We start from the raw sequence: 61,788 nt of genomic DNA, 5'->3' as shown, positions 1-61,788 counted from the left end.
CTTCTCGAGCAACTTCCTAGAATCTATTAGAGTATTCTAGAACCTTCTAAGAATATTTTAGAACCTTCTAAGAGAATCTTTAGGGAATATTCTAAGAATCTTCTAGAACCTTCTAAAGGAATCTTTAGAGAATCTTTAGAGAATATTCTAGAAGAATATTCGAAGAATCTTCCAATGTATGTCCATGACATCACCTCCTCTTCTAAATTCGAGGTCTCCGAGAAGCAATGTTGTTATCAGTCAATACCAACGCAAGAAAATGAAAATCTGTCGCATCACATCCGCTATGAATTCCAATTGTTGTTCGCGAGGCAAATGATTCATCGGCCCTTGGAGCCAACGGTAGTGACCAACACCTTCAACCTCTGACCAAGCGTGGACTTCTGTGTCTTCATTGTGAAACTGTCCTCCAAACACACCTTCTGGCTGACCGTCGTAGGCAGGCTCGACCTCAAATACAATTACTAGCAATCTGTTGCTCGGTATCCTCCGACGTTGTCGTGGTGCAGGCGGTTCTTCATCTCGCGGTCGTCTTCGTGAGCTAGTCGCTTGAGATGACATAACAAGTGTAGTATCTTGACTATCCATGTCCAAAGGCTAAAATGATGAGAGCAAACTGTAGTTGCTAACAAAGTTCTACACTATCGAACTATGGGTTTTGGAGGTGCCCTCCCCCCTTTTTATGCTACTTGATGAGCAAGCTTTAGCAAGAAGCTATCGTTGAATCGGCTTAGGTTTATGAGGATATCGTTGATGAAATTCTTGTACCTTTTTTAGTGCATTGGCAAGATTTTCGGCACGCTCCCACGTTCGTTCATTGATGTCGTATCCACTCCAATGCACTAAATACTCCAATTTTCTCCTATTACGCCGTGAATCTAGTACCTTTTCCACCTCGTATTCCTCATGGTTTTCAATTTCGATACTTGGTGGCGGACTTTGTACTCTTTGGGGAAAAGCTGACTCTCGATAAGGTTCCAACAAAGACACATGAAAGACTGGATGTACCTTCATAGTAGCTGGTAACTCCAGACGATATGCCACCGGATTGATCTGCTTCTCGATAACAAATGGCCCTAATCTCCGATAGTCCAATTTGTCACATGGCCGCTTGGTCTTGATATTCCGTCGAAGAAGCCATACTTTACTTCCAACTTTAAAAGTAGGTGCCTCATTTCGATATTTATCTGCAGATGCCTTGTAACTCTCTTGGGCAGATTGCAATTGAAGCTTCAACGTCGCTTGAAGCTCCGATAGTTGCTTCACAAATCCTTCAGCTGCTGGGTTGTTATTTGCTGAAGAACTCAATAAATCGAGCTTGGAGTGGTATTCGTAGTTGGAGAAGAATGGTATTTGTTGAGTTGATGCATGAAGAGTGTTGTTGTATGCGAACTCAGCAAGCGGTAGATATGCAGTCCAATCATCTTGTTGATAGTTGATGCTGCATCGTAAATATTGCTCCAAAACTTGATTCACCCGCTCCGTTTGACCGTCAGTTTGAGGATGAAAAGCCGAAGAGAGCTTAATATCCACCTTCAATATCTCAAAGAGGGACTTCCAAAACTTGGATATAAACTGAGTACCTCGATCCGACACGATATCATCTGGTAGGCCATGATAACGATATATGTTATCAAGAAAGAGTCTTGCGGTTTCTTCACTTGACGATGTTTTCTTGCAAGGCACGAAATGCGCCATCTTTGTAAATCGATCCACCACAACAAAGATGCTGTTAAATGAATTCGATGGCGGTAGGTCCATAATGAAGTCCATAGAAACTGAAGACCATGGTCGGTGCGGAATAGGCAATGGCTTGAGAAGTCCATACGGACGATGTCGAGGGATCTTGGATCTTGAACAAACATCACAAGAAAGGACAAATTCCTTCACATCCTTCCACATTTGAGGCCACCAAAAATCTCGTGAAATGAGCTCCAAAGTCTTGTTGAATCCAAAATGTCCCGCAGCTGGAAAGTCGTGGCGAGATTGAAGTACTCGGAGTCGAGTTGGTCCTTTCGAGATATACAACCGCTCCTCAAAATACAGAAGATCTCCCTCCACCTTAAACTTGTCATTATCGACATGTTGTTTGATGTCAAGAGCTATAAAATCCTCAATGGTCGCAGTACGTACCTCGCTGAGGAAGCCATCATCGATAGTTGCAACAGTAGCAAAAATCCTGAATTTTTCTGGTTTCAACAATGTTGTACATTGTTGATCAAACGCTGCTTCTCCAGCCTTTGGCGCAAGATACGATCTCCTCGATAATGCGTCAGATAATCCTTGCTGTTTTCTAGGGCGGTAGGTGATAATAAAGTCAAATCGTGATAGAGACATATTCCATCGAGCTTGACGACGATTCAAAATTCGAGCTGTCATGAAGTACTCCAAATTCTTGTGGTCCGTATAAACAGTCACTGGATGTGCAGCTCCTTCGAGGAAGTGACGCCACTCTTGGAAGGCATCCACTATAGCAAGCAGCTCTTTGTCGTGGATCTCGTAGTTGATCTCAACAGCAGAGAACTTCCGTGAATAGAACGCAACTGGGTGAAGCTTCTTGTCTATGCCCATCTGTGAAAGCACAGCTCCCAAAGCAAAATCTGAAGCATCGGTCTCTAAATAGAAAGCCTTTGCAAAGTCAGGGTGTACCAAAATTGGAGCCGTAGTGAATGCCGTCTTGAGATCTTGAAATGCTTTTGTTGCTTGTGATCCCCATTCGAGCTTGTCTTTGCTTGTTAGAGGCGTGAGTGGTGCAGCAACTTGAGAATAATTCTTAATGAAGATCCGATAGAAGTTAGCAAATCCAAGAAAACACTGAACATCTCTAACCGTCTTCGGAACTTCCCAAGATATAATTGCTTCTACCTTTTTTGGATCCATCTTCAAGCCCTCTGTAGTCGCAATGAAGCCCAAAAATTCCATCTCATTCTAGTGAAATTGACACTTCTCTAACTTGGCGTAGAGTCCTCGTTCGCGTAGTTTTTCAAGAACCAAACAAACGTGCTTCTCATGTTCTTCTTCATTCTTGGAAAATATCAAAATATCATCCAGATAGATGACAACAAAGTCATCGAGGTACTCCCGAAAGATGTCGTTCATCATATGCTGAAAGACCGCTTGAGCATTGGTAAGACCAAAAGGCATGACATTGTACTCAAAATGGCCATACCTTGTACGAAAGGCTGTCTTCCATTCATCTCCTTCTTTGATTCGCACAAGGTTGTAGGCTCCTCTTAAATCAATCTTTGTAAAAATCCTTGCACGTCCAAGTTGATCTAAGAGGCCGGAGATCAAAGGTAAGGGATAGCGATTTTTCTTGGTCACCTTGTTGAGTCCTCGGTAGTCCACGCACATCCGCAGTGAGCCATCCTTTTTCTTCACGAATAGGATTGGTGCTCCAGCTGGCGACTTTGAATGTCGAATAAAATTCTTGGCTAGATTCTCATCGATGTACTTCCGCAATTCTGCCAACTCCGTCTGCGATAGGTTGTATATTGGACCAAAAGGTGGTTGCGCTCCTTCCTCTAAATCTATGGCGCAATCATATGGTCGATGTTCCGGCAGTATATCGGCGTTCTTCTTCTGAAACACGTCTTCAAAATCCCTATATTGCTCTGGTATATTTGATGTTGAGATATTCTTGCCTCTAGTTGGAGCTGCATAAATGACAAATGGTGTGCCTTCCTTGGACGATCTTAGGAACGCTCTCGCTCCAATAAACATGGATTTCTTCATGTAGGTTCTACCAACAGGTTTATTATTATTTTTTTCAGGAAATGTTATCCTTCGTAGCCTCCAATCAATGGACGGATTATGATCTTCTAACCAAGAAAGACCAAGGATAATAGGGCTTGATGGGGTTCTAATAATATTAAAAATAACGTGACTACTATGGTCCTTAAACACCACTTCTATAGGTTCTGATTCGTGGGTAACGTTGCCTGACAATAAGGGTCGTCCATCTATCACCTCTACGTGAACAGGTTTGGACTTCTGTACTAAACGGATCTTGTGGCGTTTAGCAAACTCTTCATCTAAAAAACAAGTAGATGCCCCCGAATCCAATAAAGTTAAAGTTTTTTGTTTTTGAGGGCCTAAAAACAAAGGAATTGTAAAACAACGGGCAGGTTGGACAGAGAAGGAGGAACCTGATTGTTGTCGTGATATTAGATTGTCCAGCCGCACGGTTCCTATTATGGCTGGGCGTCATCGTTTTCCGGAATCATCACATTTCTAGTCTTGACAGGGTGCCAATTTTGCTTCTTGGGGCAATTTCCAACCTTGTGACCTTCTTCTCCACAGTACAAACATAACCCTTCCTCCATACGCCGTTTCTTCTCTGTTGGAGTAAGAGATCGGACACGCGCCGTGTCAATTTGCATGTCTGTTGCCTTCGAATGTGAGTTTAAGCTATTTGCAGACATAGTCACGTCGTAACGAGTCATTTGGTGTCTTGGACGTTGGTCTTGGCGACGCTGGAATAGGTGGTTGTCACACTTTACAGCTTGGCTAAAAGCTTCGTTGAGCGTTTGAGGATCAGGAAGAGATAACAGCAAGTCTTTCACATCATCCTTCAAGCCCCAATAAAACTGACTCACCAACGCCTCTTCACCCTAATTAATGTCACTTGTCAATTGTCTGAAATCCGAGGCATAGACTGATGCAGAGCGTGTTCCTTGTCGTAGCGATCGGATCTTTGTTGTAGCCCATCGAACTTTATCATGCTCGCCAAATGCTTCTGCAAACGCCTCCAAGAACGTTTCAAAGTTGCTCAGGATTGGCGATCGCTTCTCGAACAAGGGAGTAAACCAAGACAGAGCTTGTGCTGTAAACAAGGTTCCAACAAGCCCAACACGCGCTTCCTCCGTCGGATAACGTTCGGGTTGTAAAATTGTTATCAACCTGATTTGGTTGACAAAACCTCGAAACTTGGAACGAGTTCCATCAAACTTATCCGGAAGACTAACTCGAGGCTCCTTTCGTTGTAGGACTACTCGATCTTGTTGAAATGGAGGTAGAACTGCTTCTTCTGGCGCAGAAGTTTGAAGCTGATATGCTTTAGATGGCGCTATCCCAGATGCTCCATTGTTATGGAGTCCTACCATGACTCCTTCGATCTCTGTTGTCCTATGTGACAACGAGGCAAGAGCATTTATGATGGCGTCTAGTTTGGATTCCAAACTTTCAGCCATTTTAACGTCTTAACCTTCGGCTAACCTTCAGAAAGAAGAAAAAAGAATTTTGACAAGAAGACAATATTGGTTCAGAGGAGAGTACTCCGCAACCTCTAAAACGCCTTAAGACTCCAAGATGAGGGGTAATCCACTCTCTCCAAGAAGAATAAGGCTCCAATATTGAGAAAGAAGAGATATCAGTTTAGAGGAGGGTAATCCGCAACCTCTAAAACACTAGCACACCTTCAAGAAGAGGGGTAATCCACTCTCTAACAAGAAGGAACTAGCTCTGATACCAGTGAAAATGCAGTCTCGACAAACTGTCACGGACACAAAATACAGACTTGAAATCTAACAAGAAGTTCAAGAAGAAGTGGCAGAACTAGATTAAACAGATGAATACAAGAACAACACCAGAAAGGTGAGCTAGAACTCCAAGAGATGTGTTGTCGAGACTGAAGAACCCTTCAGCCTCGACTCCTATATATACTACTGAATAGGAAGCTTCTCGAGCTACTTCCGCTAACTAGAACGCTTCTCCAACAACTTCTACTAATTAGGAAACTTCTCAAGCAACTTCCTAGAATCTATCAGAATATTCTAGAACCTTCTAAGAATATTCTAGAACCTTCTAAGAGAATCTTTAGAGAATATTCTAAGAATCTTCTAGAACCTTCTAAAGGAATCTTTAGAGAATCTTTAGAGAATATTCTAAAAGAATATTCGAAGAATCTTCCCATGTATGTCCATGACACGTACATGTTATGCTCCAAAGAGTGATAGTAGGTACAAATTTGATACCTTAACTTTGAACACATATATCTCCTTGACAAAAACTTAAAATCATCCAAATGCTTCACCCAAATTATATCCAAAATCTTGAAATTTTTGACTCTAGGCTTCAAAGCTCAAATGACTTCGAAAGAAATACCCTAATCCTTAATAAGGCCTCGTGCAGCCTCCTTGAAGCCCATTGGGCATGGCCTTCGACCAATATGAATTAAGTTCTCTATTCCTTGCCTTCATCCAACCATGCCTTGCTTTCATCCCTCCCAATAAGCCTCTTAATAGTTTAGACTTTCATCTTTAGATTCCAACCTTCTCTTAAGTTTTATACTAAATATCTAAATCCTAAATAATATAAACACTATAATCAAAATAGATAAATCTCCAAATAAATTTTCCTATATCAATTCTCTTTAAATTTATTTACTAACCACTCTAAACTACATCAAGACTTACAAACACATTATATGTCTTAATTAATTTTTACATACTATAAGCAATTATAGTACGACACCGCGATGAGCTGTCTAGCTTAATATGTTGTCATCCTTGCTTGTACTTATGATAGATAGCAAAAAGCTGCAATTATTTTTTCCAACAATGATGTTGTGATTTCATATTTTTTCAGATGTAAATTCTATAGCAAAAGTCAATGATTAGTCGAAACAACTATTGGCTTTCCTAACAAATAGTGTCCGTATATCTTTGTGACATGTACAAATACTAATTGCTATAGATCATGTACAGAGTAATTGTACTCTGCCCTTTTGAGCTTTTGTAACTCATATTCCACTAGTTGAAGGCCTCTACCAAAGTCTTATTGAAGGACCACTCTAATAGCAAAGTCAAAAGCATCAATGTCAAGTATCTGAGGAATGTTGGTAACATACAGTTGCAATATTAGAGCAATAATGAGTGCTTCCTTCAATCTATCAAAGATACTTTGTTACTCCAATTTTAATTCAAATGAAGCATCCTTCTCTAATAGGTTTGTTAATAATGCAGCAATCTTTCTAAATTGCCAAACAAAACAGCAATAATATCTAGCAAGGCCTAAAAATGAACAAACTTTAGAAGCATCTTTAAAATTTGGCCCATCTTTCATTACTTTCACCTTATCTTACTTCATGTGCATGCCTTCAAAAGAAACCATGTGTCCCAAAAAGATGACTTTTGGCTTCCAATATTCACATTTTGATTGCTTGGAATAGAAGCAACTATCTTGCAGTCGATACAACACTTCTCGTAGGTGTTGCTCATGCTTCTCAAGGATTTTACTATATATGAGGATATCATCAATGAAGACAAATACATACTTGTCCAAAAGGTCCCAAAAAATAATTTTTTTATGTGATTCATAAAAGAGGCCAAAGCATTAGTAAGGCCAAAAAGTAAAATAAGCCATTTAAAATGTCTATAGCGTGTACAAAATATCATCTCTTATATATCCTTTCTTGTGATAGATATCTATTAATAGCCACTTCAAGATCAAATTTGCTAAAGATGGTCACATTTCAAAGTTGATCAAGAAAATCATCCACACATGAAAGTGGATATATATTTTTAATAGTGTGCTTATTGAAGCCTTGATAGTTGATGCAAAACCAAAGTCTACCATCTTTCTTGATTGCAAAGAGTACAAGTGCTCCCCATAGTGGGGTTACAAAAAGTACAAGTGCTTCCCATAGTGATGTACTTTCTTGAATGATGTCCTTCTCCAAGAATTCGTTCAATGTCTTTTGTAGTTCTTCAAGTTCATTTGTTACTAGGAAATAAATTGGACGACTTGTTAGTTTGGCTTCAAGCAATAGTTCTAATTGAAAGAAGGTACTTCAATCAAGAGACACACTACTAAATAAATTGGTTGAAAAGACATGCCAATATTCTCATATAAGTTGCTTTACCTGTTCTACTCGTTTGGTTGTCTTTCCTACTACTGATGCAAGATTTATAAATACCATATATATATCGATTGCTTATGCTGTATTTGCTTCTTTATAAAGGTCATTCGTATAAGTAAGTCTTTAGTTGTAGGTTTTTTTTCTTCTTTACTTAATACAAAGGTACAAAAAGTCACATTGCATCCACCATCGTTAAAATAGATTGTCCTTGCTACCTAATCAACTTGCTTATTTTCCACCTCTAGCTATAGCATACCAAGGATAATATCATAACTTAGCTTTCTTATCATGAATCTCTTTCTTAAGACATTGTCATATTGCATGGTTTTTTATTTGGAAATATATTCGATATGTAGCTGTAGAGAGTTTAGTTTTAACTTATTGTCTAGGCTCCAATAAATTATTTAATCTTTAAAATAGAAGAAAAATAAATATTATAATATCAAAAAGATATTGTACTAGTAAAACTTTTTATATTTAAGAAGGTTAGAATATAAGACTTTCTAAAATATCTACAAATTCCCAAACATTCTTCGCTATACCAAATCATAATTAATCATTTGCTAATAAGTTAGATTTTCAATAATTCCAAAGAAAATCCATAATTTCCTCTCAAAAACTCATCTTTATATCAAAGTTTAATCATAGTTCCATATATCCATCTTCAACATATATATAAAGTCTTGACTTTCAAAAATCTCTTTATTTTGAATAAAATGTTCAAATTACAATAAAATCCCTTCAAAATATAATATTCTTGCAAAAGATTTCTTCTTTCTAAACATCAAAAATTCATATCTCTTGATTCAACCGTCTAGTATTTGCCAAATTTACAAATATTATAGAATTTATCTTTAAGTTTTACCATAAAATAATTCAACTATAAATTCACTACCAATCATTTGGCATTTCAAAATTCCTAGCAAATACTTTAAAATCCTAATTCACAAGCATCCAAGTACTATTTTCTTTATATCTCACAAACAAAATTTAAATGCTACAAAACTTATGTATAAAGTTTAGTAATATAAAAATACATATTTTTAAAAATATTTTGGTCAAAATCTTATCAAATTGCACAAGATATAGCTCATAACACAACCACTAGCAATTCGGGTTACTTACTATTCCTTAGATTCCAAGCATTGATTTCAACTTCCTTTATTCTAGCTTAGAATTCATCAAGAAATATGCATAAAGTATAGCTGAAAAAGTATTCTTTCCAATCCTAGTCGCCAATCCTTAATTACTTTTTGTACGCTTGGGTTATAGCTAAAAGAGTGACAGTAGGTACAAAACCAATAACTTGACTTCAAGTGCCTGTATCTCTTTCATAAAAACTCGAAATGACTCAAAATTTGCACCTAAACCATAGCCAAAAACTTGCACTTACCGACTTTAGCCTGCGATGTTCAAATCCTTCCAAAAGACTAATCCTAATTCCTAATATGGCCTCAAGAAACCTCCTTGAAGACCATTGGTAATGATTTTTGACCAATAGGAATAAAGATTTATATCATCCATCTCCATTCATTCATATGGATGCCCTAACTACCTTTTTTGCTACCAAAATCCCTCTTTAATTTCTTTTTATACAAGATTTATATATTATATGCCTTAAACACCAAATAAAATAACCAAAATAAAACTTCAAATGTCACCAATGTCTAACAAGGGTGACTGAAATAAGACTAGACTATCTCAAAAACCTAAGATTCTTTCAATCTACAACAACATAAGACTTCATCAAAAAATAGGATAAAATAGATTAGAACAAAATTAAATAAAATTAAACAAAATAAGACATAAAAGACAAAACTGAGCAAACAGAAATCGAACAGAATAAATTTGAACAAAAAGATGCAGAACCAAACTTTATTAAGAGAAAGGATCTTAAACCATACTTGACAAGATGCCTCAAAAGGCCCTGACTAGTCCTATTTATATCTTATCCTAACACCTTAGGCTTTCTAAAATATTCCTAGGTAGTAGGCTTTTTTAAGATAGCTACCTTAAATTCTTTTTTGAAAGATTCTATAATAGGCCCTACCTAAGTAACTGTCTTAAATCCTTGTAGAATGTTCTACTATGGATCTTATTTAGTCCACTAACCTAATCTCAATTTTAGAAACTTCTATGGTACTAATTATTTATATAATTATTTTATCTATACCTTGCTATAATTAATCTCTCTCTGCTAATCCAAAACGTCTTCATTTTACTTTCAATGGTATCTCTAAATTGTCTCTTGATAATAGGTGAGGTTTTGTGTAGGTTCTCACGTTGCATCATAAATAGAATAACCTTTCTAAAAAACTTTGTATCAAAGTTGTGGACATCCACTACCACGACAAACGTAGCAATATTCCAAAACGCTCTTGACTTCATATTCTTATTGATCATCACCTAAAATTGGTGGTGGTGGTGGTTGGTGTCAATCCAGAAAGCGTTTTTGTTCAATATAAAATTCCTTGAGTTGTAAAACAAAAAAAACTACATAGATCCAAATATATGGTAGAAACTCGAGGAAATATGCAACATCAAATACCACTACAGAAATGTAAAAAGTTTCAAGCCATCGAGGTGCTAGTTTACAAATTTGGATTGATGTAGCAAGTAGCAAGTTAGCATTAGAGAGTAACACTTGATCATCCTTTTGGAATGTCTTATGTTGCCAATGGTTATCTGCATACTGCTTTTGTCCATTCTATGCAATAATAAGGTAGTGTCGTGCCTCTTGTAATATTGTTGTAAGTCATTGTATAAATTTCTTTGTTCTTGGATTGTTTGTGTTGATAGGATGATGGAGAGTTGTTAGTAAAATTAGATATTAATTGATATTAAAGGAAAATGGTGAATGATTAGTATTTGCTTGAATACTATCATTATAAGCAAGCTCCAAGGATGTCAAGTATTCATTCCAATTATTATGATGAACCTTCACAAATGCCTTAAGCATATTCTCCAAGGTCTAATTTGCATGCTTTGTTTGCCCATCTTTTTGAGGATAGAAGGCTGTAAACATGGCAAGTCATGTGCCTAGTAGTTTGAATAAGGCTTGCCAAAAATTTCTTGTGAAGTGTGGATCTCGATCTAAAATGATAACACGAGGTAATCTATGGTGACAAAAGATGGTATCAAAAAAGACTCTTACAAGCATTGAAGGATTAATATATGAGCACATCATAGCCAAATAAAGTTGCTTCAAGAGTCGATCTACAAAGATAGTATCTACAATATGATTATGTGTCAAGGACAAAGACTCGATGAGGGAAAATATACACAAAAAGGCTATCTCGATATAATAAGTCAAAATATAAACAAGTAGGTATATTAAAAGGAAACTGGAATGGCTATTGCCACAAGACAAGAAACTAAAGACTCTTGAACCTGGACTAGAAGCAAGAAAGGAGTTGACAAGAGTCAAGAAGCCTTCACTCTTGTCTCTATATATACTATCTAACTAGGGGCTACGTGGCGACGTTCTATAGGACCTCCAATATGTGTTGACTTTGTAGGACACATGCCTTGACTTACAAGGCAAGTTTTTCTATGTGTGGGCCACATAGTTAGCTTGATCTTCAAGCTAACAACATGTGTGGCACATGGCCAACTTGTTGACCACGTTTCTAATCCAAAAAGTCAATTAAAGACACCTATGAAGTCAAAGCAGCGTCTAGGAAGTTTCTAGGAAGCTTCTATATTAAATATTATAGAATTAGCTTACTTTTATCTACTTTTACTTACTTCTACATATTTCTATATGTAATTATTAGCTTACATGATTATGGCCGTGACATTATGAGGCATCCGTAGAAAATACGTAATGAGATCTATCGTCACCTATTCTCAATATATCGTCGGTAACAAAATTGGCTTCAATAATTCAAGAGACGTTATGTTTTATTCTTAATTATATTGACATGATTTCTAAGAGCGTATAAAGACTCAAACATCATGATCCAAATTTTTCCAAAATCATATCCTTGAGATCTATTTTAGCATCTTTCCTTGACCCAGATGTTTAAATATTGGAATGACATGTCCATCTTGAAGTATGCATATCTAAAATTTAGCATTGTTGAGTACATAAATTTATTTCTTGAAATTGAGCAAGCCTTTACTAAGAGTGTAATCTTGATATTATATATTATCCAACTTCAATTGATCGATCACCATCTTGATATAAGCATCTCATTGAGTAGCTTTCTTCCATTCTATCTCTTTGATTAGATCTAAAATGATACTACTAATGATAGCAACTTCTATCTTATTTTTCGATTTATTCTTTAAGTCTGGTCTTTGTGATAAATTGTCTAGCATAGTATGTTGTCACCCTTGTTAATATTCAAGTTGGATATCAAAAAATTGCAATTGTTCTTCTCAATGATGATGTCGTGATTTCATGTTTTTTACATGTAAATCATGTAGCAAGGATCAATGGTCAATCTGAACAACTACTAGCTTTTCCAATAGATAGCGTTATCATACTTTTGTCACATGTACAATTGCTAATTGCTCTCAATCATATACAAAGTAATTGTGCTCTGCTCTTTTGAGCTTGCATTATTCATATGCATCAAGTTGAAGGCCCCTATCAAAGTCTTGTTGAAGGACCTCTCCAATAGCAAAGTTGAAAGCATCAATGTCAAGCATATAAGAGAAATTAGGATCATACGATTGCAATATTGAAGCAGTAATGAATGCCTCCTTCAACTTATCAAAGGTATTTTGCTTCTCCAGTTTCTATTCAAATGGAGCACCCTTCTCCAATAGGTTTGTCAATGAGGTAGCAATATAAGCAAATTGTAGAACAAAATGACAATAGTATCTAATAAGGCCTAAAAATGAGTAAACTTCAAAAGCATCTTTGGAGGTTAGTCAATCTTCTACTATTTTTATCTTATCTTGTTCTTTACGTGCACCTTCGAAGGACACCACATGTCCCAAAAAAGTGACTTCTAGCTTCTACAGTTCATATTTTGATTACTTGCAATAAAAATAATTATCTTGCAATCGGCGTAGTACCTCTCATAAGTATTACTCATGCTCTTTAGGAGTTTTACTATATACAAGGATATCATTAATGAAGACAACTACATACTTGTCCAAAAGATCTCAAAACAACTTGTTCATGTGATCCATGAAAGAGGCTGGAGCATTAGTAAGGACAAAGAATAAAATCAGCCATTCAAAATGTCCATAGCATGTATAAAATGCTATCTTTTCTACATCCTCTCTTGCAATAGGTGTTTGCCAATAGCCACTCCAAAGATCCAATTCATTAAAGATAATCGCACCTCAAAGTTGGTCAAAAAGATCATCAACGCGTGGAAGTAAATATGCATTTTTAACAGTCTGCTTATTGAAACATCAATAGTCGATGCAAAGGTGAAGTCCACCATCTTTCTTAGGTGCAAAGAATAAAGGTGCTTCCTATGGTGATGTGCTTTCTTGAATGAGGTCTTTCTCTAAGAGTTTGTCCAATGTCTTCCGTAGCTCTTCAAGTTCTTTTGGTACTAGGTGATAAATTAGTTGACTTGCTCGTTTGGCTCCAAGCAATAGTTCTATTTGAAATGGAGCACATTGATCAAGAGGTATGCCACTAGATAGGTTAGTTGAAAAGACATCCTGCTATTCTCGTATAAGTTACTCTGTCACTTCTATTCCTTCAATTATCTTTCTCACCACTAACATTGGCGTGATTTAATACAATTATATAGTGAAATTATAATTAAAATTAAATTTCTAATTAATATCTAAATATCTTAATTCAATTATAATTTGAGGTATCTTAACATGGCTTTTATAAAAGCCTCTTAGATTATTTTTTATCTTAATAATTAGTACATTGAATGTTAGTTAGTAATTTTACCTTCTAGGTTGTAGAGACTCTTCTACTACCTTAGAAAGACCATAAATTGATAAAATCAGGATAAAAGAGATAAATGGTTGATATGGTTGAAACTAGGATCAAGTTAAGGATAGAATTGGGCTAAAAAAATCCTTAGTATAAGTTAAATTGATACCTAGAGGTCGACCATTTGTGAGATAGGGTCGAAATCAAACCTTTGGTCACTAAAATGACTGCCTAGGGCAAGTTAGCGATTCATTTGAAGTTTAGAGGTTAGAATTTGAGAGCTAGCTTGAAGTTCTTTCCAAAGATATAAGAATTGTTTTCAGAGGGTTTTGGAGGACTTAGCAATTGTTGTTCAAAGTCAAGGTTTGTATCAATGATTTGGATTTTATATAATATAATTAGGGCTAGCAATTCTGGCTAGTTTGTGCAATTGGTGTAACATCTATAATTAAAAAATTAACACTATTTGGATTATTGGGTGTACTAAGTGTATACAAAATTTTGTCCTAATCTAACGATAAGGTTTAGAGATATCTAGTTTTTAGCACAAGAGGATTTTAGAAGGTGGTAATTTGAGGTTGGGTAGGATTTCTATGATATTTGAAGATCTATTAATTGGATTAAGGTGAAAATTGGCATGGTGTTGAAAGACTTGAAGATCAAGCTATACACCAATTTTGAGACAAAGTTAATAATTGAATAGGGAGAAATCATTGCTAGAATTTCTACTTCACTTTTCAAGTTGGCAACCAGGTGACATCAGTGCAATTTTTGGAGGTTTTCTCACAATCTGTAAGTTGGATTGAACTAAAACTTCTTGAACATATAGAAGACTTACATTGACAATTGCATGCAAAATTCTACATCAAGTGGACAGTCAAATTGGATATTATAGCTTGTTAAAGTTCACTGATTAGGATTGAGGCTTACAAGAAAAATCTAAATTGCTTGAATATGAAAATAACAAGGTAATTGGGATTTATGTATGGTTAAGACTAATAAGAAGAGTATTTTAAGCACTTTTGAATTAAAATTCAAATTATATTCTTCTCGTATAGATAAAATCTATTAGGATTTCTTGATTACTTGTGAAACACAATCTCACCTTCCACAGCTAGGTGCTCGATGCATTCCTCAGCAAAACAACACGTAATACGACAATGTATGATTTGGAACCACCATATATATCAGTTGCTCATGTTGTAGTTGCTTCTTCATAAAGGTTGTCCCTACAAATAAATCTTTGGTTACAGATTGTCTTTCTTGACTTGATGTAGAGGTGCAAAGAGACACCTTGAATCCTCCATCTTTAAAAGAGATTGTCCTTGACACCCAATCAATTTACTTATTTTCCATCTCTAGCTATGGCATACCAAAGATAACATCATATCTTAGCTTGGTTACTTTAAATTTCTCTCTTAAGACGTAGGTGTCCATCAATATCAAGGTTTTTTCTTCACACGTTTCATTCAATACATTCTCTTGGTCATCTACAAGTTATATACTTCTTCCTTTGATTTCCTTAATTTTAATTCTAAGTCGGTCGATAATTTCAATTGAAATGTAGTTTTCTATAGAGCTAAAATTTATAAGCACTCAACATGGTTGTCCCCTTAGTAGTCCCATTAAATGAACCAATCAATTCTTTTTATAGCTATTTAAAGCTATGCCATTTATCTCTTAGAGACAATAGCTACCCTCAAAACTTACCCCCAATACCTTTACTAAAGAGCCCTATTTTCTTGCTCTGACTTATTATCGACTTCGTGAGTTTCTAGAGTGTAAACTCGCCTTATCTTGCTAGTACTTGTTCTTTGATATTTTGGACAACCTCTGATCTGATGGCCTAACTCCCGACAATAGAAACACAATATTTTTTACACTAATATTTGTCGACTTTGTGATATCAATGATTCTTGTAAGGCATCAATCTCTATTGGCATTGATTATTGTACCATAATATTGGATAGCAACATAGAACTTTGTGTTATAGGTCATGCTCTATAATTTCAAAAATCTATAACATCCACCTTCTCTACAATCCAAATTGCTTCTTCAAATGTTTCTGGATCTCTTAGTTCCACCTCTTCTTGGACTCCACGAATCAAACCTTATAGGAATTGATCCATCATCTTTGCGTCCAAAATATTACCAATTTGGAGATATAAAAACTTGAATCAAGAGACATAATTTTGCACTGACCTAGCTTGTGTAAGATTTGCCAAATGATTGCATGTTATCTTCTCCACATTGATGGGCCGAAATTGATTCTTAAACTCGGTTTCAAATTCTTCCTAATTACAAAATCTACCTTGGGCTCCATAACTTTGAACTCGATATTACCACCAAATGGCTACTGGATCCCTCAAATAGCTTGCTGCATATACAATTCCTTCACTAGTATTTGCTCTAGATAGTTAAAGATATTGTTGCATATTGAAGAGCCATTGATATACATCTTTTTATCTTGAATTTTCAAAGTATGTACTACGCTAACTCAATTTCAACCTAATAGATGTTGACTCTCTTATTTTCAAAGCTTCTATTTGCCTTTGCAAAGTACTTATTTAGCCTAAAAAGTATTATATTTGAACTTCCATCTAGGATTACTGTGCCATATGTTCCATATAGTAATTTCTCTATTGGACTCTACTATTATAATATCTTTTCACGTGCCAATTAAGTTTTTAAGAATAGCTCATGATACTTTCAACACAATTTTTGGTGTGACTATAACAATTGACCTTAGACTAAATGATGACTATTGACACTCTATCAAAGGTAAACAGTCTAACACTTGCTTTGATATCAATGAAACAAGACTAGATTATCTCAAAAATCTAAGATCCTTCCAATCTATAATAATATAAGGCCTCATCACAAAATAGGAAAAAATAGACCAAAAAAAAATTGAACACAATCTAACAAAATAAGATACAAAAGACAAAAATAAAAACAAAACAAAATAGATCTGAATAAAAAGATGCAAAATCAAACTTTACTAAGAGAAAGGATCTGAAGCCAAACTTGACCAATTGCCGCAAAAGACCTTAGTCAGTCCTATATATACCTTGTCCTATCACCTTAGACTTTCTAGAATGTTCTTAGGTAGTGGATCCTATCTAAATAGCTACCTTAAACTCCTCTTTTAGAAGGTTCTATGATAGGCTCCACCTAAATAACTGCCCTAATTTTTTTTTAGAAGATTTTATGGTGGATCCTACCTAAATAACTATCCTAAATTCTTTCTAGAATGTTCTATAATGGATCCTACCTTATACACTAACCTAATCCCAATTTAAGAAACTTCCATGGTTTTAATTATCTACATAATTATTTTATCTATACCTTATTATAATGATTCTTAATATTTAAAATTTATTACTAATAAGATCAACTTCAAAAGTCACTATCAAAAAAAATTAAAATTATATAAATTCTAATAGTAGTTCTTTTAAATAACCTCTTTTTGGGATAGTAATCTATCTATATCCTATAACCAATAAAAATCCACTAATATAACTTTTGCCATATTTTCTAATATATTATGTATTAAATATAAAAACACATCATAGTTGAACCACAACACGACAATGTAGGTGTTACCACAACAACTAATATTGCATTAAATGATGACTATTGATACTCTAGTAAAGATAAATAGTCTAATACTCGCTTTGATACCAATGAAACAAGACTAGACTATCTCAAAAACCTAAGATCTTTCTAATCCACAACAACATAAGGCCTCATCACAAAATAGGACTAAACAAATCAAAATAAAACTAAACAGAATCAAATAGAATAGGACATGAAAGACAAAATTGAACAAACAAAAATAGAATAGAACAAATCTGAATAAAAAAGATACAAAATCAAATTTTACTAAGAGAAAAGATTTGAAGCCATATTTGACAAAATGCCCAAAAAAGCCCTAGCCAGTCTTATTTATATTTTATTCTATTACTTTGGACTTTCTAGAATGTTCTTAAATAATGGATCTTATTTAAATAATTGCCCTAAATTCTTTCTAAAAGGTTCTATGGTAGATCTTACATAGCCTACTAACCTAGTCCCAATTTTAAAAACTTCTATAACTTCTCAAACATAATTCCAACTAACTATCTCTATAAGTCAATAATACAAATATCTTATATATACCCTATTACAAGTATAGCTTTAGACACTTTCTTTTAGTAAATTTTGGTTGCTTTTTCTTATTCCATTCTATTATGTTTTGTTTGGTTTTATTTTTTTTATTTATTTTTTACTTTTATGTTCTATTTTATTTAGTTACTTTTAATTTTTTTTTAGTATGTTTAATCTTACGTTGTATTGAGATCTTTGTTTTTATAAAGTTAGTAAGGTTTTAGACCTTAGAAAATCCAATCATATTTCATTGGTATCAAAGCGAGTGTTAGTTTGTTCTTTGGTAGCCACTATTTAATTAGAAGTCAATTATTATGATCACATTAGGTATTATTTTGGAACTACAATAAGCTATTTTAAGAAGTCATCCAAAAAGTAAGAAGGAGTAATAATAGCAAAGTTTAGCAAGAAGATTGTAATATAGAAAATATGATGAAGCAATCCGAGATGGAAACTTAGATACAACATTTCATAGGCAAGATAACTACTTTGCCAAGGCAAATAAAAGCTTCTAAAATAAAGAAGTTGACATTTGCTAGGCTAAAATAGAATAAGCTTGATACATATTCAAAGACCTCAAAGTACAAAGATATATGTCAATACTTCTTCAGCATGCGACAGTACCTCTAATTATCTGCGACTAACACTAGCAAAGAAATTATATATGACTTCAATTATTTTAGAGGTACAATAGTCATTTGGTGGCAACATCAAGCTCAAAGCTATGGAGCTCAAGGCGGATTATGTAACTGGAAGGAGTTTGAAACCAAGCTTAGGAATCAATTTTGGCCCATCAATGCAAAGAAGTTAGCATGCAATCAATTGACTAACCTTATACAATTTAGGTCAGTAGAAGTTTATATTTCTCAAATCCAGTCACTATATTTCCAAAGTTTGTAACATTTTAGAGGCGGAGATGATGGATTGATTTATATGAAGATCAAAACTTATTGTCCTACTAGAGTTATAATTAAGGGATCCACAAATATTTGAGGAGGCAATTAGGATTGCAGAGAAGGTCGATATTATAGATTTTAGAAATTGGAGGATATGACCTATGGTACGAAGTCTTATGCCAGTAGCCAATATTATGGCATACCAATCAATACCAATGGAAATTGATGCCCTAAAATGACTACTAACACCATAGAAACAACAAATATTAGCATAGAAGGGATTGTGCTTTTATTGTTGGAAGCCAAGCTATCAGATCAGAGACTATCCAAAATATTAAATTTTAAGCACCAAAAAATCATGATGGATTTATAATCTCAAAGGTCATCACATTCATGAAGAAGTAGAGCAGGAAAATGGAGCTTCATAATAAAGACACTAAGGACTAGTACTAAGGATAGTTGTTATTTCTCAAAGACAAATGGCATAGCCTTGAAAAACTATTAGAAAGGTCAACTAGTGTATCTAATAGGTCGACTAAGAAGATAATCATGTGAAGAATTTGTGAATTGCAGCTCTATAAAAAATTACATTTCAATAGCAATTATCAATCAATTTAGAATTAAAACAAAAGTGATCAAAGGAGAGAGTATATACCTAGTAGATGATTGAAAAAATATATTTAGTGAGATAAGTGAAGAAAAAATCTTGAGGTTGAGTGATTCTTATGCTTTAAGAGAGAAGTTTAGAATAACAAAGCTTAAATATGTTGTTATACTTAGTATACCATAACTAGAGGTGAAAAATAAACAAGTCGATTAATTAGCAAAGATAATCTCTTTCAAAGATAGAGGATGCATGGTGACTCTTTGTGCCCATGTATGTAGTAGGATAACAAAATGATCTGTAGCTAAAGACTTATTTGTAGAAATAGCTTTTATAAAGAAGAAAGTATGACATAAGCAATCAATATATGTAGTGGTTTCAAATCTTGCCTCAATAGTGGAAAAGATAGCCAAAGGAGCTAAAGAGGTATAGCAATTCATACGTGAATATGGAGATGTCTTTTCAACCAACTTATTTAATGGTGTGCCACCTGATTGAGGTGTCTCCTTCAAAATAGAATTAGTGCTTAGGGCCAAATCAACAAGTTAGTCAATTTATTGATTAGCTTCAAATGAACTTGAAGAGTTGCAAAAGTAATTGGATGAGTTGTTGGAGAAGGGCCTCATTTAGGAAAACATGTTACTATAGAAAGCACCTATACTCTTTGCACCCAAAAAAGATGGTCGACTTTAACTTTGCATTGATTATTAGGGCCTCAATAAGTACACTTTTAAGAATACATATCCACTTCTACATGTAGATAATCTTCTTAACCAACTTCAAGGTACAACCATCTTTAGCAAATTGGATCTTCAAAGTGGTTATTGATAGACTTCTATTGCCAAAGAGGATATAAAAAAGATGGCATTTTATACACACTATAGACATTTTAAGTGGCTTCTATTACCTTTTGGCCTCACCAATGCTCTAGCCTCTTTTATGAGTCATATGAATAAATTATTTTGGAACCTTTTGGATAAGTATGTGGTTGTCTTTATTGATGATATTCTAATTTATAGTAAAACCTCTGAAGAGCATGAGTGACACCTACAAGGAGTATTGCGCCAGCTATATGATAGTTGCTTCTATTGCAAGGAATCTTAGTATAAACTTTAGAAGTTGGAACTAACTTTTTTGGAGCATGTAGTGTCCTTTGAAGGTATTTGCATGGAATAATGGAGGATTGGCCAACTTCCAGAAATGCTCCTGAAATTTGCTCATTTTTGGACCTTGCTAGATATTATTGCTATTTTGTTCTACAATTTGCACATATTGATGCCTCACTAATAAGCTTATTGGAGAAGGGTACTTTATTTGAATGGAAGTTGGAATAAAAAAGTGCCTTCAAGGAGTTGAAGGAAGCATTGATTATTGCTCTAATATTGCAATTGTATGATCCTAATCTTCTAAGTACACTTGACATTGATGTTTTGACTTTGTTATTGGCGTAGTTCTTCAATAAAAAATTTATAAGGTTTCTTTTGAATTTGATTATAGCTTGTTTAGCATTATTAAGGTATAATTAGAATTTATTTAATATTCTATTAGAATTAGGATTTTGTTGTAGCAATTTCCATTTTATATTCGATAGCCAGGTGCCTTTAAGCAAGACTTCACATAATATAATAACATTCAATTTCTAAAGTTCAAACTTTGATTGCTTATAATAGAAGTAACATAAGCTGGTAAATATAAGATCAATATTAAGAGATGTAAGCTAAATTTCTAAGAAATGTATTGATAAGATTGAAGTTTTTCTTAGCTTTGACTTTAATATATATTAGGTATTAGGAAGAATCTTAAGAAATTTTCATATTGCTTGAAGTTGAAGCAACTTTAAGAAATTTTTTGAAAAAATTTTCATATTGCTTGAAGAAGAAGTAACTCTAGAAAGCTTCTCAAAGAACTTTAATCTTCTTAGAAATTTTTAGAATCTATTAAAATATTCTAAGAATCTTTTAGAATCTTCTAAAACTTAATAAAATATTCTAAGAATCTTTTAGAATCTTTTAAAACTTAATAGAATATTCTAAGAATCTTTTAGAATCTTCTAAAACTTAATAAAATATTCTAAAAATATTTTTAAAATCTTCTTATTAGATGTCTGTAATAACAAGTGCTAAAGTATAATGTGAGTGAGATAATCAATTGTAAATTAAGAATTTATTGCAAATTTTTATTACCCATGCTACATTACAAATGCGCTAAACTTAAATAGAAACAAATTTAATTGAATAAATACTAGAGTTTCATAGAGTTTTATAATTTGGATTTATGATTTGAATATTCTAAAAAAATTATAATTTCAAAAAAAAATATCTTTATTACAAAATAAATATGTTGATTAATTTTAGTTTCTATTAAAAATATTTTTTATTTTTTTATTAATTTTAGATTTCATTATAATATTAATATTGATATTAATGTTAAATTTGAATATTAAATTATTTTAATACTTTTAAAAATATTATTTCAATTTTTTCATGATTTTATTATTAATTCTAATTTTAATTTTAATTTTAATAAAATATTATTTGATTATTATTAAAAATATTTTTTATTCTTTTATTCATATATTTATTTTTAATACTAAATTTTTAGAATAAATAATATCACATTATTATTATTTTTATTTTATTTATTAATGCATAATTATTTTATTTCGTAAATATATAATTATTTTATTTTTTAAAATGGTCCTAATTTAAAATGTACGATGTGTAGAAGTTGAAATCAATAGTTTAGAGGGAACAAGTAATGAATTGCAAAGTCAAAGTGAGCTATTAGAAATCAACTCCAATATTAGTAAATATAATCAATATTATTGTGCTAATAAGCCAAACGATCCTATTAAGACTTAAGTTGACAATTATAAAGCTATTGAAATTTTATATTTATAAACCAACAAAATTAGAAGAGGTGGCAAAGTTGGCAAAAGAGGCTGAGTCAATTTAATTAATGGAGGAAAGAAAAGATGCCATTGAAATAAGAAGAAAGCTAGCTCAAATGGAGTTATGGACAAGGAAAGAGTGAATATATAAAGCAGAGTGTTTTTCTTTAAGAATCTTAACATAGAGGACATCATGAGTATTTGAATAACTTTAGAATATGTCAACAACCAAAATTTGCAACCACTACCATCAAAGCAATGTTTGAATATCATTGTTAATATAAGAAAGAATTCTTACAGAATAAAGAGCAAAAGAAAGTAGCATCAATAGAATATGAAGAGCATGGAAGAATTAAAAAAGTAAGAATAAATTATGATATTTCATATACAACTTTCAAAGAGTGGTGTTATGGAATGTGATCTTTCAAAAAATAATAATAATAATAATAATAAATAAATAAATAAAAATAATTTAAGAGGTATTAACTATAGAAGAAGAAAGCAAGCTTGTGAAGTACATTTTAGTCATGTGTGATAAAGGCCTAGATCTCTTGTCTATAGCTTTCAAAAATAAAATTCTTTGTGATGGATGGTTGAAGTGGTTTAAAAATTGTCATCCAAAGCTCATGGTGAAGGTGGCATAAGTTCTTGTGTCTTCTAGAGAAAAAAGCACTATACAAAGAAAATATGTAAAGTTTCTATAATAATCTAAATAAATTATATATATTGCATGGATATCCTCCAAAAAGAATGTAGAACTTTTAAGTCCTCAATTCTAAATCCTAAATCAAACCTTAATCAAATATTAATCAAATCCTAAATTTTAATCTTAAATCAAATCCTAAATCAAATTCTAATCAAATCCTATATCTTAACTAAATCCTAATAAAATCCTAGAAAAATCTTAGAGATGCTTATATTAATTAAGGTTTTTATTTTTAATATTTTTTTGGTATTTTTTTGAAATTTTTTTAAGATTTTTCTATTATATATATTCTTTTAAGGTTAATTTATGATTTCTTTATGTTTTTTTATATAAATTCTTTGACATTTCTTTTCGAATTTAATTAAAGAGTAATTAGCATTCTTATAATTTAAATGGAATTTTTTTAGGATTTTATTAGAGTTGTTAGGATCTTCTTGTTGCAAATTCTATTTTACCTTCTACAACCAAGTATTTATTGCATTTTCAAGAAAACTTCATGAAATACAACAATGTAGAATGACTAAGTAGCATTTCTCCAATCCATAGGTATTTGTTGATCCTTGACAAACATGCAAGCCATATTATTGTTGAAGTGGCGAGACAAATATCCAACATAGGAGTAGACATTCTAATCCTACTATCTCAAATATTGTATGTCATGTAGTTTCTAAATAAATGTATATATAGATTATTCAAGATATATTTCAAGGAATATCAAGATTATTAGATTTTCAAAAACCTAAACTAGCTTGTATAGAAACAAACTCTTGTGTATTCAATGTCTCTAAACTTGAAACATATTGTGATACTAAAAAATATCACCAAAAGTTTTAATTCTATTTATATCTATCTGCTTGACAAAATGGCAATGGACAATCACATGGACAATGGCAAAATATACTTGCAATTTATAAAAGTTGAACAAGATAAAAAAATAATATAGTTGAGAATTTTGCTAAGAATGAAAGCACTAGCATGAAGTCAATTAGTAAAGACATACATGTTTTTGTTCATATGGATGTATTAGATTTGGAATTGGTAGAAGAAGTTGGTAGTTTAGATCCCACATGTTCTAATGAAGAATCTATAACTCACTTCCTAGCATTGCCCACCATCATAGATACATCTAACCCAAAGAAATGCAATATGGATCCTATAGTGGATTTTTCTAAATCATTAATGCTAACCTCAAAGGCATACATGAGCATTGTGCATCAAATACAAGATTAAAATCTTCAACAAGAAAGGAAGAAAGAAAGAGCACATGGAGAGTCAAAACGTAACAAATTAGTAGATATAGAAGAAAGGAGGATTTTAAGAGAAGTTCACTAGGTTGTAGTAGCAGAAGAACAGGCCTATAAGGCTATTAAGCAAAAGGTTGTTGCAAAAGAGCATACTTGCAAGGCACTTGAACAGAATGCTTTGACAAAAGGTTGTTGCAAAAGAGCATACTTGCAAGGCACTTGAGCAGAATGCTTTGACAAAAGGTTGTTGCAAAAGAGCATACTTGCAAGGCACTTGAGCAGAATGCTTTGACAAAAGGTTGTTGCAAAAGAGCATACTTGCAAGGCACTTGAACAGAATGCTTTGACAAAAGGTTGTTGCAAAAGAGCATACTTGCAAGGCACTTGAGCAGAATGCTTTGACAAAAGGTTGTTGCAAAAGAGCATACTTGCAAGGCACTTGAACAGAATGCTTTGACAAAAGGTTGTTGCAAAAGAGCATACTTGCAAGGCACTTGAACAGAATGCTTTGACAAAAGGTTGTTGCAAAAGAGCATACTTGCAAGGCACTTGAGCGGAATGCTTTGACAAAAGAATGCACATATAAGGTGCTTGAGCAAGAATCCTTGTACTTAGCGACATCCACAAAGGAGACACAACATAAGGATTTGCAAGAACAAAAGAAGTCACTATGTTAGGCTTACCTAATCCTACAAGTCAAGTCTTAAGTGCTATAGATAGCAAAAAGGTCAAAGAGACCATTAGAGCAATTCAATACCCTCATACTTACATTGAGTGTAAAGAGATGTCGAAACATTACAAGTCCAAAATTATAGGTTGTAAGCAACCTTGATTTTTTATTTGGAAGTTTTCAAAACTATATTAATTATTTACAATCTATACTGCAATTGTAGCAATTGCCCATCAACACAAACCTCACAAATTTGCATCTTATTGTAATACCTTAAACATAGCCTATGCAACCCCATGGCAAAAAGAGATCTTAAAGAATTTATTGGAGTGAGATTGAAAGATGGAAGATGTGTAAGATATTGTATGGAGGTGAGCAAAAATCCAACTCAAACATAGTTGATTAGTTACAACCAGATGATTGAATTTTCATAGCCACATATTTACATTCATGGATATCACAAAATTAGGTGAAGTTTGGTAGCATTAATAAGTGCTACACATCATTATTTTGTACAGGTTGGATTTTCAGTTTTGTAATCCACCACCAATTGGAATTAGATAGGCCTATATGTTCAAAATGGATCAAAAAGAATCTTCAACTACAACATTTATATAAATTCTTTTTTTGGGCCAAATAGTGTAAAAACACGAACTCCTTTTTATTTCTATTTCTCCTATTAATATGTATTCAGTAAACAATGCAACTGTTTCGTGCTAGGTTGTAGAATCCATCAGTGCTGAGACAATGTAACAATCACGGTACAAATTCAACAGACTCTGAACAGATCCAATCACGAGGTCTCTGAATGAAACTAACTAGCAAATTCCAGCAGACGGAACACTGGGAAAAGGTCAAGAAGCTGCCTCAGCAACCACTTCGAAAATTTGATAGTGAATTACAGACCTAAGAAACTGAAATACTGATTTCAATGGCAATTTGCCTTGTATGGTGTGACCTGAAATAGTTTTACTTCATGACTACAAAAGATCCTTACGTAGAAACTAATGAATTACCACAACAAACCTCACCATATCCAATCTGATTAATTGATCAAAGAACAGAAGTCTAAAACCTGGATTTGCACAGAGAAGCTGATCGCAGCTGACCTAGGGAGGTAGTGATGTAGGCGGTAACTGCTGCTGCTGCTTTTCAACTATATCCGCCTGCGTAGGAGCTATAGTACCTTTCACATATACATCAACTGGGACATATGCGTAACCTTTTGGTAACCGCATATTTAATATAGACGCCTCCATAGGCGTCATCAGTTGCTCCCGGTGCAGCCTCGTGCGTCCATGCTGCTATGATATCCGATCAACAATTTCCGATCAGGCATGTGATTGTACTTTCAAAATGTTCAAAGCTGTGCCTCAAAGATATGAAGCATAGAGTTTTTTCACAAAACCACACAATGACTGTTTATTACCTTCTTCACTTTCTTAAGCCGTCTAGTGTGCTCTTTTGGCTCTTCAGAGGGAATTGAGTTGACGATCGGATTGAGCTGGTGAGTATTTGGCATTTGTTGTACTGATGCAAATGACAGTTCTGCAGCATAAGAGGCTATTATATCAGATTTATGTACTGTGGGCTACGAAAACACAAATCTAACTAAGGCAAGAAGATATTTGATAGTACCTCCCCCAACCGTTTGAGTATCACTTCTATACATTCCAGCTGGTTCCAACTGCTCTAAATTGATCATCCCAGTGTGACCAGCAGAAAATAGTTGCGCTACAATGATGTCCCTCGTCGTCTGCAACATGTCTCTCTGCCAAGCCACGTTTCATAGAACCACATCAGCAGATACAGAAAAAGGATATTCGATCAAGTCTTACTATGCTTTAAACACGCTTAAACAGAACCAGGGTCAAACAGTCCGGTACCTTCAATCGTTCACGACGACATATGCGCTCACACATGAGACGCACACGCTCGAACTCTACCTGCAGAATCAGAAACGCACAATGAGAAATGTGGATTCAGTGGAGCTTTAGCAACATAAATTATAAACACCAAACCATTTCTTACCCGAATCTGCCGTAGAGCATGCAGTTCCTCAGTCTCACTGCGCTGCCTCTGTTCCACCTGTTCATCCTACCAATAGGATTGGTTCAGACAAAACAGCTCCAGCAAGTTAATGTTTGTTACCGTTTTCCCTTATAAGTAAGACTTCGACCAAGCCAAGAACTCACATTCACCGGTGGTACCAGTGAATATTCCTGCCCCTCCAGTTCACAAGAACTATCGTTCTTACCTTGGCTCTCTGAACAATACTATGCCTGTCACAGTATGCCCGATATTGCAATCGCCCACCGGCACTGACTCTGACGGTCATATACAATCCCGAAAGCCGCGCACATGGTGGATGGAATGCACCATGACAATGTCCAAAATTGCACTGCAAAATGTTGAATCACCAAGCCTCAGTAATCAACAAATTACTTACACCAAACAATAGCATAACTGCAACTTATTCAGGATCTATTACAACCCAAATCAGACGCTGAAAGAAGGTCTGCGAAAAGAGCAACTTATCACGACTATTATCTGCTTTAATTTGAATTCCGACCTCGGATTCACTCGCATGCCGTATTAAAATCGAATGATATTATAAGAAAATCATCATTGTGGAGGGACTGACCTCGAGAAACTATACTATTAGAGGTTATGCATCAGAATGATCTACAAAATGTATGAAACACTATACCGTCAAACATGCGCCCTCTTGACGTTGACAAACACTGCAAAGTAACGCAAAACGTTCCGGGTTGACATTTTCCTGCACAGAAGCATTGCATAGTTAATATCTTATTAAGATTGCCTCGGTGCTCGGACAGAGAATAAGCGGGGTTGGGAACAAATATTGTAATAAGATTAAGTGTACAACACGTTTAACTTACCATCCCCTGAATAAGTGACGCTTGATCCTTGCCAGTCGAGGTTTCAGGCATCCACTGCACACCCAACAAGCAATGGTTCAATTGTCACAGATAACATAAATAAATTGCCCTAGAACCATTTAACGATCAGGATGAAAAAGCTGCTTCAGTAAGTTTTATAAATATATAAAGAAACCGTTTGTAAATAGTTCACCTGAGCACAGAAGACATGCACCCATCGACCGTCGGTTGAACGCTTAAGAGCCCCTGCTCCACGGCAGCAAAGGGCACACTGTGCCCACAACATATTAGCCTGACCACCGACACCAGGTGATCTCAAACTTTGAGACTGTCGTTGCAGCTCAGCACAAGGCTGGCAAAACCAGACCCCCGGAGGAATACGCCCGATTCCATAGCATTCTTGATGAACATTCACCTACTCAAAAATAACCTTAAAGTTAATCACAAAATAAATATATTTCCGAGAAAAGAGCATGTGCAAACATTACCAATCATAAGCGTGCAAAATATTTACTCACTTTGCAGCTGTTACAAGTCACAATCTTATTGGCTCGAGAAGACTCTCGACTGCTGCACACATCACAAGCAGATTCGCCACCCTCCAAATGTGACTGCCCGTGGCCGGTCCTTAAGACTGCCAGTTCTGTGCCCAGTCTAGCCTGATAGCCCGAGCGGGCCGAAAGAGGATGATGGGGCGAGCTACTGGGGACATGGCCAACCCTTGGAACAGGTGGCTTGAAGTGGCGAATCGAACTTGACAGCACACCAGAACCGTAGCCAAAATTAATTTCATGTGATGGACTCGAGGGTTGATTGTCGATGTCAGATAGAGACAACGCATCTCGTTTGATATAGCCAACTCGAGGAGAAGCAGCGGCAGCAGCAGTTGCAGCCGCCAAGACAGCCTGCGCTTCTTTGTGACGTTTCTCCTTGCGACCTTGTTTCTTTACTTCTCGCTTCTGCGACATGTAACGATGCACGAAATCCAACTCTTTTGCGCGTTTGAGTGATAGCGCACGCTCTTCAGATAATTTCGGCATCAGCTTCGCGATCAACATCTCTAAATTCCAGCACCACCAAAGTCCAATTAGAGATAGGTTTCAAAAATGAGTTCCACCTTGTCAAAGTGACTCAATGCAGCTTCGACCTAAAAACACCAGTCATACTATATTGGAGTAAAACAGAGTGATACATCACATCTACCAACATTTTATCACTGTTCACCTAAAAAACAGTAATAGGCAGAATACGTACCGCAATTTAAACGATTTTCAACAGCATGGTCGAGTAGAGAGTTTTGCAAAACCAATATCTCCCCTTCGATCTCGTCACTAGGTGCCAACTTTAGCACACCTTCCTTATCTGCTGCTCGCAACTGTTCCCATTGCTCCTCTAACGAGTCGGTGGCACCACCTTCAAAAGCTCTCGTTGGAGCCTTGGACGATTTCTTATCAATAGGATGATCAATGTCTGACAGCTGGCGATTCGACTCACTAGTAAGTAGATGTCTCAGTCTTTGCTCAATTTGAGGATGCGCAAAAGACTGAGGAACATCTTTTTGTAGCCTAGAGGAGCACAACAATAATATCAGTCCCGTTTGAAGTTTGTAAACACAAACACAATTTGGTGCGAGTAAGTCCGGGCTTGATACTATCCCAAATGAAAACTAACATGAACTAGGATCTCTACATAAGGTTCAAGATAGTGCTTCCACTTCACTATAGTAATCTTCAGTGATATGTGACTGAGTAAACAAACAAGTCTAATATATATATATATGATAGGGACAACATCCACCCCTGTCACTCACAAGTTTGATTTTGTAAAGTCTAGCTGCCATATGTAAAATCACGAAGTTAAAAATCCCATTCAGACTGTAGAAACCATAAGATAACTGCCTCTACTATTTCAATAAACTGTTTCCCAAAAGTAAGAAAATGAAATGCAATATAGTTAAACGATGCATAAACTACAAATTTACAGCCCGAAATTAACTCAGGTTAACCCCAGAAAACTTTACTGTATAAAAAAAAACAACAGACATGTTCATCCAAGCAGCACGTAATTTGAAATGTTGATACTCCACCCAATACTTCCATAAATACATGCAACACAAGGAATGGCAACCCCGGGTCCTATGGAGCATTGTACTTACTCTTCTTTATGTTGTTTGTCTGAATGTGTGGCTTCAGGATTTGAATTATCCTCCTCCAACCCTTCAATCCCAATTGCAGGACTAGGAGTTTCCTTTCCATGCTGGAATAAAATACGATTACCAAAAGTCAGCAACATCAACAATATTTCGCATGTCACGCAAGAGTCTACACGGAACTCACTCACGTACAATCAATTCCGTGACCCACCTCCGTTAAGATCCAAGCCAATAGTACTACTTAAATAAATATTTTAGTCACTTCGTTTGAGCAGATAATTTACGTTGCCTCAACTTGAACGCAAAAAAAACACAGAAAAAACGGAGGATCTTTTGACATCTTGCTAAAGACCAGAAATACGATTATGAAGAAAAAATGACAATGTTAGGAGAAATAGTCAATGACTTGTTAGAGGATGAAAAGTACAAAGTCTCGGGAGGAACAGCAAGGATGTCAGAAAGTAAAGTTTTGTGATAATGGAAGATGCTTACTTCCACACTGCGACTACGCTGCTGCTGCTCCTCACCCCCTTTATTATCACAAGCAGTAGCCACTTCACCAGATGCATGGTCCTCTGCCACCGCGAGGACGCCTTGTCCTGTAATTCCTTCCTTTGAGGCAATACTGCAGCGAAGGTCAGAATGATCACTTTTAATCAAGCTGCTCTTCTCTTCAATCTCATCACCGGACATCACGTTGCACTTGGATGCTGCTTGCTTAAACAAATCCGCAGTATCAGAGAGTGGTTGCAAAGCCTCCCAGGACTGGAAAGATGGGCTTGCTGCCAGATGTGAATCCTGTTCAAATCCCTGTTTGCCAGTTGTCATTGACCACATAAGCCCATGATTCAGTCAAATAGATAGGCAGACTGCTAGATGAAACCTGCAGAACAGAAAAAGATCTGTGAGGTGATACTTCCGTTTAACCTGCCCTCACAAACCAAGTAGCTACTTATTTGTTCAATACGAACTAGGTGTAACATACACAACTGAAAAGGTATTAATGGTATAACTTGCCTGCTGCACACGATCAGATGGTTGCATCTGTTCGAACCGTTCTTCAGTTGGGTCCCTGAACTTGCTCCCATGGTCTTCAAACTTTTCGAACTCCACTACCGGGTTTCCTGAATTCGAGACATTATTTTGACTACCATCAAGGTTACTAAAGTCCATCTCATGCTGGGCATCGTCCACAAAGTAGGGGTTATTACCAGATTCAGGAGATATTTTTTCCTTGTTCATTATATCCGTTAAGTGAGACTTCTCGTCTGAGGGCTCATTGCTTGTTCTAGCATCAACATCAGTGGCATTGTCCGCCGCATCTGTTAGCTTCAATTGAGATGTACCGGCATCAACATCCTCATTCGGTATCACCGAAGCTTTTCCCATATGAGCAGCCGAATGCTTTGAGCAGTAGGATCTATATTCAATCTGCAGACAACATTTCAATGCTTTGTTCAAGAGGTTCCAAGTGATCTTCATTATTGTTTCAGACGGTGTTCTCAAACAGTGAACCAAGACAGTGAACCAATAGCAGTCGCAATCTGGTTAGGGCTGCTTACATCCTCACTATCTTCCATGCTGCACACCTCCATGTAGTACTTCGCCTCTCTAGCACATAGAGGATGAAAAGCAGTTGCGCACATTCCTGCAACACATGTACAGTAGTTAGCCTGCTCCGTTCTTAGGGACGACCACACAACCAGCCTTCCAGTGTTGACATCCACTCCACCAGGCAAGTAAGACTTCCCTCTCCAATACCCAAAACCCTTGAAGTAATGCACAAACAAGCTAGTGGAATGTAGCCAAAATATGCTAAACACACTCCTGATAACACAACCTGGCAATATGCTCGATAAATGACCAGCATAATCCGTAGCTGAATAACGACCAGCATACAGAAACAGAAGGGTTGAATTGCACGGAGTCATTGAATTGCTTTGTTATTGCAGCAAAAAAGTGGCAAGGTACCATGGCTACACTGGATACAAGCACCATGCTTTTCTTTGCAAATGCTGCACAGCAGGCGCCAACGCTCATCACGCACACCCTCTATGTTACGGATAGGCTCCATAACCTCCATATTCCCGATGAAGGTCTCCGGCACCCATTGACTACAAAAGAGGTGGGCAAACTTCGTGCCTCTTCTTCCTATAGTCTCTTTGCTATCTACCTCAACCACTGGTTTCAAGGCACCCCCCTTCGAAGGACAAAGCACACACACTAGCGGTACTAGTGTAGGTGCATACACCACCGCGCCTGAGCAGCTTTCGACGTTCATGGATGACTTCCAACTACACCAGGAGCACAGCCATTGGCCCTCGGGAACTGGTCGCACACCATAACAGTCCTGATGGACAGCTACGTTGCAACTGTCGCAGAATAAAATATGATTACTTTCATCACTGTCCCCACAATTGCAAACGTGACATAACTCTTCCCCATCCTCATGTTCAAGTGGTGGCGAAATGACGGTTATCAATTCTCCACTCTTCTTGTTCTTTTTGCTGGTAGGACCGCTTGAAGGTAACTTCCGCTTAGGACGGGGAACACTCTGCTCTACTACTAAATCGGCCTGTTGCAAATCCTCCTCGGCCCATTTCTCAGTGTAGTGACGACCTACAGGCGGAATCAAAAGACAATGATCCACCACATTACCACTTTCATTGAATTGAAAACTGGTTGTTGGCAAAAGTAGCTGGACATCTGAAGTCGTCACGTCACGAAAGTAGTCATCCATCTGCGTCCAGAAAAGACCAACAGGAGCATCGCCAGCTGATGGTGGATAATCTGCATGATGCTTGTGCTTACCGACTGGTTTACTATCGCGGCTTCTGGGTTGTGTTTTCTTTGCTCGGTTCTTTCGTTTGTTGTCCAAAAGTACTGCACCTTTCACAGAGTAAGAACCAAGGGACACGGGGAACGATACCTCCCCAGGGTGTTCAGGGTTCTCACGAGATGCATCGTCTGCTACTACTTCATTCAGTAGTTGGCTGTAAATATCTACTGTTGCATTTGAGCCACGGATACTCGAACTACCAACTAGCTTGTGAGAACCACCTTCCGCGCCTCGTCCCATCATCTTCCAGAAGAGTACCCCAAGTCAAGAAAATTAGAACTAAGTACTTTCAACCAGGTCATCACAAAATGTCCGCGCACGAGAACCGCCAGAAGTATCGTCCCACGAACCCTGAAAATCTACACACAAATAAACACGTATATCAGAAATATTTTAATTACAGCAAAAGCGTAAACATACAGAACTAAAATGAGAGGTAAGCTAATGACGCATTAGAACGTCGTTTTCACAAAATCCAGTACACCACAGTGCTTGAGATAAATGGACAGTCACAGACCAGTGGCAGACACACATGACCAGGATTTCTTGCTAAACACTCAACAGAGACAGACACTACGTAAATTGTGGTTGAGGGATTTCGACCACATTCAGGTACAGATGGAGATGGAACTCAGCTGTGCAAGAGCTCGTCCTCACTGTTGAAGTATACCAGTCATCACTAGAAAGCAGTACACTACATGTTGGCACTTGTTACAAGAACGGAGAAATGAACCTGATTATTCTCGATAATTTCAGAAAGTGTGATGAACTGTGCCAGCAACCCTGTCTTCACCAATGCAGGTCTCGAACAGGGTGGCGCCACTTAATACTCAGCTACTAGTGTTCCACTTCACAGCATAGCAATTACCTCGGAATTCAGAAAGTCCTGTTGTTCTGCCTGCCCAAATTCAATCCTAAGAGGTAAAGTATGTTCCAGCTTCACAGTCTCCCAAAATTTGACATTCGCATTTAGGATATCGCCTCCTGCTGACGAGAGAAAAGATCCATTTTGAGATTTAGTTTATCACTGTCGAGACTACAGTAATGTTTTCGGCAGAGTGATGCTACGCCCCTAACGTAGTGAACGCTCCAAACGACGCCACGCTCGCACAGCACATACAAATGCAGGGCGGCCATCGTCCCCAGAATATAACACTCTCTTCAATCAAATAAACTACAGCAAGGAAAGCATTCCCAAGTACCACCACCGAAGCTCCCGACCCTGCAATAGATACACCCGGACCACAATCTCAATAGACTGTCCTCTTCCCGCACAACAACGCCCCCGCAGTTGCACTCCTCTCCTGCCCTGTCTGCTTCCAAAATCCCTACTACACCAATATCCAGATCCCAAACCTCACACACATTACAGGAACACGCACGAAACGTTCAAACACACCATCCGGTTCAATACCGTCACAGATCCAGCTCCAATCGCACCCGGCATCTTCAATCATCCTTGGCACATCAAAAAAACTGCCACAAACCCTCCCCACCTCACATCATACCGAATCCACCGCCCCACCACGTCGCACGAGAAGTGAACGGCCCGGTAGCAGAGCATCAGCCGTGCGCATCTACACGTCCCCCGGGCCGATCGAACTCACCGATCGCACGTTGCAATCAACCCTAGCTTGCTGTTTCCGCAACCGCTACGCTGCACGGGCGGGCAAACCTCAATGGAAGCAAGAAACCTAGGGTTCTTTCCCAATGCATGTGCCCTCACCGTCGTTGCTTTCTCGTTCTCAATCCGACGAATGTCATCCCCCGTGTCGCCAGCCCGCCCCCGGTTTTGTGTGAAGTCGACGAAACTCGACGCGTGTATAGTTCTCATCCTCCATGTTCCCCGCCATTTTCCCGCCACCGCCGTGCCCTGCGATTCGCGGGCGCCTGTGTGAACGCGTCTTAAGTTTATCCAGTCCATTCCAGGACTGTGTGGTGTGGACGTAGTCAAGATGTCCGTTAGGCTCTCGAGTGTCCCATGACATCCGGGAGCCGCGCGTAACGGGCGGACCAAGCTTCTTCCGCCACCACCAGGCCCGGCCCGGCCCAGCCCCCGGGGCCTCAGCGTCTACGACCATTCACATAGTGCCACGTGGAAAATGTCTTGAGAACCAACGTTCCACTCGGGTTCCTCTCACGTTCCTGGATTAATCGGCACTCTGGAGTTCAAGTCCTGTACGATAGAATAACAAATACAATGATAAATGATTTGAATGCCCCAACTTCTAAAAGCCAAAAACAAATTGAAGTTTCTGTGGTATATTCCTCTAATAAGTCGACATTAATTTTAAACTAGTAGGAGAAAAAAATTGATATTACATTTGATTACTTAGATCAGTAGCAAATAATTTAAAATTTCTCAAGTTTGCTAACATTGTTCATATTGCATGAACCAATTATTATGAATGATTTTTTTTTTCCCTTCACTAATATCTTTCTGTTCATAAAAGGTATATTTAAGCTACATTTTCATTTTTTAATATTTTATGTCCACGGATGCTATTTAAATGTTTATGGATTTGCTTTTACAACTTCGTTTAGTTTTGGATTTAAAATAAATGTCAGCATATATATATATATATATATATATATATATATATCTTATGCAACTGATTCAATCATATATTTTGAAATGTTCCTTTTACGATATTAAAACTATTTGTATGCAAAAATCAATGAATATGACGTTATCGTTCAATTTATTAGATACCTTCAGAATATTTATGAGGGTTTTATTGAGATACTAGGTAGCAAGCTTTGTAAATAAGTTACTCTAAAAAAATTTAGTTGATTAGTTCTTAATTGAATTTTTATTTTTGATAAGAAACTTTTACATGCAAAAACGCTGCAACACTTTTTATTTGCTTCAGTTGCGAGAGACAGTAGCCAAAATACTAATTTTTGCCATTCCAAGTATTGTGAATGAAGGAAAAGTTAAATCAATTAAAAATAATGTCAACTTTTGACTTAAATCTTGATCATTGTGTAAATTTCAAATGTAATTGTATTTTGTACAAGCATTCCATTACATTTTGACACACTAAAATTGATAATTTCAGAATATGTATATATATATATATATATATATATATATATGGAAAAATTGGATGAATAATTTGGTTCTTTCAAAATATTAAAACTCTCCAGAGAGTTGTACATTATTCAATTTTTTAAATCATTACTTTTGTGAAAAAACTTTTATAATTTTGTTTGTTTTAATAACCGTAATATGTTTTAAAGAGCAAAAATAAATACTATAATTATGTAGATGCAAGTGTTAAAGATCCAGATCCAGTAAAATTGGAACTTTAATAATATACACAAACATTTCTAAAAACAGTTTAAGGAATTCATACCACAACTTAATAAAACAGACACAACACAATTTATGTCATTTTTATGATTGTCATGACAAAGGATATTATATGCAATTAAGTATAGATTATGATAAAATAAAATATACATATTCTTGTATATCTAATTTTTCTTTTAATCCATGTATGATCAAATTAAGATCTTTACATCCATAAATTATTAGTATTCTTTGATTAGCTTTAATATTATTAACTTGAAAAAACTCTAAGCAATATTAATGTAAAAAAGATAATGTGTATATATATAGAGAATTGTACATAAAAATAAAATAAATCGTTTTTATATTAAATGATAGTATTATTTTAATTTTTAATATTAGTTATTTTAAAATTATTTTGAAAAAATGAAAACACACTAAAAACTATAGAATTGCTTTTATTTGTTATAATTGTAACTTTTTGTAACCATATATTTTGTAGTTTTATCTCAAAAATCTTAAGTAAACATATTATTTCATGATCAAATTATTGTACACCTACCTAATTATTAAAAACCATAAATGCATCTTGTGATAAATCTTAAAATATTAATTATCAATTTTTATTATTATTATTATTATTATTATTATTTAGATTATCGAATTTGGATATCCACACATTTTTGTAACTTATTTTTTTATGTTGTCTTAACTAAGGCTTTTACATCCATCAAATTGGTCATTCTTTTTCCTTTTACTGTGACTTTTTATTTTTATCTTTACTATGACTTTTACTTTTATATTTACTGTGACTTTTACTTTTACTGTGGCTATGACTTTTACTTTTACTTTTACTTTTGTTGACTGCGCGGTTGACTGCTCCGTTTATTACTGCGCGATTTTGAAATTTGAACGTTGAGTTTGTGGGTGTGTGCAATCCAAAGTGTGTGTTACAATTTGAGCTTACCCAAAACAAATTTGAAACTCTTGATTAGAATTTTGAAGCTCAAAATTGAACTTCGTGCAGAGTGCTAGTAGGGGGTCGTAGATGCTTTACAAATTTGATGTTCAAAATATTTTTTGGATTGTGCACTTCAAGATTGAGTTGTAAATTGTGAGTTGTAAGTTGGAAGTTGTAAGTTGGAAGTTGTAAGTTGGAAGTTGTAAGTTGTGAAGTTGGAGTTGGAGTTGGTTGATGTGATCTTGGAGGTTTGAATACAAAGTTGGAGTTGGAGTTGGAGTCACAAAGTTCAAGTTGTGGAGATTGTTCAAGAAATTTGAGGTGAGATTGCAATTTTTGCAAGATTGTGAAAGATTGAAAGGTTTTGAAAGATTGAAATTTTTGGTAATTTTTTATTTTGGGTGATCATAAAATCAAGTTTTCAAATATTAAACTTTCAAATCAAGTTGAGATTTAGTGGTTTTAGTTGCAAAAAATCAAACAAAAAACAAAAAACATCAAGGACTCAAAAACGAGCAGCTGCTGTTCTGTGATGTGCACATCGCCAAAACTTTTACTTTTACTTTTTTAAACTTTTTAAAATTTTTTTTTTTGCCCAACAATTTTTCATCCACTGTGATTTTTCATCAGCTGTGTGATTTTTCATCCACTACATTTTTTCATCTACTGTGCAATTTTTCATCCACTATGGATGAAACTGTATTTTGGGCAGAATTCATTTAACAGTGAGTTAATATCTCCCAAAATACTAATTATTTTTGAATTCCGACTTCGGATTTGGACTTTTTAGGTGCATTTTCAGTTAGAAGGAAAGAAAATGATTTGTGACAAAAGTTTTCAAAAATCGACATTTTTAAGTGTCTTCAAAAAAAAAAATTTAGAGTCTAAACTTTGGAGGTAGAGTATGGCTTGAGAATATGTTCATCACATTTGTTTCCATGCATGTTTTTTGTGTGTTAGATCAATACCTCTTGGCTACGAATGTGTTGCAAAGCAAGCGCCAACCTAATCTATTTTTTTTCTTTGAAGTGTAGTGCATTGAACGTAAACTTTTTAGAGTGGAGTGAAATTTCATCAAAAGGTGCAACTTTCTTGGAGCACAAGCTTACAAAGGTACTATCAAAAACCTTACTTTTGTGAGTTTTGAAATGGTTTGGGATTCACGTTAGGATTTTTGTTATCCTACATTAAACTCTGTTTTTTCTTATCAATTTTTTCAATCCTTGTGGAGTTTAGGATTTAGGGTAGGATTTCTTCTATCCTACACTAAATCCTATTTATTGATATATCTTTTTATCTTTGTGGAGTTTAGAATTTATGATAGGGTCTTCATTCTCCTATCCTAAATTCCACTTTTTTTATTATATTGTCATCTTTCTAAAGAATGGCTGGTGCTTTGTCTACCATTGATAATTTTGTAGATGTCAATATTGATAGTGTTGGATCAATGTGCATCCAATGTCCAAAATATTTGGCTTTTCGTTTTAAAAAAGAAAAAAATACCATTTGTTGTTACAATGGCAAAATTGCCAATGAACATGTTAATCACCCCATTGTCCATCCAATGCTCAATGAGCTTTATATGGGCACAACACCAAAATCTCGAGAGTTCTTTAAATCCATTCGAAAGTATAATCAAGCTTTTGCATTTATAAGTATGCGTAGTAAGTTTCAGTCTGGCCAAGTTGAAGGTAGTGTCAAGCACAAAGACTCGATGAGGGAAAATATACACCAAAAGGCTATCTCGATATAATAAGTCAAAATATAAACAAGTATGTATATTAAAAGAAAACTGGAATGGCTATTGCCACAAGACAAGAAACTAAAGACTCTTGAACTTGGACTAGAAGCAAGAAAGGAGTTGACAAGAGTCAAGAAGCCTTCACTCTTGTCTCTATATATACTATCTAACTAGGGGCTACATGGCGACGTTCTATAGGACCTTCAATATGTGTTGACTTTGTAGGACACATGCCTTGACTTACAAGGCAAGTTTTTCTACGTGTGGGCCACATACTTAGCTTGATCTTCAAACTAACAACATGTGTGGCACATGGCCAACTTGTTGACCACGTTTCTAATCCAAAAAGTCAATTAAAGACACCTATGAAGTCAAAGCAGCGTCTAGAAAGTTTCTAGGAAGCTTCTCTATTAAATATTATAGAATTAACTTACTTTTATCTACTTTTATTTACTTCTACCTATTTCTATATGTAATTATTAGCTTACATGATTATGGCCGTGACATTACCCCCCCTTCTAGAGACGAGTTCCACGAGGAGCGTTCATCATATGTTGAAGAAATCTATGATGCGACGAATTATATTCGCCACATACTCTGATCTCTGTTCTCTTCGAAGATGATTGATAGGGCCTCTCAACCATCGGTAGTGTCCCATACCAGGGCGGAAAGACCACCCAGTTATTTGATCATTGTTGAGGCCTTCGTAACTTCCTTCCAATAGAATATTCGGAAGACCATCAAGAGTTGTTCCTACCTCTAGCAAAATCACCAAACGTCGAGAGTCCCTTCCCAAATCATGATACCAAACGCGTTGTATCTTACCATCTGTTCGAGGAAGAACATGTCGTTCTTGAAGATCTTCATCTCAATTGCGTCGTCTTGAAGGTTCTGACAATCGTAATGTCTCGTTCGGCAGGTCAGCAAACGAAGGTTCTTGAGTTGAATCCGCTGGTTGTTGTCTCTCCATCTAATTAGCGTCACAAATGCAAAGAAGTTACAAACAAGGATAGGAAATTGAATGTTATCTTGCCTCAATCTTGTCTCTTTTATAAGAGAGATTTTCATCTTGGTTTTGATGGATGTCGTTGATGAAAAACTTTGACTTAAGCTGATGCATTTGCTAGATTCCTGGATGGCTCCCATGTGCGCTCAATAATATCATATCCGCACCAATGAACAAGATATTCTAGCTTATTTCGGCGCCGCCTTGAGTCTAATATCTCTTCCACCTCAAATTCTTCATTATTATCTACTTCTATAGGAGGCGATGGCATTTGTCTTCTTCCTTGTATATCCACTGTCTTATATGGTTCAAGAAGAGACACGTGGAATACAGGATGGATCTTCATTGACTCCGGTAGATGTAACCGATATGCAACTGGGTTGATCTGTTCAGAAACAGAAAAGGGGCCAAGCCTACGATAGTCCAATTTGTCACAAGGTCGAGTGGTCTTGATATTGCGACGAAGTAGCCATACCTTATCACCCACGTTGAGTTGTGGTTGCTCCTTACGATATACATCTGCATTTATCTTTTGTCGTTCTTGAGCTTTCTTCAACTGCGCCTTCATTATTGCATGTAACTCTGACAACCGATTTGCCATATCTTCTGCTGTAGGATTATCAACTTTTGAAAAATCAAAAGTATCAAGTCGTGGATGATAGCCATAATTGGCAAAGAAAGGTGTTTGTTGCGTGGAGGAATGTACCGTATTATTATAAGCAAACTCTGCCAATGGCAGAAGGTTTGTCCAATCATCTTGTTGGTAGTTGATGGTACACCTTAAATACTGTTCCAAGACTTGGTTTACGCGCTCTGTTTGTCCATCAGTTTGAGGATGGAAAGCCGAAGATAGCTTTATGTCCACTTTTAAAATCTTGAAAAGAGTCCTCCAGAATCTCGACACAAATTGAGTTCCCCTATCTGATATGATATCTTTAGGTAATCCATGATAGCGATAGATATTATCAATGAAAAGCTTAGCTGTTTCTTCACCTGTGATAGATTTTGTACATGGCATAAAATGTGCCATCTTGGTGAAACGATCTACTATCACAAATATAGAATCATGAGATCTTGAGCTTGGAAGATCTGTGATGAAATCCATAGAAACAGAAGACCATGGTTGTTCTGGTATAGGTAATGGCTGAAGAAGTCCGTAAGGTGGATGACGAGGAATTTTTGATCTTGAACAAATATCACATGATTGTACAAAGTCTTTGACTGACTTCCACATTTGTGGCCACCAAAAATCTCTTGATATGAGTTCCAGAGTCTTATTATATCCAAAGTGCCCTGCTGCTCGAAAGTCATGATGTGCTTGAAGAACATGTAAACGTGCTTCTCCTTCTGGAATATATAGGCGTCCTTCAAAATATAATAGATTATTCTTGAACTCGAACTTAGAAGGATCATGAGACTTGGAAGAATTATTCTCGATATCATAAACAAGAGGGTCTGAGGACATACTGGACTAGATTTGCTTGAGAAAAGTTGAATCAACAGTCAATGTTGATTTCATTGCTCGGAGATGAAATTGCTCCGGTTTCAAGAGGACCGTTCTTTGTTGCTCAAAAGCTGCATCTCCTTCTTTTGGTGCAAAATAAGAACGTCTAGATAGGGCATCAGACAAACCTTGTTGTTTTCCTGGCCGATAAGTGATAATGAATTCGAATCTTGACAAAGACATACTCCAACGAGCTTGACGACGATTCAACATGCGTGCTGACATGAAATACTCGAGGTTCTTGTGATCTGTATATACAGTGACTGGATTAGAATCGCCTTCTAGATAATGACGCCATTCTTGAAAGGAATCCACCATCGCAAGAAGTTCTTTATCGTGGATCTCATAATTGATCTCGACTGCTGAGAATTTTCTTGAATGAAAAGCTATCGGATGAAGTTTGTCATCTATTCCCATTTGTGATAAAACTGCACCCAAGGCAAAATCTGATGCATCTGTTTCCATAAAAAATGCCTTGGAAAAATCAACACGATATAAGACTGGTGCAGAGACAAACGATGTCTTCAAGGCTTCAAATGCTGCTTCTGCTTCTTGATTCCATTGGAATTTATCTTTACTAGTCAAGTGTATAAGTGGAGCTGCAACTCGTGAGAAATCTTTGATGAAGATCCGATAGTAATTGGCAAATCCCAAGAAACATTGGACATCTCTTACAGTCTTTGGAATCTTCCAATCCATGATTGTTTGGACTTTCTTAGAATCCATCATGAGACCATTATTTCAAATGATGTATCCTAAAAAGTCAACTTGAGTTGTGTGAAATACACACTTTTCCATCTTGGCGTACAATCCTGCATCTCTAAGTTTTTGTAATACTTGACAAACATGTATTTCATGTTCTTCGACGTTCTTAGAATAGATCAGGATATCGTCTAGATAGCAGACGACAAAATTGTCTAAGAATTCACAAAATACATCATTCATGAGATGTTGAAAAGCAGTTGGTGCATTCGTGAGTCCAAAGGACATAACATTATATTCGAAATGTCCATACCTAGTTCGAAACGCAGTCTTCCATTCATCTCCTTCTTTGATCCGTACTAGATTATATGCTCCTCTTAGATCTATTTTGTATAGATCTTAGCTTGATTTAACTGGTCAAGGAGTCCTGATATCAAAGGTAATGGATACCTGTTCTTGATTGTGATCTTGTTGAGTCCTCGATAGTCAACACACATTCGTAAAGATCCATCTTTTTTCTTTACGAATAAAATTGGAGCTCCTGCTGGAGATTTTGAATGGCGTATGAAATTCTTCGCTAAATTCTCGTCAATATATGTCTTGAGTTCAGCTAACTCATCTTGCGATAAACTGTAAATTGGTCCAAATAGTGGCTGAGTTCCTTCCTTGAGGTCGATTAAACAAGCATATGGACGATGCTCAGGAAGAATATCTGCATTTTTTTTCTCAAAAACGTCTTGATACTCCTGATATTGACTTGGAATGCCACTTGAAGTGTTTATGTCTTTAGAAATAGGTGCAGCATAAATAGCAAAAGTTGATCCTTCTTTTGCTGCGTGTATAAATGCTTTTGCACCTATCAGTACGGGTTTTACTATACTAGACTTATAATTTTTTACTTGGTTGGTAGAACTATTAATAACGCTTTGGGAAAAGTCAAGTTTACGTGAATTCCAATCTATTCGAGGGTTATATTTTTCTAGCCAAGATAAACCTAAAATAACTGGATTAGACGGGGTTTTAATTATGTTAAAAGCTATGTAGCTATCATGACCGTCTATTGTTACTTTTATAGGATGAGTTTCATGAGTGACATCTCCAGAAGACAAGGGACGACCATCTATGACTTCTACATGTACTGGTTTAGGTTTCTGTACAAAAGGTATTTTACGACTTTTAACAAATTGTTCATCTAAAAAACATGTTGAGGCTCCCGAATCAAATAAAGCAGAGGCTTTGTAATTCTTAGGTCCTAAATATAAGTCTATTATAAAACAAGGAGAGGGTTCTTAGGAGAGGATAGGACCTTCATTAGGAATTGTACAAGGTTTCAGCTGCACGGTCCCTATTGAAGCTGGACGAATTCGTTTTCCGACATGTTGTCTTCATTGACCGCCGTACCCCTCATTTTATAGTTGCGTCATTTCTTTAGACAATGTTGAGTAGTGTGCTTAGGTTCTCCGCAATATAAACATAATCCTTCTTGACGACAACGAATCTTTTCTTGCTCAGTTAGGGATTTAAAACGTACCGCGTCAATTTGTATGTCTTCTATTTCCGAATGTAGGTTTGGCAAAGATGTTGATGTTGCCATTGAGTAATAATGTTGAGGTTCCCGTGAATGATTTTCGGATCGAATTTCAAAAAGTCGATTATCACATTTTATTGCAAAATCGATTGCTTGATTCAAAGTTTGAGGATCAGGTAAGTTGAGCATCAATTTCTTTACTTCATATTGCAATCCATAAAGAAATTGACTGATGAGTGCAGCATCATCCCACTTGATGTCAATTGCAAGTTGTCAAAATTGTGAAGCATATATTGTTACTGAGCGATTTCTTTGTCGAAGAATTCGGATCTTATTTGTTGCAACACGAGTTGCATCGTGTTCACCATACATAGATCGAAACTCCACCAAAAAAGCTTTCAAATTGTCCAATATTGGATTTTGTTGTTCAAGAAAAGATGAAAACCATGATAATGCAGAACCAGAAAGTAGAGTGCCAATAAACCTGACTTGTGATCCTGGAGTTGGATAGCTTTGCGGTTGAAGTTCAATTGCCAATTGTACTTGATTGATGAACCCTCGAAACTTTGATCTCGTACCATCAAATTTCTCGGGTAAGGTAATTTTTGGTTCTCTAGTGCTAACAGGGTGTTGTACAATTGGAGAAGGAACGTGATTTGTTGTAGATGTTAAAGCAGCTCCGATCATCTCTATATCCCCACTTTCTGCTATTCTTGTTCTTTCATGTGTTGGTGAATTGAGTTGATGCATCGAAAGCATTAACTCCCTCATTTGCTCTTGCATTTGTGCCATTGCGCTCTTCATTTCAACAAGCTCTGCCATAATGACACTAAGAAGAAAAATTTGTTTGATACTGCTGAAGACAAAAGAAAAGAAAGACTTGATAACAAAGAAGATACTAAGAACAATATCAGTTTAGAAGTGGGTAATCCGCAAACTTCTAATACGCATATGTCTTGTCAAGAGAAAGGGGTAATCCACTCTTACTCAAGAAAAACAAAGCCTTGATATTGTAAGTGTACTCTTGTCAATCTGTCAAGGACAAAGACTCGATGACGGAAAATATACACAAAAAGGCTATCTCGATATAATAAATCAAAATATAAACAAGTATGTATATTAAAAGGAAACTGGAATGGCTATTGCCACAAGACAAGAAACTAAAGACTCTTGAACCTGGACTAGGAGCAAGAAAGGAGTTGACAAGAGTGAAGAAGCCTTCACTCTTGTCTCTATATATAATATCTAACTAAGGGCTACGTGGCGACGTTCTATAGGACCTCCAATATATGTTGACTTTGTAGGACACATGCCTTGACTTACAAGGCAAGTTTTTCTATGTGTGGGCCACATAGTTAGCTTGATCTTCAAGCTAACAACATGTGTGACACATGGCCAACTTGTTGACCACGTTTTTAATCCAAAAAGTCAATTAAAGACACCTATGAAGTCAAAGGAGCGTCTAGGAAGTTTCTAAGAAGCTTTTATATTAAATATTATAGAATTAACTTAATTTTATCTACTTTTACTTACTTCTATCTATTTCTATATGTAATTATTAGCTTACATGATTATGGCCGTGATAGGTAGAGCGGTATATACTTTTCGTGTGAATGAAGAGTTATGCCATCACATTGGAAATTTACAACCTGATTTAGACGAAGTTGCTAGATTTGCACAAATTTATTTCGTAGATGATGGTTTACAAACAAATCATCGTATGGAGATTTTTGATGATCTTCATCGTGATGTTGTTAACTACATTCAAGAAGTTTTAGATTGTATAAATGCGTTGGTACGTGGTTTTAAGTCTTCGCGTGATGTTCTTCAAAGGGGACAAAACATGGGACTTCGTATCTCTGGTGAGGTTCCTTTTGGTGAACATCCCCGTCGATAGAATCGCCAAGTAGTTCCAGAAGTTGTTGCTGTTGTTCTTGACGAACAATACCTGAATTTTGGTAGAGATATTATTCTTCACCAACGTGGTGGAGATTTAATACGAATAAAAGAAATTCATCCAACTTACGATGCTTTATCCTATCCTTTGTTGTTTCCTGTTGGGCGATGTGGGTGGTCACCAACTTTTAAAGCACATACTGGAGTGACTTTAAAGTCATATGTCCAATATTTGTTTCAAAAGCGCCCAGAATCTAATGTATTACATAAGGCTGGTAGATTATTCCAGCAATATTTATGGATCAGTATTTACGTGTAGAACATGAAAATTTGCTTTTCATTAGGCAACATCAAACTGAACTTCGTGCAGAGTGCTATCAGGGGGTCGTAGATGGTTTGCAGGAAGACAATGGAGCACGCATTGGACATCGCATTGTCTTACTTGCAACATTCATTGGTTCTCCCCGATACATGCAAAAACTCTTTCATGATAGTATGGTTTTGGTTAGAGTTTTAGGAAAACCCGATTTGTTTGTGACAATGACATGTAATCCGACCTGACCTGAGATTCTTGATGAGCTTGAGCTAGGTCAAAGTCCTCTTGATCGTCTAGATATTGTTGTGCGTATTTTTGAGCTCAAGTTAAGAGCATTGATGGATGAGATTACGAAGAAGAATGTCATGGGAGAGACAATTGCTTTTTGTTACACTATTGAGTTTCAAAAACGTGGTCTTCCTCATGCACACATTCTTCTTTGGTTGAAAGACAGGGTCAATGACTGTGACCTTGTAGATAGGATAGTATGTGCGGAGATTCCCGATTTAGATAGACAACCGCAATTGTATGGCGTGGTTGCCAAGCACATGATGCATGGACCATGTGGTTTGGACAATCCCAATTGTCCATGCATGGAAGACGATAGATGTACAAAGAACTATCTGTCACGGACATACATATAATTACCTATATGAATAGATAAAAGTATGTAAAAGTAGATTAATTGTGTAATACCTTCTAGAGAAGCTTCTTAGAAGCTTCATAGACGCTGCTTTGACTTTATAGGAGTCTATAGTTGACTTTTAGGTTAGAAACTTGGTCAACAAGTTAACCATGTGCCACACATATTGGAAGCTTAAAGAACAAGCTAACTACGTGGTCCATCCATAGAAAACTTGCCTTGCAAGCAAAGGCATGTGGCCTAGAAAGTCAACATATATTGGAGGTCTTATAGAACATCGCCACGTGGCTTCTAGTTAGATAGTATATATAGAGGCAAGACTGAAGCCCTCTTCACTCTTGTCAACTCCTTTCTTGCTTCTAGTCTAGTTTCAAGGGTCTCTAGTTTTCTTGTATTTTGGCAATAGCCATTCCAGTTTCTCTTTCAATATATATACTTGTTTATATATATTTTGTTACCTCTCTTTGAGTGAAAGTCTCACTTACTCTTTAGCTTTCATCGAGTTCTTGTCCTTGACAGATTGACAAGAGTGCACTTACAATATCAGAGCTTTGTCTTTTCTTGATGAAGAGTGGATTACTCCTTTTTCTTGATAAGACATAAGCGCATTAGAAGTTGCGGATTACCCTCTTTTAAACTGATATTGTTCTTAGTATTTTCTTTGTTATCAATTCCTCTCTTCTATTTGTTTTGAGTGTTATTAGACATCTTCTCTTTTCTAAGTGCTACTATGGCAGAGCTTGTTGAAATGAAGAGTGCAATGGCACAGATGCAAGAACAATTGAGGGAATTAATGCTTGCGATGCATCAACTCAATTTACCACCACAAGGAGCAATAAGAATGGTAGGAAGTGAAGATATAGAGATGATTGGGGCTGCTTCAACATCTGCACCAAATCATGTCCCTTCTCCCAGAATGGAACACCCTTCGAGTATTAGAGAACCGAGAGTTGCCTTGCCCGAGAAGTTTGATGGTACCAGATCCAAGTTTCGAGGATTCATCAATCAGGTCCAACTAGTGATTGAACTTCAACCCCAGAGCTATCCAACTCCAGGGTCACAAGTTAGATTCATTGGTACACTTCTTTCAGGTTCAGCATTGTCATGGTTTTCATCTTTTCTTGAACGACGAGATCCAATATTGGATAATCTGGAGGCTTTTTTGGCGGAGTTTCGATCCATGTTTGGAGAACATGATGCAATTCGTGTTGCAACCAACAAGATCCGTATTTTGCGACAAGGCAATCGATCAGTAACATTATATGCTTCGCAATTTCGACAACTTGCAACTGACATCAAGTGGGATGATGCCGCACTTGTGAGTCAATTTCTCTACGGATTACAATATGAGGTAAAGAAATTGATGCTTAATTTACCTGATCCTCAAACATTAAGTCAAGCAATTGACTTTGCTGTAAAGTGCAACAATCGACTTTTTGAATTTCGATCCGAGAGTTGCACAAGTGGGCCTCAACGTTACTACAATTCAATGGCAACACCGACGTCTCCTCAACACATACCTTCAGAAGTAGAAGATATGCAAATTGATGCGGTACGTTTCAAACCTCTTACTGAGAAAGAAAAGTCTCGTCGTCGACAAGAAGGATTGTGCTTATATTGTGGAGAACCTAAGCACACTGCTCAACATTGTCCAAAGAAGCGACGTAACTACAAAATGAGGAGTACGGCTGTCAAAGAAGACAGTATGTCGGAAAACGAGTACGTCCAGCTACAATAGAGACCGTGCGGCTGGAATCTTGTACAACTTCTAATAAAGGTCCTATCCTCTCCTCAGAACCATCTCCTTGTTTTATAATAGATCTGCGTTTAGGACCTAATAATTACAAAGCCTCTTCCTTGGTAGATTCAGGAGCCTCATCTTGTTTTTTAGATGAAGAATTTGCTAGATGTCATAGAATATCATTAATACAAAAAACTAAACCTGTACACGTAGAAGTCATAGATGGTCGTCCGTTGTCTTCTGGAGATGTAACTCACGAAACACTTCCTGTAGATGTAGTAATAAATGGTCATAGTAGTTGCGTAATTTTTAATATAATTAGATCTCCCTCTAATCCAGTAATTTTAGGCTTATCATGGTTAGAAAAGTATAATCCTCGAATAGATTGGATTTCTAGTAAACTTGATTTTCCTCAGAGCATTATTAATAGTTCTACCAACCAAGTAAAAAATTATAAGTCTAGTATAGTAAAACTCGCACTTATAGGTGCAAAAGCATTTATACACGCAGCAAAAGAAGGATCAACTTTTGCTATTTATGCTGCACCTATTTCTGAAAGTGTAAAGACTTCAAGTCGCATTCCAAGTCAATATCAGGATTATCAAGACGTTTTTGAGAAAATGAATGCAAATATTCTTCCTGAGCATCGCCCATACGATTGTTCAATCGATCTCAAGGAAGGAACTCAGCCACCATTTGGACCAATTTACAGTTTATCGCAAGATGAGTTGGCTGAACTCAAGACATATATTGACGAGAATTTAGCGAAGAATTTCATACGCCATTCAAAATCTCCAGCAGGAGCTCCAATTTTATTCGTAAAGAAAAAAGATGGATCTTTACGAATGTGTGTTGACTATCGAGGACTCAACAAGATCACAATCAAGAACAGGTATCCATTACCTTTGATATCAGGACTCCTTGACCAGTTAAATCAAGCTAAGATCTATACAAAATAGATCTAAGAGGAGCATATAATCTAGTACGGATCAAAGAAGGAGATGAATGGAAGACTGCGTTTCGAACTAGGTATGGACATTTCGAATATAATGTTATGTCCTTTGGACTCACGAATGCACCAACTGCTTTTCAACATCTCATGAATGATGTATTTTGTGAATTCTTAGACAATTTTGTCGTCTGCTATCTAGACGATATCCTGATCTATTCTAAGAACGTCGAAGAACATGAAATACATGTTTGTCAAGTATTACAAAAACTTAGAGATGCAGGATTGTACGCCAAGATGGAAAAGTGTGTATTTCACACAACTCAAGTTGACTTTTTAGGATACATCATTTGAAATAATGGTCTCATGATGGATTCTAAGAAAGTCCAAACAATCATGGATTGGAAGATTCCAAAGACTGTAAGAGATGTCCAATGTTTCTTGGGATTTGCCAATTACTATCGGATCTTCATCAAAGATTTCTCACGAGTTGCAGCTCCACTTATACACTTGACTAGTAAAGATAAATTCCAATGGAATCAAGAAGCAGAAGCAGCATTTGAAGCCTTGAAGACATCGTTTGTCTCTGCACCAGTCTTATATCGTGTTGATTTTTCCAAGGCATTTTTTATGGAAACAGATGCATCAGATTTTGCCTTGGGTGCAGTTTTATCACAAATGGGAATAGATGACAAACTTCATCCGATAGCTTTTCATTCAAGAAAATTCTCAGCAGTCGAGATCAATTATGAGATCCACGATAAAGAACTTCTTGCGATGGTGGATTCCTTTCAAGAATGGCGTCATTATCTAGAAGGCGATTCTAATCCAGTCACTGTATATACAGATCACAAGAACCTCGAGTATTTCATGTCAGCACGCATGTTGAATCGTCGTCAAGCTCGTTGGAGTATGTCTTTGTCAAGATTCGAATTCATTATCACTTATCGGCCAGGAAAACAACAAGGTTTGTCTGATGCCCTATCTAGACGTTCTTATTTTGCACCAAAAGAAGGAGATGCAGCTTTTGAGCAACAAAGAACGGTCCTCTTGAAACCGGAGCAATTTCATCTCCGAGCAATGAAATCAACATTGACTGTTGATTCAACTTTTCTCAAGCAAATCTAGTCCAGTATGTCCTCAGACCCTCTTGTTTATGATATCGAGAATAATTCTTCCAAGTCTCATGATCCTTCTAAGTTCGAGTTCAAGAATAATCTATTATATTTTGAAGGACGCCTATATATTCCAGAAGGAGAAGCACGTTTACATGTTCTTCAAGCACATCATGACTTTCGAGCAGCAGGGCACTTTGGATATAATAAGACTCTGGAACTCATATCAAGAGATTTTTGGTGGCCACAAATGTGGAAGTCAGTCAAAGACTTTGTACAATCATGTGATATTTGTTCAAGATCAAAAATTCCTCGTCATCCACCTTACGGACTTCTTCAGCCATTACCTATACCAGAACAACCATGGTCTTCTGTTTCTATGGATTTCATCACAGATCTTCCAAGCTCAAGATCTCATGATTCTATATTTGTGATAGTAGATCGTTTCACCAAGATGGCACATTTTATGCCATGTACAAAATCTATCACAGGTGAAGAAACAGCTAAGCTTTTCATTGATAATATCTATCGCTATCATGGATTACCTAAAGATATCATATCAGATAGGGGAACTCAATTTGTGTCGAGATTCTGGAGGACTCTTTTCAAGATTTTAAAAGTGGACATAAAGCTATCTTCGGCTTTCCATCCTCAAACTGATGGACAAACAGAGCGCGTAAACCAAGTCTTGGAACAGTATTTAAGGTGTACCATCAACTACCAACAAGATGATTGGACAAACCTTCTGCCATTGGCAGAGTTTGCTTATAATAATACGGTACATTCCTCCACGCAACAAACACCTTTCTTTGCCAATTATGGCTATCATCCACGACTTGATACTTTTGATTTTTCAAAAGTTGATAATCCTACAGCAGAAGATATGGCAAATCGGTTGTCAGAGTTACATGCAATAATGAAGGCGCAGTTGAAGAAAGCTCAAGAACGACAAAAGATAAATGCAGATGTATATCGTAAGGAGCAACCACAACTCAACGTGGGTGATAAGGTATGGCTACTTCGTCGCAATATCAAGACCACTCGACCTTGTGACAAATTGGACTATCGTAGGCTTGGCCCCTTTTCTGTTTCTGAACAGATCAACCCAGTTGCATATCGGTTACATCTACCGGAGTCAATGAAGATCCATCCTGTATTCCACGTGTCTCTTCTTGAACCATATAAGACAATGGATATACAAGGAAGAAGACAAATGCCATCGCCTCCTATAGAAGTAGATAATAATGAAGAATTTGAGGTGGAAGAGATATTAGACTCAAGGCGGCGCCGAAATAAGCTAGAATATCTTGTTCATTGGTGCGGATATGATATTATTGAGCGCACATGGGAGCCATCCAGGAATCTAGCAAATGCATCAGCTAAAGTCAAAGTTTTTCATCAACGACATCCATCAAAACCAAGATGAAAACCTCTCTTATAAAAGAGACAAGATTGAGGCAAGATAACATTCAATTTCCTATCCTTGTTTGTAACTTCTTTGCATTTTGTGACGCTAATTAGATGGACAGCCAACAACCAGCGGATTCAACTCAAGAACCTTCGTTTGCTGACTTACCAGATAAGACATTGCGATTGTCACAACCTTCAAGACGACGCAACCGAGATGAAGACCCTCAAGAACGACATGTTCTTCCTCGAATAGATGGTGAGATACAACGCATTTGGTATCACGACCTTGGAGGAGATTCTCGATGTTTGGTGATATTATTGGAGGTAGGAACGACTCCTGATGGTGTTTCAAATGTATTATTTGAAGGAAGTTATGAAGGCCTCAATTGTGATCAAATAACTGGGTGGTCTTCTCGCCCTAGAATGGGACACTATCGATGGCTAAGAGGACCCATCAACTATCTTCGAAGAGAACAAAGATCAGAGTATGTAGCAAATACAATTCGTCGCATATTAGATTTTCTCAATATATAATCACTGCTCTTCGTGGAACTCGTCCCTAGAAGGGGGGGTAATGTCACGGACATACATATAATTACCTATATGAATAGATAAAAGTATGTAAAAGTATATAAAAATAGGTTAATTGTATATTATCTTCTAGAGAAGCTTCTTAGAAGCTTCATAGACGCTGCTTTGACTTTATAGGAGTCTATAGTTGACTTTTAGGTTAGAAACTTGGTCAACAAGTTAACCATGTGCCACACATGTTGGAAGCTTAAAGAACAAGCTAACTACGTGGTCCATCCATAGAAAACTTGCCTTGCAAGCAAAGGCATGTGGCTTAGAAAGTCAACATATATTGGAGGTCTTATAGAACATCGCCACGTGGCTTCTAGTTAGATAGTATATATAGAGGCAAGAGTGAAGCCCTCTTCACTCTTGTCAACTCCTTTCTTGCTTCTAGTCTAGTTTCAAGGGTCTCTAGTTTTCTTGTATTTTGGCAATAGCCATTCCAGTTTCTCTTTCAATATATATACTTGTTTATTTATATTTTGTTACTTTCTTTGAGTGAAAGTCTCACTTACTCTTTAGCTTTCATCGAGTTCTTGTCCTTGACACTATCCAATGCAAGCTCGAGATACTACCGAGGTAGATGGTGACTGACATGTTTTATACCGTCGTCGAAATCAAGGTCGATATATCGAGAAACGTATACGTGGACAAATTGTCCGTTTAGACAATCGATGGGTTGTGCCATACAATCCATATTTGATAGGTTGCTTTAATTGTCACATTAATGTGGAAATTTGCAGTTCTGTAAAAACTGTCAAATACCTCTACAAGTATATTTTTAAAGGTCCAGATCGTGGTGTTGTAGAAACAGATGAAGTGGTAGATGAGATTAAGGATTTCTTGGAGGGTCGTTATGTGGCCGCCCAAGAAGCATGTTGGAGGCTCTTTGGTTTTGAAACTAGTAATAAGAGCCATAGTATTTGTCGTTTGCCTGTTCACCTTCTCGGTCAGCAATATGTTATTTTTAAGGGAGGAACATCTTAGCACTCGGTGATTGATCAAAATGCTGAGACTAAACTCACTAAGTTTTTTGAGCTTAATTGCCATATTCATGCCTTAATTGCTTCTGACAATCAAGGCAACCATATGCTTCTTCGTTACATGGATCTTCCACTCTATTACAAGTGGGATGTGAAGAATAACATGTGGGAAAGAAGAGTACGTAAGATAAAAGTTTTTGGTCGGATAAACATGGTTCCCACAGGTACCGAAGTATTTTACTTGCATTTGTTGTTGACTCATGTCGAGGCACCAACTTCATTTGAGGACCTACTTTGTTTTCATGATATAGTGCATCCAATGTACAAGGCCGCTTGTATTGCAAGAGGACTTTTACAAGATGATTCTGAATGGGAAAATTGTCTCCAAGAGGCAACCGTCATTGCGTTGCCTAAACAAGTTCGGTGGTTGTTTGCAACACTTCTTATGTTTGGACAACCGCTAGATCCTCTTAGCTTACTAAAGACACATCTTGATGCTATGTTTGATGATTGGCGCAATGATCAAAATCGCTATTGCAAAGCAATTTTGTCCATTGAAGAATATTTGTCATCATCAGACAAACATCTTACAGATTTTTTTTATATCGAAGAATTGAATGAGTTTGGTTATTCAAACATTGTTGATGTTGGCGGTGATTCCAATGACAATATTGATTTTGATAACCAAAACATTACTTTTCTAGAGGAGGATGTAGGTAGGCTCAACGAAGAACAATACATTGTTTTTAATGCGGTGACCACTGCCGTTTTAAATTCTGATTCTCCAGATCGGCTTTTCTTTTTAGATGGTCGTGGTGGTACAGGTAAGACCTTTTTGTATAACACCATATTGGGTTATCTTTGTGGTCATAATGTCAAGTGTATGGCAATGGCAATAAGTGGAATTGCGGCATGCCTTTTGAATGAAGGGCGAACGGCACATTCAGCTCTTGCTATTCCTTTACAGTTGCACGATGCATAAATTTGTAACATTAGTGCCCAGTCTACATTAGGTCAAAGCTTACGTGAAGTACAATTGATTGTACTTGATGAAGCTTGTGCTGGGCATCGTTTTATGTTTGAAGCTATAGACAGATCATTGCGAGATATACGCAATATAGATAGTCCAAATGGTGGTGTTGTAGTATTATATGGCGGTGATTTTCGCCAAACTTTGCTTGTAGTTGTACGTGGAGGTCGCAAGCAAACTGTTCAAGCTTGCTTTCGACATTCATACCTATTTCCACTAATGCAACATTTACATTTGACCACTAACATGCGTTTGCAAAGTCAACTGGACTTTCAACGATTTTTGTTAGATATTGGTGAGGACAAAACCGGTCCAAAGGTAGATTTACCGCTAGGATTAATTGCTCCTGGAAATTCTTTAGATGGTCTCATTGATGCTATTTTTGATGATCCGGTTGATTTTTTTGAGTGCGTCATTTTGGCTGTCCGGAATGATGATGCCCAAGAAATCAACCGAAAAATCACCGATCGTATACCTGGTGATGTGCATCAATGTTTTAGTACTGATTTTGTTCACGAGAATGATGAACATGCCCATCATTACCCAGTAGAGTTTTTGAATTCTTTACAATTGAGCGGTTTACCTCCTCACCAATTAAGTCTTAAATGTGGCCAATATTTGATGTTGCTAAGGAACTTGAATCCGGCAAAAGGTTTGTGCAATAGTAGTTGTTTGCGTCTTTTGCAAGTGTCTTCAAGTGTGTTGTTATGTGAAATTATAGAAGGACGCTATCGTAGCCAAGAGGTATTGATTCCTAGAATCACACATCATTGCAATGATAGCCGCTTGCCATTCACACTTTGCCGGAGACAATTTCCTGTCACTGGTGCTTTTGCCATGACAATCAACAAATCGCAGGGCCAATCATATGATCGAGTTGGCATTTATCTTCGCAATGAAGTATTTAGCCATGGTCAATTATATGTGGCATTGTCTCGTGGTAGACATCCTGCAAACATTAAGGTTGCCAATGACAACAATGAAGCCGTGGGAACGGTTAAAAACATTGTTTATCATGAGGTTTTTACATGACATTGTCATATAAATTCCTATAAATATTTACACCTCAATCAGGTGGATGGAAAAGTTAAGAGTTTGTTTCAAACTCTGCATGTTTAGGGTTCATGCACGCTTTGGCGACGTCCCCTTCCATCCAATTGCATTCTTTTGGTGTTCAATTATGTTTTCTCAATTGAGACAACTTACCATTCAATTGAAGAAGGTTACATCTTGAATTTCACTATTCAATGAATGGATATTTTCCAATGCATGCATCTTTAGATGCATTTTATTTCTAAAATTTATTACTCCATTCTATTATATTACATTCTTAAAATTCATGCTTAGGTCATGAAGACATATTTATATATGTAGATTGTTGTTACCTTCTTTTTAAACTATTTTGTAATATAAGAACTACATTAAAATGGTTGGACTAATGCGTTGCAAATCAAGCGCCAACCGCTAGTTTTATAAAAGAAGATCACAAAATTATTTTGCAAAATATTGTGTAAATTGCAACTCAATGAGCATTATTAAAATAATTTCTCCAAAATCTAAATATTTTATATATGCAACAAAATAAGTATGTGCATTTAATATCCACAAACTTTCTTTCTTCCTTTGTTTTAAATCCATTGCATGTTTTTTCTAGAAATAAGAACTTAATGTAAGCACTTATGTATATTATATGAATCTAGTTTTTATTGCAAATTTTGTCTTTGATTTCTAAGACTACCATTTTTTTGCATCTCAAATAACTTTTGTAAGTCTATATATGACAGGCAATTGGACTGTGTATTATACATTGAGTACTATATTAATATTTTTAGGTCTTACTAAATTAGACTAAATATATACTGACATAAAAATAGAATATTTTTAGTTTAATATACAATAATATGTTGATTAAAATATCACTCAACATAATTGCACATATCTATCACTAAATAGCAATCTTAAAATAACTACTTCAAAACCAAGATCCAAATATTTTCCAAATTGAAAAATAACCTCACAAATATTTATGTTTTTTTTACTATTTCTAAAAAATGAAATGTGATTAAAAATATGAAACTTTTCTAGAACAAGTTTTCTCTTATTTTTAAACACAACGAGATTTCTCTACATCCTTTTTATACAAACACAGTGCTCTTAAACCTTCAAATATCATTTTTCATAGATTAATAACACAAGTTCTAACCTTACATTTTAATTTTAAACCTGACCATGAGTGCAACAAAAACACGGAAATATGCTTGCAGCAAGTTTTATGAACTCATACAAAATACAACACCCCAAAATTTTGCATCTGTGGCAAACAGATGTACTAGTTTCCAAAGCGAATCAAATGCTCATTTTTCTTTATAAAAACAGTTGAAACTATTAGTAGCTTAAAAGATGTGTGTCGGGAAGTGTATTCTCATGCTGGAATAATAACGTCTAAGTAAGGAATTGGTTGCCAACCCTGGAAAATCACAGCTCCGAGTGAAGGGATTGGAAAACCAGGGTTTCAATTGGGGTTTGTAAAAGGGTGCTGAGGAGGGCTTGGGAATCAAACGGCACTGAATGAATTAAACGAGAAAGTCACGCTGACGTAGCCCCGCGCTCCAACGGCCTCTTCCCCCGTTTCCCTCCCACCCGTTCCGAGTTCAAAACTCGCCCGCGATCTACGCGGCACGCGCTCATTGGCTCTCACTGGTATCGACGAATCTACTCAGGGATCTGGCCACTCAGGAGCTTCCAATCAGCCACGCTGGCGGGCGGGCTTGGGCCGTAGGGTGCGGAGCTAGGGGCAAGCATCTTGGCGGAATAGGGCCGCTCGCTTCCGGCCTCATTGGCGAACCGCGAAGCTTGTCGATTCAATTTCATCAACGTTCTCTAAGCTTTTCGATCCTTGCCGCACTTGGTGATCGCGATCCAGGACGCAATAGAGATTCGTCCGTTACTGACTTGCTCGCAGCTGCGGTTCGCCGACCTTCCAGGGAAACCGAGGAGCGTACCGTGGCGGCATTGTTCGGTTAAGGTCTTGGTCGCGAAGAGTTTTTTGTGAGGAACGTTTGGTGCATGGTGCCCGGACGTGGAGCTGTTTGGATCTCTCTCGGAGAAGCTCGGGCGGAGGAGAGTTTATGTGTAGCGGAGTGCTTTGTTCTCTGGGTCCGAGATCGACTCGCAGGTGGTGCAATCTCTCCATGTCGGGTTTCCTGGTGTGGCTTTGGAGTATGGCGTTAGAATTGCTGCTTCTGCGGGTTTTAGATGCATTTTGCGATGTCCTTCTGATTTGACGGCTTGAAGTTGTGGTTAGTTTAGGTTGTTTCGCCTGATCGTTTTCTTGTGAGGTCTTGTTGCCCTGTCTAGGCCTAGATATGGTGGCCTTTGCTTAATACTGTCCTGTATTCTCGTATTCCGGTACGATAAAAGATTTAGTGAGTTTATCTAGAGTTCTTTTTCGGGGATGGAACTAATGTGAGGACTACAGAAAGATTTCCGCGCTTGAAACGATTTTCTGCACTCAGTAGGATTGCGAGTTACATTTTGCGGCGACAGGATTAGCGTTATTTGTGATCCTTTGATGTACAGCGATGCTGCAATGTGCCTCGTTCTCAATGTGAAACGTAGCTCACACTCTCATGTAAGTTTGAACGTAATCTTCAGGTGACTATCAGTGGATTAGCAATGGGCCAGCAACCTGGAGTACAGCACGTTGATACTACATGTGGCTCGTTGCTTCGCGAGCTCCAGGTCAGCTTGTGTTATTAGGTTTGATTCAAGCCTGATTTATTGCATTTGATATTATTCACTTCGTTCTGGACGTTTGCTGATATGGAGATTGATTGCAGCACATATGGGATGAAGTTGGAGAAAGCGACGCCGAAAGAGATAAGATGCTTTTACAGTTAGAGCAGGAATGTCTAGAGGTTTACAGACGGAAAGTGGATAATGCCAGTCATAACCGCGCTCGTCTGCATCAAATTCTTGCTAACGCCGAGGGGGAATTTGCAGCGCTCTTTTCTGCTCTCGGTGAACCTACGCTAAGTCTACGAGTATGTCTCGTGAAGTCATAGTTTCCTAAGCGTGTCGTCCGCTATTTCGTCAATTTTTCTTGGGAGATGTCTCCACTTGAATGTTAATCCAAGCAGGGTAGCACCTCGTGGTGATTTCACATGAATTGTCTTTGTTGAGAACTAGCTTATTGGTATCTTTTAGGAAAGACGCACAGGCACTTTGAAGGAGCAAGTTGCCTCGATTGGACCTCATCTAGATGAACTACGCAAGAGAAAGGAGGAACGTGCGAGACAATTCCGCGAAGTGAAGACGCAGATTGCCAACATTTGCGGGGAAATTGCAGGATCGAATTATTCGGATATGTACGATGATGATGAGCAGGACCTCACCCTGAGGAGGCTCGAAGAGTACCAGGCTCAACTAGCCACTCTACAGAAAGAGAAGGTAAGCATTTACTCTTCTTTTCCATTTTATTCTAAATGTCTCCCGTGCGGCTCTGTCGCCTTCTTCCATTGTATAAGAAGGACATTTAAGGTCGTGATTTATTCTCGGACGACACTGCGTGTTTCCTCAATCAACACTGACAGATGTGTGACATTGATTGTGCTATTGACCAGAGTGAACGTGTGCACAAAGTGCTGGAGTATGTGAACTTGATCCATCAGTATTGTTCAGTGATGGGAATGGATTTTTTCCAACTCGTCGCTGAGGTTCACCCTAGTCTGGATGAAGCGAAGGGACTTCCGAAGAGTATTAGCAATGACACTCTTGATCTTCTTGTGAAGACCATTCAGTCTCTGGAAGCTGAAAAGAGGCAACGAGTTTCGAAGGTTGTCTACCATTAATTTAAACCGTGCTCTGGTGTGCGTTTTGGAATTGCATCTGATTCACGACCGTGATCTCTGCGTTTCTGAAGTTCTCTATTGTTTCCGCAGGTCAAGGAACTGGGCACGTCAATGTTGGAGTTGTGGGACTTGATGGATGCCCCAATTCAAGAACAACAAATGTATGAGCATATCACTTGTAACATTGCGGTTGAGGAAGATGACATCACTGCTAGGGGATGCCTCTCCTTGGAGAATATTGAGCAGGTCTGTAATAGGGGCACGTATTGGCGGTCATGATTATGGGAAAATTGTCCAGTATGTAATGTTTATTTCTATCGCGAATGAAAGTGGCACCTGCCAGGTCCTTGGTGTTCACAAGGTCTAAGCCCTCCCGTTTACTTCATGTTGGTTTTTACACGCTAACAATTTTATTGGGTGTCTTTTATGGTAACAGGCAGAGGTTGAGGTCGAAAGATTACAATTGTTGAAAACCAGCAGGATGAAGGATCTCGTTCTGAAAAAGCGGTTGGAGCTTGAGGAAGTGTGCAGGAATGCACATATGGAGCCAGATCCAAGCACCGCCGAAGAAAGACTTGTTGCTTTGATTGAATCCGGCATGGTTGAAGCAGCTGATCTTCTCACTAATCTTGAGGGCGAGATTAGCAAAGCGAAACAAGAAGTGGCCAGCAGGAGAGATGTTATGGTGCTTATGGAGAAATGGATGTCTGCTTGTGAAGAGGAGGGATGGCTTGAAGAGTACAACAAGGTCATTTCGAACTGGATCGTTAACAAATTCTAATTTTGTGGCCTTTGGTCTTGATGTTATTTGGGCTGACATCTACTTCTCTTCTGCAGGATGAGAACCGATTTGCGAGCAAAGGTGCACACCTCAATCTCAAGCGTGCCGAGAAGGCGCGCGCAGCCATCGCTAAATTACCAGGTATTAGGCGCACATATGCCCTCACCATGTCCGCATTTCTCTTATCACTTCTTTAGTTTTCTCCCTATCATCTGTAGTGACCGATGAATTGACTGTATCGTTTGTTGCTTTCGATCGCAGCTTTGGTGGATTCACTTACGCAGAAGACTCGAGCTTGGGAAGAAGAACGAAATGCTCCTTTTAAGTTTGATGGGGTGAGTCCCTACTCTTATTTAATCATTGGCCTGTCTACACAGGCATGTTCAATTGATATGTAATTGCTGTACTAACAATGGGGTCGATGGCGGTTGGGTAGGTACGGCTGCTTGCAATGCTGAATGAATACAACCACCTTAGAGAAGAGAAGGAGGAAGAGAAGCGGCGATTAAGGGTATTACCCTCGCTTGCCTTCACTGTGGATCCCTCGAAAGCATCTCGTGTTACTCTTGTCAAGCTCCTCATTCTGCCCCTAAATCTCATGTATCGTTTACTAGTGGATCCAACTTAAGCGTGCTTCTGAGTATGTCGTTCTTTTGTTTCTGCAGGACCAGAAGAAGCTGCAAGAACAGTTGTTGAATGAGAAAGAGAGTCTGTTTGGGTCGAAGCCCAGTCCAAGTAAGATAGCCATTAACCCTAGAAGAGCTGGCATCGGTTCTCGAGCCAGTAGTATTGGTACGCGTCAAGAATCTGTACCAAACAGGCGGCTCTCTCTTGGGAGTGCTATAATGCAGCCAGCAACTCCGGAGTTTACTCGGAATGGGAGTTTCACACGTACGGGGTCCTCAGTTGGCAAAGACATGAAGCCAGGGCGACCACGTCCTGCCGCCCCTTCCAACCACATCGTGAATAGCAAGGACGATCCAAGCTCTGCAGGTTCGTCAGTTCCTACTTCCCCTCGATTCCGGTGATTGTCGTGGAGCCGCAACCACGCATCCGATATAACATCTGTCTGGAAACATCAGCAGTTTGTAAAGAAAGTCATTTGCTGGCTTGAAGAGATGTCGCCGTACTGTCCATGCGTTGGTCAGTCTGACTGAAGGAGTCATTCCATTATGACTTCTTTGTTAGGTTGCAAGAATGGTGTGTTTACCCGTAGTCAGCCCCAAGCACAAGAATCAGCTGTAGCTTCTCGTCAACCTCTGTGCGCTTTCTCTCCTGCAGCCGCATTGCAGGAAGTTCATGTCGGTGATGCCGGCAACCGTGCAGCCTACTCAGCGGTAAATAGGCCTACCACCCCCTCAGCTGCTTACATGAAGAGTCCTATGAAGACGGCTACTCCCAGCAGTCCCCGGGTTGGAGACTTGGAGAATACGGTCCCTCGCATGCAACACAGTCTTGAGTTTTCGTTTGAGGAGCGGCGAGCCAGCGTTCCCTGTATCGACGCGTAAACCGGATACTGGGGCAGTGGTAACAGCTAGCAAGCAACCGATTCATCGACAGTTTTGTCTACTTACTGTACATTTAGCCATCGTGAGGTCTAGGCGAATTGCCTCATTGCTACAGTTTTATCACCAGTCTACTCAACTGGGGTTCAGCAAGGTTTTCGGTTACGGTCATGCAAGTTTCAGACTATTGCTTATTATACTTAGTGGCGCGTGCCAGCAAAGGAAAAGCGAGTATGAGTCCTCGAAAGCCTAAGATTTTCTGTAGGCATATGATCTCATTCTGAGCCAATCCATGTTGGCTCCTCAGTGAAGAATGTCTTACTTTTGTACAGTTACAATTTAACGTTGCCTGAGTATTCTCCCAGCAAAACCAATCTTGAATCATTATTAGCGAAGCATGTACCGTCTCGTCTGAACGATTTGCGATATCCACCTATCTGTATTTCGCAGCCACTAGTAACAGATATTAACGCTTTTGGAGTCCA

The 61,788-nt window shown here is 37.1% G+C and overlaps 2 protein-coding genes across 14 annotated transcripts; one reads left to right on the top strand and one right to left on the bottom strand.

Annotated features, from left to right (window-relative positions):
• Nucleotides 1-25,729: 25,729 nt before the first annotated feature.
• LOC112288600 (uncharacterized) lies at nucleotides 25,730-34,458 on the bottom strand. Of its 12 annotated transcripts, XM_090254243.1 has the most exons (19): nucleotides 34,189-34,453; nucleotides 33,508-33,996; nucleotides 31,907-33,133; nucleotides 31,498-31,583; nucleotides 31,147-31,366; nucleotides 30,953-31,059; nucleotides 30,428-30,745; nucleotides 29,939-30,039; nucleotides 29,038-29,348; nucleotides 28,302-28,843; nucleotides 27,977-28,198; nucleotides 27,784-27,837; nucleotides 27,591-27,662; nucleotides 27,138-27,281; nucleotides 26,912-26,977; nucleotides 26,767-26,826; nucleotides 26,519-26,651; nucleotides 26,310-26,428; nucleotides 25,730-26,184 (listed from the first exon to the last, which is right to left on the bottom strand). In XM_090254243.1, exons 3-19 carry the CDS (start codon nucleotides 33,015-33,017, stop codon nucleotides 25,990-25,992), a joined length of 3,861 nt encoding a protein of 1,286 aa, XP_090110369.1. In that variant the 5' UTR covers nucleotides 33,018-33,133; nucleotides 33,508-33,996; nucleotides 34,189-34,453; the 3' UTR covers nucleotides 25,730-25,989. The 12 variants fall into 12 exon arrangements, with proteins under 12 accessions (XP_090110369.1, XP_090110371.1, XP_090110372.1 ...); XM_090254245.1 differs by having other exon boundaries at nucleotides 30,953-31,366; nucleotides 31,776-33,133; nucleotides 33,643-33,761; nucleotides 34,271-34,458; XM_090254246.1 differs by having other exon boundaries at nucleotides 25,730-26,181; nucleotides 30,953-31,366; nucleotides 31,776-33,133.
• Nucleotides 34,459-57,004: 22,546 nt separating this feature from the next.
• On the top strand, nucleotides 57,005-61,673 carry LOC112288907 (65-kDa microtubule-associated protein 1). 2 transcript variants are annotated; one of them, XM_024533640.3, is made up of 12 exons: nucleotides 57,005-57,342; nucleotides 57,822-57,908; nucleotides 58,007-58,210; nucleotides 58,374-58,616; nucleotides 58,790-59,002; nucleotides 59,108-59,263; nucleotides 59,454-59,765; nucleotides 59,855-59,939; nucleotides 60,060-60,133; nucleotides 60,235-60,309; nucleotides 60,464-60,791; nucleotides 61,080-61,673. In XM_024533640.3, the coding sequence occupies exons 2-12, from the start codon at nucleotides 57,843-57,845 to the stop codon at nucleotides 61,304-61,306; spliced, it is 1,983 nt and encodes a 660-aa protein (XP_024389408.1). In that variant the 5' UTR covers nucleotides 57,005-57,342; nucleotides 57,822-57,842; the 3' UTR covers nucleotides 61,307-61,673. The 2 variants fall into 2 exon arrangements, with proteins under 2 accessions (XP_024389408.1, XP_024389407.1); XM_024533639.3 differs by having other exon boundaries at nucleotides 60,987-61,673.
• Nucleotides 61,674-61,788: the final 115 nt, after the last annotated feature.

Source organism: Physcomitrium patens, chromosome 11 (genome assembly GCF_059467195.1).
Source record: "Physcomitrium patens ecotype Gransden chromosome 11, ASM5946719v1, whole genome shotgun sequence".
Classification (NCBI taxonomy): domain Eukaryota; kingdom Viridiplantae; phylum Streptophyta; class Bryopsida; order Funariales; family Funariaceae; genus Physcomitrium; species Physcomitrium patens.
This window is presented reverse-complemented; position numbering and strand designations above follow the sequence as displayed.

Coding starts and splice junctions, on each gene's coding strand:
- LOC112288600 (XM_024532944.3), bottom strand. CDS start 33,017: ATGATGGGACGAGGCGCGGAAGGTGGTTCTCACAAGCTAGTTGGTAGT. Junction 26,978..27,137: donor GTATTGTTCAGAGAGCCAAG/GTAAGAACGATA, acceptor TCCTATTGGTAG/GATGAACAGGTGGAACAGAG. Junction 26,429..26,518: donor TACTCAAACGGTTGGGGGAG/GTACTATCAAAT, acceptor CTTATGCTGCAG/AACTGTCATTTGCATCAGTA.
- LOC112288907 (XM_024533639.3), top strand. CDS start 57,843: ATGGGCCAGCAACCTGGAGTACAGCACGTTGATACTACATGTGGCTCG. Junction 57,909..58,006: donor CGTTGCTTCGCGAGCTCCAG/GTCAGCTTGTGT, acceptor GATTGATTGCAG/CACATATGGGATGAAGTTGG. Junction 59,940..60,059: donor AGCCATCGCTAAATTACCAG/GTATTAGGCGCA, acceptor TTTCGATCGCAG/CTTTGGTGGATTCACTTACG.